General features: G+C 26.7%; 2 protein-coding genes across 2 annotated transcripts; one reads left to right on the top strand and one right to left on the bottom strand.

Moving 5' to 3' along the window:
* Positions 1–5,849: 5,849 nt before the first annotated feature.
* LOC134835506 (dopamine receptor 2) lies at positions 5,850–36,722 on the bottom strand. The gene is made up of 4 exons (XM_063850385.1): positions 35,608–36,722; positions 35,393–35,545; positions 18,200–18,284; positions 5,850–5,939 (listed from the first exon to the last, which is right to left on the bottom strand). The coding sequence occupies exons 1-4, from the start codon at positions 36,720–36,722 to the stop codon at positions 5,850–5,852; spliced, it is 1,443 nt and encodes a 480-aa protein (XP_063706455.1).
* Positions 36,723–46,083: 9,361 nt separating this feature from the next.
* LOC134835505 (lipase member H-like) lies at positions 46,084–61,882 on the top strand. Its single transcript, XM_063850383.1, has 3 exons — positions 46,084–46,165; positions 60,785–61,126; positions 61,179–61,882. The coding sequence occupies exons 1-3, from the start codon at positions 46,084–46,086 to the stop codon at positions 61,880–61,882; spliced, it is 1,128 nt and encodes a 375-aa protein (XP_063706453.1).
* Positions 61,883–62,385: the final 503 nt, after the last annotated feature.

Here is a 62,385-nt window from a genome sequence, read left to right as displayed (position 1 = left end):
GAAAATGGTTGTCCTATATATGAGAAGAAAGAAATGAGCAACTAAGTATTTTATATATGAGGATCAAGTGTCACATTACACGAAAAAAAAGTTGTAATGGATGCCAAGATTTTCTTCATTGATTCTTTAATGATATTTTGTGGCTTTTGAACTTTTTTCCATAATTTTGTACTTTTGTGAAGTATTTATGATGATTTATATGAATTTAATGTTCATACATTTACATTCAAATTTTAGGGAATTTCAAAGTCGATTTTGGAAGAACATCAAAAATAGACTTTGTAATTTGCTGAAATTGATTTAAATTTGAAAGCAAATGGACCTTATGGAGTTATTTTTTTTAAATACTTTATTTTTATTAAAGGATAAAGTTTATAAATTAACAAGAAGATAAACCTTGTTATAAGTTTTAAGGTTTATCCTTTTGTAAATTTGTAACTTTATATTTTTGTCGTTTCAATAGGGTCGAGTTTCAATTAACCGAACATATGTTAGAACTTAATTTCTAACATAAGTGTTATTGTAGTCGACTTTTGAAGAATGTTAAGATGCTCGAAACTTATAGAATGCAATTTTTCTTTAAATTTCGAGCATCTTAACATTCTTCAATACAGGACCTTTACGTGTTCGGTTAATTGAACCTCGACCCTAAAATATGACTTAAAGTTTTTTCTTCATTTAAGAGAACTTTTTCCTTTGATTAAAAGATCTTGAATAGCCTATTTAAAGCTGAAGTATCATACGAAAAAATTTCGAAGTATCTTAAATCTTAACATTTTTCAAACTATGTTCGGTTAATTGAACCTTGACCCTAAAATAAGGTATGAAGTCTGAGTTTTTTACACAGGGTCGAGTTTCTCTAGTCTTATTGTAGTCAACCTTTGAAGAATGTTAAGATGCTCAAAACTTATCGAATGCAATTTTTAAATTTAGAATAAATTTGAGTATTTTGACATTCTTCAGAACAGGACCTACAGAAGTAGGTTCGGTTAATTGAACCTCGACCCTAAAATATGGCTTGAAATTTGACTTAAAGTTTTTTCATCATTTAATAGAACTTTATTCCTTTAATTAAAAGATCTTGAATCGCAGACTTAAAGCTGAAGTATCAAACGAAAAAAGTTCGAAATTTGTATCTTAAAAAACTCAAGCTTTTAGAAAAAAAAATTGCGAAAAAAATATCACGACAAGGCACATCAATCTCAAATGATTACTTTCTGAAAAATTTTATCAATTTTGAAACTTCTAACCAAATATCTGTTCCAATTAACTCAAACCAAGCAAAACTTTTAATTAGTAAATCTCAACTTAAAACCAACAATTATTAGTTTGAAGTATCTCGAGAACAAAATGAACCATTTAAGCCCTTTTTGTTCTCGAGATACTTCAAACTATTAATTGTAGGTTTTCAGTTGAGATTTTCTAATTTATCATGAATCGCCATCGAAGAAACTTTTATATATATTCAAAAACTTCAGCTTTAAAGACTTTTGTCAACGATCGTATTTTTTTTTGTTTTTTTCCGCAATTTAACCTCATTTAACAATAAAACGTTTCCCACAGCATCGTCCATAAAACCCCAAATTTTCCGCCTCTCTAACCACAAAAAAATAAAAAAGAGCGAAATCACGTTCTTTCAATTACCTCAACTCAACTCATGATTTGACAATGGAGGAAAAGTGATTTAGATAAACATATTCAATCAGTGTGCCAATCTCGCAAAGGTGATAAAAATGGTGCAACAACACAATACAACACAACAATATTGTTGTTATCATAAACTTCTTCGTTCGTTTCGTTTCGTTTCGTTTGCCGAGCTTAGGCAACGAAAACCAGCATAAAATCATGTGTGTCGGAATTTCATATATTATAATAAAGTTCGTTCTTACACTTTTTTTCTTTCTTTTTTTCTTTTTCGGTTATTTAGATTGTCTATATAGTATACCCTTTTTCATAAATAAAACATGAGTAAGCTGAAAAGATAATCTTTTTCTACTCACATTTTTTTTGTGTCGTGTCGTCGTCGTCCGACAGAATCTTGTTTAGAATAATTCCATCGACAAAAACACACAAAATTGGGGCCAAATTTGTGTGGTCGGTTTATACCATTAGAGGGTTAAGCTGGAATTGATTGCGGCATGAGTGGCAATAAAATGACACGACAAAAATTTCAACTCGACTCTAATGCCGCAAAACGCACTTTTTTTATCCAGAATTTGAATAAATTTTACAACTTAAATCCCGGATTTTACGTCATGTCATGCGAAATTAAGTCATGAAATTTCCAAGACGACAAAGGAGATGGAAACAATAACTGCCATTCGATAATAATGACATTTGTGTGAAACAATCTGTCATGCAAGTAGCTGGCTGGCAGTCAATCAATCAATCACCTCGGATACATTTCAGAATTTTATTACGCTTTAGGCTTCGAGCGATAAATTGTAAGATTTCTGCTGACAGGCAACGAGAGACTAGAGAGCAAACTTTACATTTATTACAGCTCATAAAATCTATTTTTATTTTATTACAGGGATGATGTTGCACACCGAGAGAGACAAGTCAAGTCACGACGAGTTGAGTCAGGAGATTTGCTGCGAACGACGAAGCTTGATGATGCTTGAAATTTTTAATGTAGCAACCGTAAAACTCGAGTCGTGCCCATTATTTGCTACATTAAGAACTTTTAGAAACAACTTTTCGGCAGAATTTATGCGGTTTTAATCGTCGTATGTGTAAAGTAGGCAATAAATATGTCGAGAAGCAGTTTTGATGTTTATGAAAAGTAAAACCGTAAAACTACTTGTGCTAATTTAGTTTTAGTGTGTGGTTCAGTTAGAGTATATACTTCAATTTTGATACAAGTCGAAGAGTAGCGAAGAAGGAAGGAGAAACAATTTTGTATCGGATTCGTTGGAAATCATTAATCAAAAGAGATTAATCGCTCTTTTCTGGCCATAATCTCATAATCGTTGTGCGGGAGGGAAAAGTAATCAATAAAAAATGAGATTTCTTAACCTTGGAGGCATCGTGGAGGAGGAAGAATCTGAAATGCATTTGAATAATTTATCGCTACAATTTTCCGATTTGAAGGGTCTGAATGGGTAAAGTTATTTATTCTACTGTCGAATTATTCTTTTGTTGACTTACGAGGGGTTAAACTAGCCTCAAGAGGTTCTTTTAGTCTTTCAAAATGTTCGAATAATACTTTTTAGAAAATAAGGGATGACTTTAACATCTTAAGGGAAGTTAATTTGACCTCTTTAGAATCCTTAAAGTAGCTTAAAGAACAGGGTCGAAAATACTTTCAGTCAAAAATAAACTATAAACTTTTAGTAAGTTGACTTTTAAGTCAAAAGTAAAAGACAGTTTAGCTTATTTACTTCTTCTTAAGTAAAATTTTTCGTCAAATCCCGTAATGTAGATAATTTTTATGGAAAAAAATCCGTTACAAATTCAAAAATTGCTAATAATTAATGGAACATCAATTTTGAAGTTAAAAGAACAATATTTTTCCATAAATTTCTGGATTTTTTAATCAATTTTTTAGACAAACTTTAAATTATTTTTCATAAAATCAATAAATGAATTAATAATTATTTACTAAAATAATTTTTTCTTAAAGTTTTTGTTAAAAATATTGAAAAATTTCGAAATTTTGTTAAAAATTCAAAAGTTTTACGTAAAAATGTTAATAGAACGAATTTTAAAACCTATTTTCGTTAATAGAACGTATTATTTTTTTCCATAAGATATATCTACATTACGGTAATTAAAAATAAGCTTTACTTAATTTTTTTTATTTTTTTTTGTTTTTTTCGAAATTCGAAAAATTTTTGATTTATTGGAAAAATAAAATTTCTAATTTTGACTTACATATTTAAATTAAACTTTAATTTAACTAGAAGAAAATTAGCTAAATTGGCTTTAAGTTTTGACTTGAAGGTCAATTAAATTGAGAATTTTACTTAAGCAAAAGCTTTTACTTTTTTTTAGAAAGCTGAAAGTATTTTCGACCCTGTTTAAAATCAATTTTTTTTTTATTTTTTCAAAAGAAAACAAATTTAAAAACAGAAAAAGATGTTGATTTGTCCTAAAATCCCTTCAGTTATTTGTATTCAAATAAAATTTTAATTTTTTTTTTAAGAAGCAAAATTTCCAAGATTCCTTTTTTCGAAAAAATTTTCAAAAATTTTGAACTCATATTTTTGATTTTCAAAATTTAATGAACATATGAATATATTTTTGATCCTGTGAAATTAATTTATAGTCTTTTGGTTAGCGATGTTTCCTTTTAATAAAGTTCATGAAAAAATTATTTCAGATGTGCCTGTTTAAGAAATAATTAACTACCCTTTTTTGAGAGTGCGACTTTTTTCAGGATAAAAAAGCCATGGCAGAATGAGTTTTTTCATAGATGTGATTTGTCCTTTAATCCCTTCAGTTATTTGTATTCAGATGAAATCTTAGCTTAACCAAGAAGCAATATCGAATCGTAAATCGAGGCTTTCGGAAAAATTTGAATCAACAATCTTGAACTTTTATTTCTTGTAGATGAGTCCTAATCAAAATTTAATGAACATATGAACATATCTTGTTTCATCCTGTGATCACTCTAACCAAATAAAACACTCCAACTGGGCCTGAGGGAGGACTGTGATATATTCAATGGCAACGGATTAAATGGCGCACGACCAACAAAATTGAAATGTGAAAGAAAAGATGAGGTTTTTTAAGCTTAATGCTTTTTCCTCCAACTACAATGATGTAATCTTAATTTGATGAAATAAATAAATAAATAAATATTCGTTTTTTGAACATCGAATTATTTTCAAAACCTAAAACATCTCGAGTGAAAGAAAAGATGAAGTTTTTTAAGCTTAATGGAGCTTTTTAGAAAAACTTTCAAAAACTAATAGCTTTCAAAGTTAGACTTTTTAAAGTCAAAAGTTGAAATTATTTGCTTTAATTTAAGTTAACTAAGTTAGACTTAATTCAAATTAATTAACTAAACTTAAGAATTATTTTTAAAACTTAACAATTTTTTTTTATTTTTCTCAAAACTTGGTAAAATGTCAAAACTGATTCAACTTATTCAAACTGATTCTTAAAGTCAAGTTTTTATCAAAAACCAATTAAATTAAAATATTTTTTTTAATTTGAATCAAAATATTTTCATAAGCTTAATTTTAAATTATAAACTTTTTTAGACTTAAATTTGACTTTAGCTAAAGTTAAAGAAAAATTCAAAATTTTTAAAAGTAAGTTTCATTCAGATTTGCATGATTCAAATCAAATATTTAAAACATCGAATCATGAAAATTTTTCACAAAAATTATTTAATTTTTAGCTTTAAGAAAGTCAATTAAAAAATTTAAAAAAAAATCCATTTTCAAAAATTTCTTAATTTAAGTCAATCCATGTAAAGTTTTTTGTTGGAATGTACTTTAGAACTATTGTTATTTTTTGTAGAGTTGAAAAAAAATTAAAAAACGACAGAAAAATAGGAACAAAGGGATGCATTGAAAGAGAAATTCCTTAGAAGTCATAGAAAGTCGAAAAAAAACTACAATCAAAACGAAAACTTTGTGCATCAAAGAGAAAAGTGCAAACATCGAATATCCCTTACCTTAAATATTTTTATCTAAAATAAATTTTCTTTAACTTTGATTGATTGTATTACACGCTATTTGCTATTTAATCAACTACGTTAAAAGTTTCTCTTGTTTGTTTATCTAAAGCTCGTTAAGCTCATGCTGTTATTTCTTCTTGTTGTTTTTTTTTTATTCTAGTTCTTGTCAAATAATATGTCAAAATGTCAATATTGTATTGTTTTTTTCTATATTTATTTATATGTATGTTTGTTCACATGAGTTGTGTCGAACATGCTGTATGCCATGTAAAGAACATGTAGAATAACATCGTCTTGATGCAAATCTCTGAAAAAATCACGTTAATAAAAATTAATTTTTTTCATTTTTTTTTTAGTTTTGGAAAATTAAAACTCATGCGTGTTTGTGTGTTTTTTAGGTGAATGAGTGAACATGTGAACAAGAAAAAAAAACACGGAAACTTTGGGTTTGACAGGAACACAAGTACAGGACATAAACAGAGAAAAATACGAAGAAAAAGGGAAGCAGAAGGTGGTTTTGTGCTAATTATTCATTACAAGAGAGAAAGAGATGATTTTGTGAACTTTGTTTGAACTGAACAAAAGAAGGGAAACTTTTCTGACAACTTGTGTAGAAAATAATGAGAGAAAAATTGTTTTGTTGCTTCTTCTTTTCATTATCATCATCATCATCATCATCAACATCAACAACTTGTGACACGAAAATATTTGTTGCTATGAATTAATTAATATGTACGCCGCTCATATGGCAGCGGAGCCGGGAGGAGGAGGAGGAGGAGCAGGCACGACAAAGCGAGAAAGATGATTAAATGTCAGATCCATTTTACATTGTTGTTTCGTGTTTTTTCCTTTTGTTTCATTGACCTTGTTCGCATTGCGTCGCTGCTCATATATCGACTTTGCCAAGACGAAATAGACTAATGACGGTAACGTGGGAGGAACTCGACATCATTCATCTTTCAGACTTCCATTAGCTATAGCTTTGCCTTTTTAAAAAGTTTCTAATCCACTCCGCTCTAATGAATAATTCACCAGTTTTTTGCACTCCTTTTTTTTTGCCGAAAGCAAAGAGACATATTTCTGTCATAAACACGGGAGTTTCACTGGAGCAAAAGGAGCAACTTTAACTCGAAACAATAATATTTTATGCACTTGTGTCACTTTTCTCTCTCTGCCTCTCTTTGCTTAGATGGATAAAATTTGCCAAACAAACGAGAAAAATAAATTGCACATATGTTTCGTTTGATTGCACCCGGTTCGGGAATTGAACTGAAGGAGGAAGAGGAGAAATTGCACGACATGGCAAACAAATAACCGAGAGCAAGGTGTAAATCAGCAGTTTGTACTAAATAAATAATTTTGTGAAATTTTGCAAACACAGAGAGACTAAAAGGCATTTTTTGCGGTGACTGAATTTTTTTTTGTTACTTTTGTGTGCCATTTAAAAAATAAAATTTTATTCGTTCACGTCTCGGCTTTTTTTTCAGTTGCTCACAAATATTTGTCAAAAATGTAGCAAAGTATCGTAAAATGTGGAAATTTATTGCTCCGATGGAACGCAGGGATGGATCGTCAATGGTATGTTCATTTTTTATATTTTTTTTCGGAATAAATTTTTTTTTAATTTAAAAAAAAATAAGCTTCTGATTCTATAAAAAAAAATATTCAGAATTTAAAAAAAAATAATTTTAATCAATTTGATAATTAATTTTAATAAAATTAAATTAATTTTAGATTTAGTTCAAAAAAAAAAAAATAATAATAAATAAATAAAAATTAATGTTTTTAATTTTTCAAAAATATAAAATTTTTTTTTCAATAAAAATTTTGAATAAATTTTAAAAATTATTTTTTTTTTAATTTTTCAAAAATATAATTTTTATTTTTTAAAAATATTTTCAAAAATTTTTATTTAAGTTGTCAAAACTTTAAAAAAATTATTTAACTTAAAAAAAGAAATTTTTTATATAAAATTATTTAAATTTTTATTTTTTTTGTATTTTTTCTAATTTTTATTTAAATTTAAAAAAAAATTATTTAACTTTAAGAAATTTTTTTTTTCTTAAATTTATATTTTCTTTAGATTTTTCTCATCTTTTTAATTGTCAACTTAAAATATAGATCAAAAATAAAATTTGATAATTGTTAAGCTCAATTACGAATTTTATTTTTTTGAATAAAATTTTATTGTATGCATCTTGCGGCATGAAAAATTTATATTAATTAGTTTAATTTTTTTTTATTTTTAATTAAATTAATTAAATAATTAAATAAAATAATTAAATAAATTTAATTAAATTAATTAAATAATTTTTTAATTAATTAATTATTTTATTCAATTCATAAATTAAATTAAAATAAATTATCTTTAATATTTTTTTAAAATTTAATTTTTAATATTTTTTTTTTAAATTTCAATAGTTTTATAAAACAAAAAAAAAAAAATTGAAATTCAGAAAAAAATTTAAAAAAAATATGGTCCAAAAATTTTTTACAATTTTTTTTTCGATTTTTTTAAATCTTTTCAGATAGCTGAAAATATAAATTATCAAGTAAATTCAACAAATTCCATCCCTGATCAAACATTTGAAGCGAAAGATACTAGAAAATGATACGTTCTGGCAATTCTTTTATTTCATTTCACTTTTTTTTCTTGCTCGTTGACAATATGTGATGTAAGATAAACATCTTCTGAAAAGAAATATTTTCATGTCTGAAGTTTTTCTTTTCACAAGGGTTATCTTGAATTTTTTTTTACCGAATTTCTACACTTCTGGAAGCCCTAAGAAGACGAGTTTCATAAACAACAAAAAATTGTTCAACAATGAATATAATAAAAATGCAGCATACTTGACTGCAGCCCTGCCAACGAAAAATATCTCCATGTACCTAGCGTAAGTATTGATTGTGTTCGACTTTATTCCCCATTGTGTATTCAATAACAGAAAATATCTGCACATCTCTATACATTTTTTTCGTGTCTGTTATTGTTGGATTTTTTTTTCTTGTATTCTTTTTTTTTGTGAATGTTGTAAAATATTTCTCATCAACATTCCTGCGGAGTGTACAAGGCGAACGAGTGTGACTCAATGATTGTTGAGAGTCTCTAAATCCATGATAATAATAAAATCTAGATTAAGTTTATACGACTGCGATACCAATAATATTAACAATATGTACGAAAGAAGAAAAAAAAAGTAGAGAAGAAGAAAAAAAACGAACAGTAGCCAACGTTTGAGAAATACCAGCAATGATGATTTATTGTATAGATTGTATTACATTACTTCGGGTTGTATTGGTTAGACCATCATCATTTGATACTCCTTCTCATACATTGGCTCGGGTTTCATTCATGAGTTTTACGACAAAATTTCTTGTATCGACAACTGCGTTCGTGTGTTTGTAGAATATCGATGAATCCATAATACAATCATGAAAGCAATATCAAGATTATGTATTCGCCAATTTTTCCGTCGTTCGTTCGTTCGATAACTCGATGTTAGTTGGAGGATATGAACGCATAAAAGACGGATTAAGATTATGCTTGAAAGCTTTCATCATGCCGAGCGATTTTTATTAGCTGTACTAATAATATGTGATTGTATTGATAATATTCAATGGAGGCGCCTGGTTTTTTTTTGTTTTTTACCTGAACAGCATTTTTCGAAAACTTCGCCACGGATTGATTCGAAGGTATCTTGAGAGGTTTATTTAATTCCTTGAATAGTTCACAAGGAGTTAAATGAACCTCTTAAGGTTTTTGGTTTAGTTCCTTAAGTAAATACTTAACCCCTTAAAGGACTTTAAGAAATCTGAAGGGGTTAACTAAAATCATTTAAGAGGTTAATTTAAGCCCAAAAGGAGTTATTTTATTCTTTAAACGAGTTTCGTTAAACCTTTAAGAAAATTTATTTGATCGAAACTGGTTTATTAAAAGGTTGAAAAAACTCCTTTGAAACTGATAAAAAAATGTTTTCTTTGACATAGTTTTTTTTTCAAAACTAAATCAAGAGAAAAACCAAATCAAAAACCGTGTCAAAAACTGTGTCAAAGCCATTTTTGTCAAATTTTGCTCCAAATGGATAAAAATTTGTCAGAGGGCTCTAATTTATCATTTTTAATCATTTTTTAACTCAAAACTGCTAAAAAATTGAAACTGAAAAAAATTTTTTCCTTTGACATAGTTTTGTTTTGAAAACTAAATCAAGAAAAAAACCAAATCAAAAACTGTGTCAAAAACTGTGTCAAAGCCATTTTTGTCAAATTTTGCTCCAAATGGATAAAAATTTGTCAGAGGGCTCTAATTTATCATTTTTAATCATTTTTTAACTCAAAACTGCTAAAAAATTGAAACTGAAAAAAATTTTTTCCTTTGACATAGTTTTGTTTTGAAAACTAAATCAAGAAAAAAACTGTGTCAAAAACTATGTCAAAAACTGTGTCAAAGCCAATTTTGTCAAATTTTGCTCCAAATGGATAAAAATTTGTCAGAGGGCTCTAATTTATCATTTTTAATCATTTTTTAACTCAAAACTGCCAAAAAATTGAAACTGAAAAAAATTTTTTCTTTGACATAGTTTTGTTTTGAAAACTAAATCAAGAAAAAAACTAAATCAAAAACTGTGTCAAAAACTATGTCAAAGCAATTTTTGTCAAATTTTGCTCCAAATGGATAAAAATTTGTCAGAGGGCTCTAATTTATCATTTTTAATCATTTTTTAACTCAAAACTGCTAAAAAATTGAAACTGAAAAAATTTTTTTCCTTTGACATAGTTTTGTTTTGAAAACTAAATCAAGAAAAAAACTGTGTCAAAAACTATGTCAAAAACTGTGTCAAAGCAATTTTTGTCAAATCTTGCTCCAAATGGATAAAAATTTGTCAGAGGGCTCTAATTTATCATTTTTAATCATTTTTTAACTCAAAACTGCTAAAAAATTGAAACTGAAAAAAATTTTTTCCTTTGACATAGTTTTGTTTTGAAAACTAAATCAAGAGAAAAACCAAATCAAAAACCGTGTCAAAAACTGTGTCAAAGCCATTTTTGTCAAATTTTGCTCCAAATGGATAAAAATTTGTCAGAGGGCTCTAATTTATCATTTTTAATCATTTTTTAACTCAAAACTGCTAAAAAATTGAAACTGAAAAAATTTTTTTCCTTTGACATAGTTTTGTTTTGAAAACTAAATCAAGAGAAAAACCAAATCAAAAACCGTGTCAAAAACTGTGTCAAAGCCATTTTTGTCAAATTTTGCTCCAAATGGATAAAAATTTGTCAGAGGGCTCTAATTTATCATTTTTAATCATTTTTTAACTCAAAACTGCTAAAAAATTGAAACTGAAAAAATTTTTTTCCTTTGACATAGTTTTGTTTTGAAAACTAAATCAAGAAAAAAACTGTGTCAAAGCCAATTTTGTCAAATTTTGCTCCAAATGGATAAAAATTTGTCAGAGGGCTCTAATTTATCATTTTTTAACTCAAAACTGCCAAAAAATTGAAACTGAAAAAAATTTTTTCTTTGACATAGTTTTGTTTTGAAAACTAAATCAAGAAAAAAACTAAATCAAAAACTGAGTCAAAAACTATGTCAAAGCAATTTTTGTCAAATCTTGCTCCAAATGGATAAAAATTTGTCAGAGGGCTCTAATTTATCATTTTTAATCATTTTTTAACTCAAAACTGCTAAAAAATTGAAACTGAAAAAATTTTTTTCCTTTGACATAGTTTTGTTTTGAAAACTAAATCAAGAAAAAAACTGTGTCAAAAACTGTGTCAAAGCAATTTTTGTCAAATCTTGCTCCAAATGGATAAAAATTTGTCAGAGGGCTCTAATTTATCATTTTTAATCATTTTTTAACTCAAAACTGCCAAAAAATTGAAACTGAAAAAAAATTTTCCTTTGACCTGAGTTTTATTTTTTAAAACTCGTAATAAAGGAAAATTTCGAAAAAAGTATTAAATTAACCCCTTAAAAAATTTGTTAACCCTTTATTGAAAAAATTTCTTAAAGGGTTAACAAACTCCCTTAAAAGGGGTTAATTTAACACTTTTTCGATCCATATGATATTATTTACAAATTCATTTTCCGCACATCGTTGCTCTAATCGTTCAACTTCTTCTTCTTCTTCTACTTCTACTTCTATCACACTTGACCCGATGAATTTTCGATTTATTCCACAAACCACATAATTGATTACTTTTCTATTTAGTTTACTTAGTTTGGTCGAACGTGAAGATGATCTCAGAAACGTTTAACTTTTCCCTTAGCAAGAAACCGCAACATTTTCTTATCACCTTTTGTCTTACATCATCATCATCCCGGACTAAGGCAGAGATAAAATCGAAGAAGAAGAGTAAACATAAATAAATGATGAGAGTTTACCTGATGCCAGAGGCCATAGATTCGAAAAGTAGGTTACACGGAAGCACCGGAATAGTTTTCAATTAAAGATACAATTATATTTCTGTGAATAAATAAACTTGGCACGATGATAATTAGGCTTCGTCAATGCCTTTGCCTTCTTCAAAATATGCTCATACATGACACCGAGCGAATATTTTGCTATTCATGGAACGTCGTTGTTTGTAGTGAGACGACGCATAAAAACACGACGAGGTATAATGAAAATAATTATAATAACAAGTTGTTAAAGTGACTGTGATAAAGATTTGCTTGATAAACGGTGCATGTAAATTTTGAAAATTAATTGAATTGCTAGTTTACACGTGTTAATTTAGTAAACATTCTCCTCGATGCTCCATGTGCAAGTAGAATAAACGCAAAATTTGCTTTTATCTTACATGGTATGTATAAAGTTGGGGCGACATGATGAATTATGATCGAGTGTGCGTGTCGAGTCGACAAATGTTTATTTATCGTTAATTTAAATTCTACTATCTTATGAGATTTGGAAGTTGATGAGCTTTACCTTTAAAGTCAAGTCTTTTAAAAGGTAAAAATTTTTAATTTTTGAACTCACAACCAAGAGATAGACAAAATTATTTAGAAATGTTAAATAAAAAAGTTCCCAGAACATTCACGTGTGATTTGCTATAACAACAAAATAGTTATACAAATACGAATCAATTCATTTCCAGGTATAATTTGTTCAGTCAGTTACGGGAATTGAACATGTAAGTCAATCAGGCGCTGCTAAGAGATTTTCTGAATCGAACAATAACGAAATTCATGGAAGAATTTCAGTTCAGTCAATCAATGTTTCAATAGGATGGATTGAAAATCGAATACGACAATGAGTTTAGCAGTTTTAAAATGCCTTCCGTTCTCGGTAAATTATGAGATTTTGAAAGAGCGAAGAACGTTGAGATATGTTTGGGATCCAAAAGGCTCTGAAGCATCTTGACAAACTTTAAGAACATGAGGACAATTTCGAATCTTTGGATGAAGAGACAAGGCGTAAAATAAAGACATTTGATTCTGAAACAAATATTTCAAAGATTCCAATAGCTTTTTTTCCAAAGGGATCTTTAAAAGCTTGAGAATTTAGCAGCTCTTAAATTCATTCTCTTAAGCTCTTTGGACAAAACAAAATGGGGGATGATATGGATGCCACACTGGATCCAAGATGGCCTGATAACAAAAATTAATGTTTTAATTGATGATTCTCAAAGTCACAAATGATTCTCTTTCTTAAATTTTACCTAGAAGAATAAAATTACATTGATTTATTCATTTTTATATCAAAATAACTTATTTTTAATCACAAAAGGAATTAATTTAATTAAATAGAATTAAAAAATTCTCGAAAAAAGATTAAATTTTATATTTGTCAGTTTAAATTTTTGAATTATTTGAGAAGTATGAAATTGATAAACTGAAGAACAGAAAGTCCGATAGTAACAATACAGACTCAAAAATTAAAGCAGTTCGTATAAAAATTCTAAAACAAAAAAAATAATTATAAAATTACATGTTTCTTCGTTCGCTTATATTCTTTCAGAGTGAGGTTTTTCTTAATTTTTGTGACGTTTAGCGTAAAAATCTAAATCAAATTGTTCATAGGGCAATTTTCTTAAAAAAAAAATCGTCAGGTAATATTGTTCACTCTTAAAGGTCCATTATTTAAATCTTTTGAATATTTATTTTAGAAATAAACCAATCTCTTTAATTTACGACTTGTCTTTCATCCAAAGATTCAAAATTGTCCTCATGTTAAAATGCCAATTTAAACTTTGCATGAATTCAATATATTTCGCTTCAAGCAGTTTCTAGAAAATTTTAAATAATTTTTTTCCTTGTTATTAGTTTTAACGAATGCTTTTCAAACTTGTTTAATAGTTTTTTGTATTTTATTTGATAAATTGCATCTTTATTTGTTTAGTCTTCGCCATGATGCTTATTTTTCTATCCGATCGATTCAAACCTCGTCTAATTCTAAGAATTAAATTATCTTGAAAAAATAACAATTCAGTTGTATCTCGTCACATCTTTATTGTCCTGTCCCGACTGAAAACTATTCTGAGAAAATTTCAAAGAAAATCCGTTCAACGTGCTTAGCCTTTATGCAAAAACTCAGAAGGAAATTTTTATCAATAATAGCTTTCCAGGTAATCTATTTACTTTAACATAAAATTGCATTTAAAGCTCATCCGCTTTTCTCAAGATAAAAAATTTTCTATTCTTATATTTTTTCATAAGCTTTGCTTATTAGCATTATGGAGAGTTTCCGGCTTGATACCTGCACAGAAAGTACAATATTTCAATCAACATTTCTCAGAAACTTTCTTTAAACTTAGAATTGACTCTGACTTCTGTTTTTTTTTTTTTTTGACAAAATAATAATAACCTTGGCTAACAAAATTTTTGTCAATATTAAAGTTTTTTTCCTTTTATTCGTTCGTGCCTTTATAGCTCGATGTCTCTTTTCGTGCTGTGTTCAAAATATAACAAATGGCTCCCGCAGGCTGTTTGGCTTTTGTCCAGATAAATATCAGGCACATTCATAGAAGTGGTTTGATCTGTATCTGGACATCTAGTAGTAGTTCCGAACGAATGAATGCAGGAAAGAAAAAACGTTTTATTTTCAATTTGTTTATTTGGTTTGAATATGAAAATATTAAATATTTAAAAGGACATACCGAATAAATATGTCCTTCCTTCCCTTGTTCATTTCAATTTTTTTTCATGTTTCTGCTTTGAAAAATTTTGTATAGATTTGAATCTTGAACACAATACACTGGAGAGCTTTTATCTCCGTTTTTTTTTACTGCTTTTCGTTTCTTTTTAGAACACAAAATATTTTTTATGAGCATGTAATAATAAATTGGAAACCATTGGTATATAGCAAATACACTGAAAAATAGGCAAATATTTATCTCTATCCTGTTGTATTTTTATTCTTTGTTTATTCATTTTTTTTCTGTGTATTTTTATATATTTTATTTTTCAATGTTGATCGTAATGATTATTTTGCGTTTTCCTTTTTTTATTTTTATTATTTAAAGACTGGCAAGATACTAAAGTTTTGTGGCTCGTTTCGTTTCCTGGTTCATTCAAAGTTTTTTTTTAAACATAAATTGGTGTTCCATATTGGTAATTGTTTGGGAAGGTCATCATATATCATTGTTTCAAAAAAGTTTTATTTGGGTCATTAGGATGAATGGTCATAAAATTTGGGTATGAGCTATGTTAGATGTTATTTTAAAAACCATTAAAAGTTTAGAGCAAAAATTGGCAACCCTGGATGTTAAATTAAATTTAACAGCTTTTGACAGTTTTAATGTTTAAAGCTTTTAATTTATATTTGTGAAGCTTCATTTCGTAAAAGGGTTGCCAAAATTTTTGAATAATTTTTTTACTTAAATTTGGGAGCATTTTTGGCAACCCTGTACATGAAATTTTAATTTAGAATTTTTAAAAGATTAAAATTATTATTTATAAACATAGTTTGAGATTTTTTTTGGGTTGCCAAAAAAAATGTTAAATAAGAAAAAATTTTGGCAACCCTGAATTTCAAAATTATGCCTTTTCTTGATTGTTATATTTCATCCTGTTCATAAAAAAACCGTAAACTAACAAAAATATTTGACTTTGAAATGACAAAAAATTTAATTGAATACAAAAATAAAAAATTTGGCAACACTGAATATCAAAATTTTCTCTTTTGAAGCTTTAATTCATTGATATTTTTCGAATAATATTTTTAAAAATTATTAAAAACTCCTTAAATTGACAAAAATCTTTAATTTTGAAGTTACAGGGTTGCCAAAGTTCTATTGAATTGAATAATTTGGCAGCCCGGACTGGTAAAATTTAATTTTAATTGTCCTCAATAAATAATGGGCTTTTAATAATAAGATCTTAAAAATTAAAAGCCTTAATTCTCACTCATGAAGCGAAATTCTTCAATTTCAAATATGACAGGGTTGCCAAAGATCACAAAAACTGCTTCGTTAAGCGGTTTAATCTCAAATTAATGCAACCGTCATTCCATTAAAATAACTCCATCGCATCTGAAGCTTAAAAAAATTATAAAAAAGCAGGAAAAAACTTGTGCAAAAATTATTCTAATTAAATATTATACTTTTAAATGATAGTGTCAACGTCACATTAGTTCACCACACCAAATGAAAAATTATACTTTTTTATTTGCTTTTAATTACCATGGTTTATGTGTGTGTGGCTTCATGTCAAGTGTGTTTGTGTTTGTATGTGTGTGAAAAATTAATATTTTTGCAAAAAAAAAAAAAATCCACAGAGTACCATCTAACTGAGTTACGCATTACGCCTTTTCGCCAGTTTCTCTCATATGTCACATAACGTACAATTTATTTGCCGTTAATCATCATTGCAAAGAGAATAATGCCAGCAAAACTTTTTTATGGTAATTTTTTTGTTTTTTTTTTCAAACGTCTAGTTTCATGAATAAATGCATGTGTGAGAAAAGTCCTTTGAACTTTTGTTTTGTGATCAACTTCTTGCGCCCTTTTAATGAGATGCATCATGCCAGAGCTGTCAAGGAATGTTTCGCAATTTCAGGGAAAAAATTGTTGTCACAAAAGACACGACGACGGACTTTGTAAGCAAACATAAATTGCACAATTTTTGATTTAATGTGACACATGCTTTTAATTGCATTTTAAAAGGGTATGTGCGAGTTGCCATCATGCGGAAAATACGTTTCCGTAAATTTAATTTTTTTTTTCGCATCGCAAGGACCGACACATATTTGTGTATGAATTTCGTTTGTAAACAAAAAATGTTTGCACAAGAAGTCGTGAAATGAACAATTTAACTGCATTTAATGGAAAAATGGCGCCAAAATGATAAAAGTCACATTTTTGTACTCCTCAGTAAAAAAATAACCCGAATTCTAAAGGTCTGAATTTCTTTTTCTTGTAAAAATGCTCTTTTAAATTGTTTCGAGAAATTCTTGACTCTAAAAGTAAGTCGAAAAATTCAAATTCACACTTTTGTACTCCTCAATGATACATGACGGACAAAAGGACAGTCGAAACGGACAATCCTATTTTATTTATCGATTTTCATCCACAAATGCTGAATGTTTGCGAAAAACTTTAATAATATTGAACAAGTGTACTTGAAAGTTTCATGGATGTCACGACAAAGAAAGACTTGAATAATAAATTTGTCATCATGTGTTGCCTTCTACTTTTATCCGTTATGAAAAGCAATCACTTTGTTAGTATGACACTTTAGTCACAGATGGTCATTAAATCCGTTTTTATTAATATTTCACAAAAAGTTCATTAAAAAATTTTTTAATCGCTCAGGTAATTTTTTTTTCGTGATTTCAATCCAAATGGTGAGACGACAAAGCGCACTAAAAACTTTATGCTAATTTAAAATATTTGTAATTTCAACAAACCCGTTTAGATAAAAATTTTTTAATACCCCCATCCAAATGCAAATCAGGTCCGATTCTTCTATTTCACTGCGATTCCGTTTTTTAATGTAAAAAAAAGTTTTTTTTTTCGCAACAATTGAGTCGAGCATACATTGTTACACTTTGCTTTTGTTTGAGCGAAAAATAAAACGAAAAAAAAGCGCGACTGAAAAGAAATGAGCAAGGAAGTGCAAAAAAAAACGAGAAAAAAGATAAAAATTTATTAATCGAGTGGGTAGAATAACAGCCACGTTGTCGTTACAAATTTTTTTCTTCGTTTTTTCTGTAAACATGCCCTTGCACATTTTTTTTTGCTGCTGCAGCAGCTACTACTGCATTCTCCGGTGATCAGAGAGAAATGAATTTTAAATGCACTTTAACTCGTGTGCAATTTTGCATGAAAATTTGCTCACATATGTGCTGTGATGGTGCACTAAACGACTGTAAAACGACTCACAAACGTGAAATAAAATTGGAAAGAAGTCATAAGGAGGGCGGGGGCGCCTCATTCTATGATAAGGATTCAAACTTTTTTTTTTGTCAAACACAGAGAGGAAAATACTCATGCGATTATTTTTATTGGAGAAGAATTTTTTCGCTTTTTTTTCACAAAATATGTGGGAATAAAAACGGAAGGTAGACAAAAAGGTAGAGCAGAAAAAATATTACAGAGTTGAATGAAAGCAAATATCAATCTTACCTGCGATGCTTTTGATCTCATAGTTGGCTGATATTTCCGTCTTACTTTTCTAGGACAACACACACATAACAGCCGTACGAAAGCTCTGCAAAAGAGATAAAAAATTCATAAATATTAGTTTTAGCTTTTTGTTTGCAAAATTAATATAACAGTGCAGTACTTTTGTAATAGTAATGTTACATAAAGTTGGATTTTTTATGACATGAAAGGATTTGAAATAGAGGGAAAGTAAATTTAGGAGAAAATGGTCTCAGAAAACGAGAAAAGATGATTTGAAGGAATGTGGGCGTAAAATAGCTGAAGGCGGTAAGTTTATTGATAGTTCATTATTTTTTTTCAGGAAGACTTCGAGTTGTGATTTGGGATAAAATTTATTAGAATTTTGCCAGAAACAAGTTTTTATAGTAGATTTATGTTTATTTGATAAATTTTGGAATTAATCAAACCTTTAAAAGCTCGAAAACATAAAGAAACAACACAAGGTCATTTCAAGGTCATTTGTGAAAAGACAAGAAAATTGCTGGAATTTCTTTCAATATTTTAAAAGGAGACTTTCTTTATCCGATAAACAAAATGAAACTTTAAGAAAAGAGACTCGAAGTGTAAAAAAAACTTTTGCAAAAGTTTTAACTTTTAAATCAAGTCTCTTTTTATAAGGAATGCGCATAATATTGAATTAAAATTAAATTCTTGTGAAATTTTCCAACTTTTAAAAATAATAATTTCTGAGATATCGAAACCCCTTTCTGCAATAAAAATACTTTACAAATGTGAATATAGTTCTGATATCTAACGAGATCGGCACAAAGAAAATCATCTTCATCTCTTGCCTTTTTCACAAAGGTAGAAGCATAATATTTACCTTTCCCTTTTTTGTACTACGAGAAAAGTGCACTTAATTTAGAAAATTTACTTTACGTAATGAGAGCGAACGTGCAACGTTGTGGCTTCTTGCCTTCTTGGCTAGCTGCCTCTTGTGGTATGGCGAATTTATAACCGCATTCTAACCCCAAATAAATCACGCACCTACATCAAATGTCTATTTTTGTCCTCCAGGTAATTACATTGCAGTTCAATGAAATCCGAGCCACACGCAAGACAACAACAAAAAAAAAAGATTTATTGATAAGGCTCGCCAAAGATACCTTTTCCGCTAGACATTTTTCATTTTCACATGAAAGCCATTTGTATTAATCATCAAAATTAAGCCAAAGTACAACACAATTCTCGGAAGGATATAATCAATTTTTGGCGGTTTGAACGGAAAAGCATCGTTATACTCACAGAACAATTTGTCACAAGCTCGAAAAAAAATCAATCGTTTTTTTTTTCGTGTCTTTAAAACAAGTGATAACGCATGAATGGAGAAATTGGTAACAAATGTAAGGGAAAATTGTAAGGTAAGAAAAAAGTTTTTCCTTTAAAATGTTCGTGCGAGTCACCTTTTGCCACACAACAGACAGGACGGCAGCTGTTCGAACATAAAACAAAAAAAAGTCGTCTTTACTCATTGCCTTTATCGCTTCCTTCATTGTTCTTCATTCTTTACATCATCATATAAATAGCTTCCGAAGCCACTTTCGAACAGAAAAAAGAAACTCTTCTCTTTTTATGTCTTCTCTTCCTACCTTCGACATCTCATCAACAACACACAGAAAATTTTTATAAGAAAATGTTTTATCTCCCTTTTTTTGTTTCTTTTTTTAGTGGGCGAACAAAGATGTGTTGTTGCTGCTGCTGGTCGTTGTCGATGAGCAACTGAACGCATCACGTACGTCAATTTAAATACAGTTTAGGATGGAAAAAAGTCGAAACGACAACAAAAGGAGTAAAAAGTTTTAAAATTGAAAAAATGTCAAAGTTTTTTCGAGCGATTATCGGAAAGAAAAGTGCATTTTATAGGCAGTCTGTCTGTTTAATATTATGGAAAACGGCTGGAAACAATTAAAACCAGAAATTAGGTAAGTATTAAGATAAATTTTATTTGGATAATTATAATTGGATCAATCTTTAAAACATTTCAGAATAGCTGGAGTATAGTTTATTAAACTTCAATACAATCCTTTCTATACATTCAAAAGATTTTCTTATAATTCGCAAACTGGACAAAAAGAAGAGAATTCCTATTGAACGATAAGATACAGATTGTGCAAATTAGAGAATCTACTGAAGAATATATAGATGAAGAGCTAAAACTAGATTCTGAACCAAGACTTCTAACGAAAACCATGATCCATGACAATATTGACATATTACTCATAGAAAGAATTTAATTTAATACCATATAATGTTTGACGAGGAAGGATCTTCCCAAATATTGAAGTTTAGAATCAAGAGATTTACAAAAGTATATTAGAGCCGCAGACTTCATCATCAAATGGATTTTAAAGCCAATTTAAAACTATACAAGAAAAAGCTTAAGTTTATAAGTCGACTTGAAGTTTAACTTTGAAGCAAAATCATTTAAGGACCCTTACATCAACATTTTAACACAACTTAAATTAGCATGCCAAAAACATTTTTTTTACTGAATGGACCAATGTCACGTTATCTTATTTTCATTCCTTTGCAATTTAACTTGAACATTATTAAGAGTATATTTTTTAATTAGCCTAAAATAGTTCAATGCAAAGCTTAAATATCACTAAATATTGACTTAATTAAACATTTTTCTCCATTTAAACATTATTAAAGTCTTTTTTAAATGACTTTTTAAAAAATCTCATAAAAAGCGCTCAAGTCAATTTTTTGCTACAAAGCCTTTAATTATACCTTTTCTATCTTATTTTATTTTATTTTTACAAGTAAGCTAAAAACAATTGAACTTTTGATGTTTTCGACGAAGAAAATACCTGATGAAACGGGCGTTAAAACGTGAAAACATTCAAAGACTTTTTTTTTTTTTTTTTGAAAAACCGCAAAATATTTTTAATGATGGCATTTGATGGAAAATCGAAAAACGTAGCAACGCAAAAAAAAGATGAAATCGTGCAATCACGTGTGACGTGACGGTAAAAATTGAATTAAATATACTTTTATTAACTTTTATGATGATCAATTTAATGTTCTCCAGTTTTATTATCAACGTGATCAAATTTCACAAAATACCGCCGCAGTATTTATGTCGCACATTAGAGACAAAAAGAAAGTAAAGTGGGAGAAGAAATTGATTCCCAGATGTGCTTTGTTCTTGTTTTAGAAAAAGTTATTATATTACCGACATTAAAGACTTATAATTGTTGGAGATCCGGTCCAAGTTACTTTCTTATAGCAGCAACAAAATTTAATTACAATTTTTGACGTTTGTTTTTTTCTCTTTGTTGCTGAGTCAGCAACTGGCAATGTCCCCCGAAATTTATTCATAGAATTGTTATTATCTTGCCAAATGTTTCCAATTCAAAAGGCATTAAATTTGTCATGAGTTGTTAGTTCATGAGAGAGGACCCTTTTTCGTTTCATTTCATGTCCCATTCGAATCCGATTTGGATCTCTTTTGTCTGCGTTGATGAGGCATGCATTGATACGAAAGGAGTATTTTTAAAGCTTTTACTGAATTCACTCGAATTTCGCAGACATAATCCTGTTAATATGACAAAAAGCTTTAATCAACAACTTGTGGATCCAAAACAGATGAATTTACCCCGTTACGAGGAAAACTTAACCCTTTTAACGGGGTTAAAATTCATCTGTTTTCGCGTCACAGGAAGCCATTTCATTTGACATAATGGCATGACACGACATACCCATCCATCTATTCATCCAACGAGGTTGTGTCGCATGTAAAATGGTGTCGATATGTCATGTCAAATACACACAGATTCGCAATTTAATCCTCGAGCTTCGATAACAAACAAAGTTGTGAAGAACTAATTAAAATGAGTCGCGCATCTTTTTCTAAGTACATATAGCAAAACATGACATAACTGATAACAATAATTATTATTATGACAGATTTACTCCTCGTATGTTGGAGGAAAAAGTTTCGCATCGTACTTGGGAAAGGATGTTGAGTGAGGAAAAAGATGATAAATTGTTATATGACACCTAATTAAATAGAATTTGTGGTTTAGTTCAAAAATTTTTAGATAATAATGAAAGGCAAGAAGTTCTTCTTCCTACGTACAAAAATATTTAAAAGAGATTGTTTGAGAGATTAGGCGGAAAGTATGAGACAGACAGAGAGAGTTAATTTGTTTTCATTAAAGTGTAATAAATGAAGCAAGTTTTTAAGGATGACTTGCTAAAAATTGAGGGTTATGACCAAGTTGTTAAAACGATAATTTTTTTTCGGGTTTTTCCTGAAACAAAAATAGGACGAAAATTCAATTTTTAACCAAAATTCATAAAATTCAGGTATAAAATTTTCATTTTGAAAATCAATTCAATTAAATTCGAGTGAAGTTTTGACTTTTATTTGTATAATTTTGACATTATTGCTTTGAAATGATTTTCCTTTATTTTTAAAATTTTAATTAATTTTTCATATTGAAAATTTATATTTGATTTTTTTTATTAAAAATTTTAATTAATTAAAATTAAATTAAAATAAAATTTAAAAAATCAATAATTTATTTTAATTATTTAATTTTTATTAATTAATTGATTATTTTTTTTTGTTTAACTTCATATTTGAATTTTTTTAATTTAAAATTTTATTTTATTTTTTTATTAAAAGCTTTGATTAATTTTTTTATTTAAAGTTTTATTCGATTATTTTTAATTTAATTTTTTTAAATTTTTATTAAATATTTAAACTATTTTTTTTAATTAAAATTTATTTAAAATTTTATTTTTATTTTATTTATTTCAAATTTTATTTTAATTTATTATTTAAAATTTTAATTAATTTTTTTTATTTAACTTCATGAATTTTTTTGTTTTTTTATTCGTTTTTTTTTTTGTTTAATTTTTTTAAATTTTTATTAAAAATTTAAACTATTTTTTTTAAATTATAATTTATTTTAAATTTATTAAAAAATTAAAAAATATATATTTATTTTTTTTTGTTTGTAATTCGAGTGAAGTTTTGACTTTTATTTGAATAATTTTGACATTATTGCTTTGAAATAATTTCCCTTAGACTTAGATAAAACACAAAATTTGTGTAACTGACATTTTCTCTTCAAGCTATCAATTTTCCTTACCACGAATTTAACTGATTTCCTGTTAATCCAAACCAAGCTTTAAATTTGCATCTCTCTGAGTTATCTGGGAAAATTAGTAAAACTTGACAAGGGTTTTCTATCCCAATAGACTTCCTTTTTTTTGCTTAACTAAACTTTTTTACAAAAAAAAAAAAAAAAAATTCGAGTTTTATTTAACTTCATTCAACATTATTTTAGCTCAACATTCGATTTCAATTTAAACTTTTTTTTTTGAACAAATGTTTATTACTTCAGTTCTAAATAACAGGCAGCAAAAGTGTCGCCAAACAAGACGGAATTACATCCTTTTATTACATCATATTAAAAATTACAACTTTGCATGTTACGATTTTCCATTTAAATAACGTAGAGAGGATAAAACTTTTGGTTAAATTGAAAAACTTGCAAATTAGTATTTTACTGATTCAATTTTGCTGCAATTTCCAGTTGAATACCGTGTCTCATTTATTTGCATGTTCGTACTTTGTTATGCAAAAGTTTTTTAAATAGTGCCAGATTTTCCATTTTATAATTTGATAACTTATTGTTTTTACGATTTTTTTTTCTCTGCCGGAGTCGGATTTAGGATTTGCTTTAATGGAATGATCCAACTTTCAATGACAAAAAAAAAATATGAGGAAAAAGTGGAATTCGAACAAATAATAAAATACAGAAGGAAAAACTGATATTTATTAGTGCCAACCACAAATTATAATTTGGGGCCAAAGAGCACTTGTTGTCGTAGTCTTTCGTGCGATAGCAAGAGCAAATAAATTATGATAAAAAAGTGAAAGAGATTTTTTCTTGTGTTTGTTCAAGAAAAGACTTTTTATCTTTTTTTCCCTCTTCATTCCTCTACTTACTTTATCACTTCGTCGTCGTCGTCGCTTGATTATAATTTACGAAGCGCACAGAAAAATATAACAAACCATCCCCTCCCACAGTATCATCAGCGCTGCTGCAAGCACACACAAAAAAGTAGCAGCGTAAATTAAAGTAGTGCGAAAAGTTTTGCGTTTCTTTTTTTACTTCTTCTTGCTTTTATTGCATACTTCGTTTTTTTTTGTATCTCTAGCGGACAAAGTATAAAAGAAAATTCTCCAGTTGATATTATTACTGTTGAGCCACAATTATTTTAACTGTACTGAGTCGGTACTGAGTTTGTGACGGAGATGTCAATTCTCAGAATTTTTATTTTTAATAATTAATTATTTTTTTTTTTTATTTTTTTGAAATATTTAATTTAAAATTTTCATTAAATTAAATTTTTTTTATATTAATTTAATTTTTGATTTTTTTTCAAATATTAAATTAAAAGTTTTAATTAATTAAATTTAAATAAAATAAAATTAAAAAATTTAAAAAATAATAATTTATTAAATTTTTTTATGAAAAATTATTATTTATTTTTTTTTTTTAAATTTTTTTAATTTTTACCAAATTCATAGTTCTTTTATTTAAAATTTTATATAATTTTTTTTTATTTTAAAATTAAAAATTTAAATTATTTTTTTTTTTAAATTAAAATTTTATTTATTTAATTTTTTTTTTTAAAATTTAATTTTATTTTTTATTTTTTTTTAATTAAAATTTTTTAATTTAAAATTTTATTCGATTTTTTTTATTTAATTTTTTTAAATTTTTATTAAAAATTTAAACTATTTTTTTTAATTAAAATTTATTTAAAATTTTATTTTAATTTATTTTAATTAAATTTTATTAATTAATTAAATTTTTTTTAATTTTAATTAAATTTTATTTATTTAAATTTTATTTTTTTTTATTTCAAATTTTATTTGAATTTTTTAAATTTTAATAATTTTTTTTTTATATTAAATTTTAATTAGATTTATTAAGAAAATTATAAAAATATATTATTTATTTTTTTTTTGATAAAAAATTGCCAAAAAATCGCAAAAACTCGTTTCTATCAATCACGTTGAAACTCATCATGAGTTGACGAAGCCTGATAAACTTTTATTGTTTGGCAAAATTTTCATTTATTTCATATTTTTCTTTTATTGCAGGCACTGAGGACATCATTTAGGGCAAAATTTCAGCAAATTCCACACAAACAATGGAAAATTTTCTTCCAACAAAAACAAAAAAATAAACATAAACAACAAAAATGATTCACAATAGTAATTTGTTTTGTGCTTATTAAATAAAATCATCGCTAAATTTTAATTACTGTATTTTGCTAAAAACTGTAATTTACGGAAAATTAATTTTGCATTTTCGTTGATGGAAAAATAAATTGTTGGAAAAGCTTCACGATGATGATGATGATGATGATTGTTATAATATGATGGCATTATTATTAGAAAAGCATAAGAAGAGAGAGAAAATATTTTTTTTTCTTCAAATCAAATCTGCTCAAGAGCTCTCGTCAGCAGCAGCGGCAACTACACAAACCGGAGAGCAATAGCGAGATGAAATTACAATAAAATAAATATTAAAATGCAATTTAAGCGAAATTGGAAAGATGATAGAAGTAATAAATGCGATGAAATCGAAAGAAACGCCAAGATCGTTTTCAATTGCAGCGGCAAATATAAATAAAGATTATTAGAGTAATCTGCGAAGAATTCTAAATAAATCGCTGCATCTGTTTGTTCCACATTTGAATAGTCAGATTCGTCTTATTCATCGTTTATTCTTGTTTGTTCTCGAAGAAAAACGAGAAATTTCACTAATGAAGGTATCATTTATCTCTGTAGCAGGACTTTGTGGCTTAAAAAGAGATGAAATTTAGACTTTGTTGAAAGAAATTTTGCTAAAAATATTTTTTTTAACAGAATTAAAATTAAAAATTTGCAGGTAAGTAAAATTTCACTTCTAATTAGTTTCAAAAATGAAAAAAAAGAAATTTAATTTTTTAAATTAAAGAAAATTTTTAATTTTAAAGAAACATTTTTTTTAACAGAAAAAATTTTATACATGGAAAAAATTAAATTTTATGTAAATTGTAATTTTTATTAATTAAAAATTAATTTAAAAAAATAAAAAAAAATTAAAAATAATTTTTTAAATTAAATTTTAAAATAAATTATTAATTAAATTTATTTTTATTTTAATTAAATTTTATATTTTAATTAATTAATTAATTTAATTTAATTAATTAATTAATTTAATTAATTTTAATTCATTTTAAATTAAAACTTTTAATGCACATAATTAAAAAAAAAATAAAATAAATTTAAAAAAAATAATAAAAAAATTAAAAAGAATTTTTTAATTAAATGTTAAATTAATAAATTAATTAAAAACAATATTTTTATTTTTTTTTTATTTTAATAAAATTTTAATTTAAATTAATTAATTAATTTAATTAATTTTAATTCATTGCAAATTAAAACTTTTAATGCAAATGATTAAAATGAAGGTTTTTGAAAAAAAAAATTTCCTAATTACTTAAAGCGTTGAGCCATTATTTTTTTTCTGAAATTTTAAAAATTAATGAAATTTGTTGAATTTTTCCTGCAATTAATAAATGACTGAAAAATAAAATAAAATAAAATTAAAAAAAAAAAATAATTTAAATATGAAATTTAAATTTTTTTAAAAAAAGAAATGTTTTTAAAAATTATTTGAAAAGAAAAATTAAATTTTGAAAAAAAATTGAAACCTCTAAGGAATAAATTTTAAAAAATCAAACTAAAATCATATTCTAATCAATCCAAACCAAGCAAAAAAAAAAATAATTAGCCTTATTCCAATTAATTCAAACCAAGCATTCAATATCCAAACGAACCAAAATTAATCCACATTCAAGCCATCAGGACAAAGAAAAGCTAGCCCGTAGATTGCATATACCGAGTGTTTTTGCAATAAATTTAAAAATTATCTTCATTTCATGTTAAATGAGACACGAAAGATAATTTTCTGTGAATTATAATTGAAAAGTTTGCTGCGTTGTTTTCCTGCTTTTTCACGACGCGCCACAGAAATCACTTTTTTTGGTCGACCTTTTAATGTTGCCTGGTATTAAAAAAACATTAAGACAACTTTTATTTCGTGTTTTCTTTTCTCACAATCTTTTTTTTTGTGGCAAAGTTTCTCCTTCATCTGCTTAATGTTTTTTTTTTGCAAGTTAGTTTCATAAGGAGTTCAAGTAAGTTGTCAAAAAAATAATAGAAAATTAATTAAAAATCCTAAATCATTTAATTTAATCAATTTATTTACGGAGATTAAATTGTTTGATCATCAGATTCATTTTGTGGTTTATGGCTTGAGAGAGAAAATGGGGACATGGGGATGAGAAAGGGGGCTTAGAGTAACGAGAAACAAAAACAAAGCGAGATTAGATAAATGAAAGTGGAACGAAATGAAACCACAATTATCCTCTCTTATTATCTCGTGCACTTTTTTATTGCCAGAGAAAGAGACAAAACATTCAAGGGGATGAGAAGTTAGTTCATTATGATAATACGACGTACTTGAACTAAATCTGAAAAAGCACTTTTTAAGCACTTATTTGATGGCTTTTTCCTTGCCAAAAAAAAAAGTAAAAAGACAAAAAAAAAATTGGGGACGCTTTTCGTTTCTTGTAAAACGGAATATTATGCCGACTCATCATCATCTCAGTTTAGAGTCCAGACGTTAAATAATCGCCATAAACCACAGTCACGTGACATCTTGCGAACCTCTCATCTCATCTGCGTCGTCGTTGTATCATATTTCGGCGTATATCATGTTTGTTGACTGATGAAAACTAATTTCCGTGAAAAGGTTCCTCTTTATCTTTTCTCATCGGCGCGGCGTAAAAGCGTAAAGAAAGATGAATCTTTGTGAAAGTTTGTGAGTAATGGTGACATAATTTAATGATATAATGTATGAAATGCTGGATAGACGTGATTAATGTGTCAAATGAGTTGGATTCCCTCGAAAGATTTCCAAGTGAATAAAAAAGATTTTTTCACTTAAATTTAGCTTAGTGTTAAATTTTCAAGTTTTTCATCGAAATTTCGAGAAAAATCTTATTTTTGAATTTTTTTCAAGGCTATAAATCTCAGATGAAACACCATGTGTCGAATATTAAACCTCGCTATTGTCGAAATTGATCCATAAAATACAAAAAATGGCATCCCAAATCCCAAAATATTCAAATAATTTTGTTAGATGGTCCCATATCGAATTTTTTTTTCATATCACAAAAAAATCATTTATCAAAGAAAAAAATACAGTAGTAATCATATCACGTGACTGCCACAAAGACACGAAAACTTTAAACTTTAATGAACTTGAATTCTTTAAAAGATATTAAATAAAAACTTTTTTTCTGTTTAATTTGTTAAATCAAGTGCATGTAGTCGATTTTTGATGGCAGACACATTTATCAACAGAAAAACAAACTTTTTGCTTGTTTAACACAAAATCATAATAAATGAATGTTTAGACAGATAAAGTTTTTAGTTAAGAAAATGGCATTCACTCGAATAGTAAGAGGCACAAAGTTCACCCGAAATTTCTCTTTAAAGTCTTCAAATTTATTATTTATTTATTTTTGTTCGGTAAATATTTGCATGGCATATCTCTCATGGTATTTTGAGAATTTATTTTGCTGTGAAAATTTTATGTTTTATGGATGAAAATTATTATTTGTGAATTTTTCGATTTTTTATAGCTAAAAAAATTCAATATTAATTAATATTAAAAATTATTTAAATAGCCCAGTTAAAAAAATTAAAATAAAAGCACGTGAAATGACCCAGTTCACATTTTTTTATTTTTTAAAATTTTGCCCCAATGCAATCATTTTGAATCCCATGTCACATTAATTTTTTTTTTCATTTAAATTTTTTTTTTATTTTTTTTTTTTTTTTTCCCAAAGCACATTTAAAAATTTTACCCTAATGCACATTTTGAATTTTTATCCCATGTCACATTTAATTTTTTTTTTCATTTAAATAATTTTTTTTATTTTTTTCCCAAAGCACATTTAAAAATTTTACCCTAATGCACATTTTGAATTTTTATCCCATGTCACATTTAATTTTTTTTTTCATTTAAATAATTTTTTTATTTTTTTCCCAAAGCACATTTAAAAATTTTGCCCTAATGGACATTTTGAATTTTTATCCCATGTCACATTTTTTTTTTCATTTAAATATTTTTTTTAAATTTTTTTCCCAAAGCACATTTTAAAATTTTACCCTAATGGACATTTTGAATTTTTATCCCATGTCACATTTAATTTTTTTTTTCATTTAAATAATTTTTTTTTTTATTTTTTTCCCAAAGCACATTTAAAAATTTTACCCTAATGGACATTTTGAATTTTTATCCCATGTCACATTTTATTTTTTTTTTCATTTAAATATTTTTTTTATTTTTTTCCCAAGGCACATTTAATAAATTTTAGCCCAGTTAACATTTGAAATTTTTATCCCGATGCACATTTTATATAACTTAAAAAATTAAAAAAAAAATGTGAGACACCAAAATTTTTCACAACGAACAGGAATTCACAGTAAAGACGAATAAATTGAAAATTATCAAATAAAAACTTTTTCCTCAACCAACATCTGTCGTCCATATAAAAAATGTTGTTTATTTACTTTGAAGCTCGTCATATTTGTTCACCAAAAATTCCCGTGAGAGCCATTACGGAAAATGCGAGGAGCTTTTCAACTCAAACGCTTTTTCGTGTGTTCCGCCATCATAAATCAAAATGGTTTGCGTTGCGTGCGCCAAAAAACAACGGAATTTCGCCTAATGTTTTGTCACTTTGTTATCACAACACCTCTCAAGGAGCCAACTACTCTGCGAGATTTTAATGTCGCAGTCACGATAATAATCATAAGTCACATTACGTAACGTCGTCGCTGTCGCTTTCGAGGCACGTGGATGACCGTGAAATCGTTGTTATGATAATAATTCAACATTTACTTGGCATTTATCGTAAAGCCATCTCGCGCGGATTTGAATTCGACAGCGACACGAAAGACATCAGGTGCTTCATTTTTTTTTTCGTTTGACAATATATCGATGTAGAAACCGCAGCGGCATGTAGATAGACAAGGGAAAATGATTAAGATTTGCTGCGAACGCAAAAAATAAAATTGTAATAAAAAATTCCTTTTTAATATCTTTATCGTCTTCCATTCAAGTAACTCGCAAATTTGCGTTCGGAAAATAATTTTTTTTTACTTTGTGCAGATGTGCGTTGTCGGTCGAGTGCTTCGTGCCAGCAGAACAGTATGGTACGTTGTCTTTTATTTTTTGGCTTTTTTTTATTATTATTGCTTTTCGAAATTGAAATTAGAATGTTAATGTTAACGTTTTGATGTCTGTCTGTTTATTTGATATCAAAAAATTAAAAAAAAAAATAAAATTTATTTTTTTTAAATATTTTAATTAAAATTAAATTAATTATTATAAAAATTAATTTTTTTAATTAAAATTTTTTTTATTATAATTTTTATTTTTTATGGTTGTTTTAATTAAAATTTAAATTTCAAAAAAAAATATTTTTTTCCAAGTTAAAAATTAATTACAAAAAAAAAAAATTTTTTAAAAAATTTAAATTATTTTTTTTATTTTAAAATTTTTTTATTTTCAAATTTCTAAAAATAATAATTTTGTTTATAAATAACTCTCTCAAAAATTAAAAAAAAATAAAAAATAAATAAAAATTTTTTTAAAAATTACGAATAAAATTTTTAAATTTAAATAAATTAAATTATTTTTTGTTTTTTTTTAATGTTTTAAAAAAAATAAATAATTAATTATTTTTTTAATAAATTTAATTTATTTTTTTTCAAATTTCTAAAAAAAATATTTTTATTATTTCAAATAATTTAATTAACTTTAAAATTAAAAAAAAATAATTTTTGTTCTGAAAAAATAAAATATTAAAAAAAATAAATAAAATTAAATAAATATTAAAAAATAATAAAATTTAAAATTAAATAAAATTTAATTATTTTTTAATTAAAAAAATTAATCGATGAAAAGTAAAATAAAATATTTTGTTTTTAAATTAACAAAAAATCTTTAAAAAAATTCAAATAAAATTATTTAATTTAATTTAACTTAACTATTAAAAATATTTTGATTTAAATTAAAATTAAGATTTAAAATAAATTAAAATTTATTTAATTTTATCAAAACAAAAAAATTGTTAATATTTTTTTCAAATAAAAAAATCTGCATTATTTATTTAAAAGGAGCAAAAAAAATTATTTTTAAAAATATAAAAATTCAAGAAACTTTTTACAAAAACCACTTTTGTTGTTCATTCTTGCCTCGAGCAAATTTCCAGCCAGAGTTATTTTTATAACGTGCGCGTTTGATGATAACAAATTAGAAAATAAATGTTTTAATATAATAGTAAACATATTAATTTCGCTCCTAGATTTTCCTTTGACACGGCATGAAAAAAATATTATTTACGTTTCTTTTGCCTGAACGCGTGTGCCTGAATGCAAAAGTGCTTGTTGAAAGCGACAATCAATAAAATTCTCCGTACACCGCGCGTAAGATTATCTCACAATTATTTATAAATAAAGAGGAAATTTAATATAATAAATAAAATTCACGAGAAATTTACTGTTGAGTTGAAGCAACAACGAACTTTGTGCACACCAGGAACAGTCTATTTATATTTTTCCAGTCATTGCCGCAGAACGAAAATCAATATTTATAAACATAATTGAGTGAAATTTCGTATTTAATGTACGAAAGGTAGATGCGTGTCATCATCATCGGAACAACAATAGAAAAAAGGCAAAAAAAAACGTGGGTTTTCTACGAGAAAATACACCGAAACGCACACTGGGGAGCGAAAGAGAACTGAAAAGGTTAAACAAGCGTTTAATTAAGTGGAAAAAATCATTTGAGCCAGCTTAGTGAAGCAGCTTTTGATTATTATTAAAACATGTAAATAAACAAACAACAAGTAATTGCTGTGTGAGGTTTCAGCGTTGGGCGTAGGGGAATCGATTGATATTTGTTTATTTTTAACGGTTCTCAGGGTCGATGGGTGACTTTTCGTCACGTATTTGACGTTTAATGAAGCAAAATGGGATTTTATGGGGATTTAAGGGTCTGTCTGTCGTTCAAGGTCATTCAAGGTCTTTGGATTTATTCACAAAGTCATCGTTTAAGTTATTTTTTTTAGTCTTCTATTAATTTTTTCTTGACTTAAAGTACATTTTATTAATTTTTCATGCTTTGAACATTCAAATTGTACATTATAAAAAAATTTAAAATATACATTGGGATTAAAATTTCGAATGTACAATTGGTCAAAATGGAAAAAAATGTTTCTTGGGACGAAAATATTCTGGGATAACATTTTAAAATGTGCATTGGGTTAAAAATATAAAATTTGTATTGGGTCAAAATTTAAAATTTGCATTGGGTCAAAAATATATGAAAGTTGCTTTAAGGCAATATAGAATGTGCATTGGGACGAAATATAAAATTTGCATTGGGTCAAAAATATTAAATAAAAATATAAAAATAAAATGTGCATTGGGCTCATAAATTCAGAAAGTGCACTGAGATGAAAATTTCAAATTTGTTCTCGGTCATTATCTCAAAATATACATTGGGGCGAAATTAAAAATTGTCTAATAGAGCAAATTTTGGTTTTTGACCCAATGCATATTTTATATTTTGACCTAATGTGCATTTTAAAATCCCTCCGATTTTGTCGAATTTAATTTAAGATTTTTTTTAATTTAAAATAATTAAATTAATTAAATAAATTAAATTTTTAATAATTAATTAAATTTAAAGTTTTTAATTTAATTAAAATTTTAAATATAAAATTATATTTTTTATAAAATTTATACAAAAAACGAACTTTGCTTCAATAAAACATTTCATATTAAAATTTAAAAATAAATAAAAAAATTAATTATGTGAATCGCTTTAAATTTTATAATCGACCTTATTGTCTCTTATTTCTCCCAAAAAAATAAAGAAAAAATTGAAAAATAACAGCCATCAATTTAACGACTCATAAAAATGCGCTTTAGCTTCCAAAAAAATCACAAAAGCCTCTAATTGGTTTCCCTAATTGCTCCTTCATCAAAGTAATGGCATTCTTGATGAAAGTTCCATGTTTTCGTGATTTTTCCCACACAATTTTTACTTGGCAATAAAAGAAATTGCCGCAGATGTTCGCATCACGACCTTTGACGTCAAGACAAGAAGATTCCCGATTATATTGCTGTAATTTTTTAATTCAACGCCTTGACACAGAGAGCTCGTCGACGACTATTAAACTTGAAACGATTCTAATTTTTTATGGATTAAAAGTCAGTAAAAATAAAACAACAACCCACACGAAAAAAAAAATACGACTTTTTTTTATCTGATCCAGATGAGTCCCAATCGTGAGCTCGAAAAAAAAAAACAACAAAAGACTTTAATTGCATTAACGTTGAGTACGTAATCCCATTTCACAGATTGTATTTTACGAGCCGTTCAATTGCAACAGCAGCATTGCACAGTGCAAAACAAATTTTTCTTGATAAGTCACATGAGAGAGAGACAAACGCCATCCATGTGAATGTTTCGTTCATTTTTGCATCGCTGAAGATAAGAAGATTTTCCCTGGATGGCATTGAAAGCAATTTTTCTCTCAAGATCTCGACTTTTAATGATGGGATGCATTTTTGATTTTGTCATAGCGAGAGTTTTTCTTGCTGATTCAGAGGTTTTTTGCATTTTAAATGAATGAAAAAGTAATTGTAATTTTTATAATGCACTGTCTTCGTCATTGCTGCTATCGAGGAATAACAATGTTAATAAGAGACATATACTTATGTGAAAATGCTAAAGATGAGTGCCCCCGTAATGATTTTGTTCTGATGCGCTGTGATTCGAAAGTTGATTAATTTCACTCATGAAATCAATTTAAGACCTAAAGAGTTTGAGGCCTCAGGAGAAAAATTTGAGACCTCAAGTAATAAATTTGAGACCTCAAGAGGAAAATTTGAGAACTCAAAAGATAAATTTGAGACCTCGAGAGAAAATTTTAAGACGTCAAGTAAAAAATTTGAGACCTCAGGAGGAAAATTTGAGACTTCAAGTGATAAATTTGAGACCTCAAGTAAAAATTTGAGACCTCAAGGAAAAAATTTAAGAACTCAAGTGATAAATTTGAGACCTCAAGAGAAAAATTTGAGACCTCAAGAGAAAAATTTGAGACCTCAAGAGATAAATTTGAGACCTCAAGAGGAAAATTTGAGACCTCAAGGAAAAAATTTAAGACCTCAAAAGATAAATTTGAGACCTCGAGAGAAAATTTTAAGACGTCAAGTAAAAAATTTGAGACCTCAAGGAAAAAATTTGAGACCTCAAAAGATAAATTTAGAACCTCAAGATATAAATTTGAGACTTCAAGAGATAAATTTGAGACCTCAAGAGAAAAATTTGAGACTTCAAGAGAAAATTTTGAGACCTCAGGAGAAAAATTTGAGACCTCAAGGAAAAAATTTAAGACCTCAAGAGATAAATTTGAGACCTCAAGGAAAAAATTTAAGACTTCAAGTGATAAATTTGAGACCTCAAGGAAAAAATTTAAGAACTAAAAAGATAAAATTGAGACCTCGAGAGAAAATTTTAAGACGTCAAGTAAAAAATTTGAGACCTCAAGGAAAAAATTTAAGAACTCAAAAGATAAAATTGAGACCTCGAGAGAAAATTTTAAGACCTCAAGAGGAAAATTTGAGACCCCAAGAGGAAAATTTGAGACCTTAAGGAAAAATTTAAGGCCTTATGAGGAAAAATTCAAAAGATGAGTAAAATTCACTCAATTCCATGCCATAAGATTTTTCATCACACACAAGTGCAAACACTTTAGTGCAACAAAGAACAAACTTTCGAAACATTTCATCTGCATGAAAACCTTTTAAAATTATTAAAGCGATAGAAATTTTAATCCAGCAACTTTTTCTATCAAGGCAAGAGCAAAAGTTGGTCCGAAAAACGTCTCATCAATCCATCAAATAAAGTTTTTTTTTTATTTCAATGGTCGGCAACAGGTGAGATTTATGTATTTTTAAGGGCAAAAAAAAAAGAGAAAACTTACCGTCGAAAATCACGACTCCAACAAGCATAGATAACGGGATTCATGCTGGAATTTATCCAACCCAGCCATGTAACAACAGCCGAGACGATTTCTTCGTGCGCTATACATTGTATACAAAATCCAGACAATAAATTTACAACAAAAAACGGCAACCTACAGGAGAGACAGAAAAATTACTTGGCACGACGACGAAATATTGCGAATTAAATACTCACCAGCAAAACACAAAGACTCCCATGACGATGCCGAGTGTTTTGGCTGCCTTCTTTTCCTTCGAAAATTTCGCCAATTTTCGACTAAGGCTAAAATTTTTCCCGTAATGTCGCTGCCTGCTGATCCCATTGTTTTGCAGCGCCGAAAGCGGTTCTTCTTCGGGATCTTCGGGCGTCGAACTTGTCGTGTTATGTTGCTGTTGATTATTGACTTGATTAGCATGAGGTTCTCGGGTCGTTCCGCCCCTATGTATCCGCAGTGTTAATTGTAGCTCCCCCGACGCCATAAGCACTTGTTTCGTGCCCAACTTCAGGGAACGCGTTTGCACAACCGCCGCTCTGTAAATCCTATAGTACGTAAAAACCATCACTAACAATGGAAGATAAAACGATATGGTAGACGAGAACACCAAGTAACCCAAGTGTTCCGTGAATTGGCATTTCCCCTTGGGCATTTCGCCTTCGCGTACAGCACGCCACCAAACAATGGCGGGAAAACTAATGGCACTACTGCATAACCAAACAGCTGCTATGAGACCCAAGGCGCGGGTCTTGGTCATTTTCATGGGGTACGATAACGAATCGGTGATCGCCCAATAACGATCTAGCGAGATCACGCACAGATTCAAGATGGATGCCGTACTGAAAAGTACATCCAATGATCGCCAGATGTCGCACCAATCTTCGCCCCAGAACCACGTGTTGAACAGCACTTCGTAGATTGCCGAAAAGGGCATCACGACAAGCCCCACGAGACAATCAGCAACTGCTAAGCTTGTGATGAAATAATTTGTCGCGGTATGTAGATAGCGCTCGCGTATCACGGACAATATCACGAGCGTATTTCCGCAAACGGTAAAGAACGAAAAGAGAAAGAGAAAAGCCAGTAGTCCCAGTTTGTCATTTGAAATCGTTTCCAGGTACTTTGTGAAGCTAGGAATGTCCTCGAAAGGTGTCGTGCCTCCGCTGAATAAACTCCCGTTGTTGCCATCATTAACGTTTATCAGAATTAAAGCGTCCTCTGTCGTGTTATGATAGAAGCTCCGATTTTCCAGCGTTATTAATTGAGAAAGATCAAAATAATAGTTGTCAGAAACATTATTTCCGACTCCATTCATCATTAATTTTTTTATTTAATTTATTGCTGTTTTTTTTTATAAATCTTTTTAAAAATACGGATTATTTTTCAAAAAATGCAAATACCCGTATTTAATACCTATTGTCATTACTCTTTAATTTTCATCCATTTTCCATTTTTTTTTCACTATAATTTTATATATCAGCGAAAAAAAAAATAATTGAAAAATATCGATATAATTAACTCTTTTTTATGCATTCATAATTATTTCTCCATGAATATTATTAATTAAAAAAAAAAATCACAAATTACTGATTTCGCATTCAATTTGTTGATTAGTAGATTGTCATGACTCGACAAATTGTTATTATTTTTTTCACTGTTTTTTTAATATAATTACATATTTTTCCGTTGTTCAAGTGGATTTTTAATAAAATAAAATAAAAACATGTGAATGGGACAGAAAAACAATTAATTTATTATCCCATTACAACATTATTGTTATTTACACGATCCATTAACGTTTCAATTTTTCCGTAGGTGTATTGCTTTGTTCACAAATATTTATTTATTTTCTGTCGATCGAGGGTTTTACACTCATTTTATTTTATTTTTTTTCTGTTCATTAATGATAAATAAAAAAATGCACATTTAATGATTGTTTATGATGATTTACATGTTGTAGGAAAATTGTTGCTGCTGCTGTTGGTTGGTAGTTCATGGATTTCATGGCATCTCTCCTGTTAATAAATTTAAAATGAAAATTGTTTATTATTTTATGGTGCAATTTGTTAAGTATGAATATGTTTGAAAAACGATGTGAGTAATTTGAAGCAGACATAACAAATTAACGGGAAATTATTTTTTTGTTTGTAGAAAAAAATTTTTTTTTTTGGCTTTACGTATGGCTTATTTATGAATGAAAAATTATTTTCAGGAAAAAAAAGTTTTTTTTTAAATAAAAATATTTTTTTTTTTTCATTTAAAATGAGTTCCTGTAAACCAACAATTTATTTTATTTTTAATATTTTTCATAAAAAAATATTTTTCGTATTTTTTTTTAATTTTCATTTGTGTATTTATTTTTTTTTTCTTTTTTAAAGTTTTATATTTTTTTTTAAATCATCAATAAAAAATTAAAAAAAATAATAAAAATTTTAATTTAAATAAATAAATAAAATTTAGAATAAGAAAAAAATAATTATTAACAAAAATTTAATTAATTTTATTTTTTTTTAAATAATTTTAATTTTTTTTTTAAATTTCATTAATTTTTTTTAAAATAAGTTTCTATAAACAAACAATTTATTTTATTTTTAATAATTTTCATGAAAAAATTATTTTTCGATTTTTTTATTTTCTTTTCAATATTTAATTTTATATTAATAAAAAATAATTAATATTTTTTATATTTTTTTAAAATAATAAATTATTATCAATAAAAAATTTAAAATAAAAAATTAAATAAAAATTTTAATTAAAAAAATAAAATTAAGAATAAGAAAATAGTTTAATAATCAAAAATAATTTAAATTTAATTAATTAAAAAAAAATAATTATAAAAATTTAAAAAAAATAAATTTAATTTAATTTAATAATAATTTTAAAAAAAATATTTTAATAGTTAATTAATAAAGTAAAAATTAATTTTTTTCTAAATTTAATGATTTTTTTAAAAGTATTTAATATTTAAAATTTATCAATTTTATAATAAAATAAAATAATAAAATTTATTAAAATAGGTAAATAAATAAATTATTAAAATAAAATAAAAAAAAAATTAACCAAAAAATATTTTTTATGATTTTTTAATTATTAAAATAAAAATATTTTTTCATTATTAATTTTTTTTAATTTTATTTTTTTTTTTCAATTTCGTTCATAACTGAACATTGACCCAAACATGCAAAAGGGACATACTCTGCTCAAAAAAATAATAAAAGATGAGAAGATGGTTTTAAAGATAACCGAAAATAAAATTCAATTTAAAGACGACTCTTTGTCATGCAACACGATAATAGTATAAGCTGTCACAAAAAAAATTGTTTGAGAAAAGTTTCCCATAATAAAGTTACGTGTAGCGGTACAGTATTTATAAAAAAATATAAATAAATTGAATTTTCTCTTTAATCTAAACGTCACGTAAGAAAATAGAGATCAATTTAAACTAATTTTACTTTTTCATTTTTCCTGTGTCAAAGAATATTTTTCCATTATTATTAAATTTTATTAAGTTACTCTTCATTTTTGTCATTTTTTTAATGGTTTCGAGGCAATTTTTTCTGGACAATATTTCACCTTGGAAACTTTTTTTTTCGGGAATCCATAATTGGCTCAAAATTGATTTTTCTCCAATAAATACGCAAATCAATCTGCAACAACGAGTGTTAAATTGTAATAAATTGCTCGTTGTTGATTTTAGGCATTATCAAGTTCACGTTGCTAACTATGTCACATGCCAAGTTAGAGCCCGTATCGACATATTTTTGTGCTGAAAATAAACTTACACTTGGATGGATATTTCCATAATGACGTTATTTTAGTCTTTAAATTCATAATATCTTTACTGTCGCTTCAGTGAACTGCTTCAAACAGAACGAGAGACATGCACATACATACACGTGTTGCCGATCCGAATTCTATTTTTGGTCTCGATGACGAACGTTTTGGATGAAAGGATGAAAAAAAAGGGAAACCTAATAAAGTTGTCATCATTAACGTCATTTTAGCAAGAAATATTTGAGCAACAAAGGAAATTTTTCGTGAAACTTTTTTTTTATTTAAATTTATTGACACCTTGTTAAGGAACAGAAACTGTCAATCGGAAACATTGTAAATAATAATCAATAATGAAAATTTTTTCTTGATCGCTTCTTCTTCATCTTTGCTTATTTTTCGCTTTATTTATTATGTCAATAAAATGTTTTACATAGTAGACAATTTGTTAGCGGAATTTTTTGTATTTCATGGATATTTGAGCAATTTTTGCTTCGAGACGATTTTTTTCTTCATTCGCGTTAACAATGAGATTATTGGAGCTCGTTTGATTGAGAAGAGATTCTGTTCAAGGCTATAATTTGATCTAAATGTTTCATAACGAACTGATAAGTGAAATCTTTAAAAAATTGTTGCAACTTTCACGTGCTTTAATTGAAACCTCTAAGGTCTCAGAACAAACTTTCAAGAGCTTTAATTGAAACCTTGTAGCTTTGAATTCAACTCTCAAGAACTTCAATTGAAACATCGTAGCTTTGAATTCAACTCTCAAGAACTTCAATTGAAACCTTGAAGCTTTAAATTCAACTCTCAAGAGCTTCAAATGAAACCTTGAGGCTTTAAATTCAACTCTCAAGAGCTTCAATTGAAACCTTGAGGCTTTGAATTCAACTCATAAGAGCTTCAATTGAAACCTTGAAGCTTTGAATTCAACTCTCAAGAACTTCAATTGAAACCTTTAAGCTTTGAATTCAACTCTCAAGAGCTTCAATTAAAACCTTGAAGCTTTGAATTCAACTCTCAAGAACTTCAATTTAAACCTTGTAGCTTTGAATTCAACTCTCAAGAGCTTCAATTAAAACCTTGAAGCTTTGAATTCAACTCTCAAGAACTTCAATTTAAACCTTGTAGCTTTGAATTCAACTCTCAAGAACTTCAATTGAAACCTTGAAGCTTTGAATTCAACTAACAAGAGCTTCAATTGAAACCTTGAAGCTTTAAATTCAACTCTCAAGAACTTCAATTGAAACCTTGAAGCTTTGAATTCAATCCTCGAGAACTTGAATTGAATTCCCAAAAGCTTCAAATAAATCTTTGAAGTAGCAAATTTTACTTTAAATAGCAGAATTCATTAGTTAAAACTTCAAAGAAAACCATTTTAAAATTTAATCGCATCGACAACAAACACATCAAAAAAATGCAACTTTTTGTGTGCTTTTGAAACCAAATTTCTGCGAAAAATTAAAACTGATACCACACAGAAAAAAATTGTCAAAAATAGCACAGAATAAAATCTGTTACACAAAAAAAAAATAACTTTTTGTTTGTCAGACTATACTCGTAAAAGTATTGGATGTAATAACCAACCACCAAACTACGGGACAAGAGCTCGCCAGAAAAGAACTAAAAGAGCCATTAACATGAGTGTAGTTGTGCAAATTTTCCCTCACACTCTCTCATTGTTGTTCAAATGTTTGAACAAAAAAAAAAGCACTGAAACTTTTCATCTCACTACAACCAAAAATATTTTCATTTATTTTTATGGTTATACGCAGCGCACAAAAAATGTTTTGTTTCTGCCATGTCACATGCATGCCGCACACAATATTTTCATGGTTTCGGGATTATTGCTCGAATTCGTTGTCGTATTTTTTTTTATATTATTATTTTTTTTTCTGTTATGGAGACAGTATGAACTATGATGAAATGCGTCGGGTACATCCGTCATTGGCACGAGAGGCAATTTGTGTAGTTTTATTTAGTAAATATAAAAGTCCTAAAAAGTTTTGAACCACATAGGAAAATTATGGACCACATGGTATCTTTGTTTGGTTAGTTGTTCATTCACAAAACAAAATTTTACTAAATTTTCAATAGTCAAAGAGATTAACATCCAAAAATGATGAAAAGTTTTGTTTTATAAATTTCATTCATTTTTATGAAGATATTTATTTCGAAAAAATAAATGTAAAATTAATTTTGAAAATTAAATTTTGCAAAATTTTTCATTAAAAATAATATTTTATTTTATTTAAAAAATTTATGAAAAATTAAAATTTAAAAAAAAAATGTTAGAAAAAACATTTAAAATTAAATTAAATTTTTTTTTAAAATTTATGAAAAATTAAAATTTAAAATAAAAATATAAAATGGTAAAAAAAGTTAGAAAAAAAATCCTTGAAATTAAAATAAATTTAAACTAAATAGAATATTAGAAAAAAATAAATTTTTAATCAACTAATTAATTTAATTTTTTTTTAAATTTTTTTTATAATTTGTTTGAAATTCAGAATTTTTTTTTTAAACTAAATAAAAAAATATAAATTATAAAAAAAACTAAAAATTAAATAATTAAAAAAAATAAAAGACGAAAATTATTTTTTTTTTATTCAATAAATTAAAGAAAAAAATATTGAGATTGACATTTGATACAAAACTATTTTATTTTCTTAATTTAAAAATTGAATTAATAATTAAAAAAAATAAATTTTTGAAATAATTTATGATATAAAAACAAAAAAAATAATTTAAAAAATTGAAAAAAAAAATCAAATACTCAAACAAAAATTGTCAAAAAATAATTAAATTCGCAAAAATTTGTGAAAAAAAATGTTTTAATAATTTTTTCGGTATTTAGCTGTCAATACTGTTGTTCCTTTTTTATTATGATAAAATATAAAAAATCGAACATCGAAATTTAATCTAAAAATGTGTGAAATTTTTTGTACACGTTACAAAAAAAATACTTTTTTAAGCCTCAAAGGCACAAAAATGCACAAAATTTACCATAAACTAAATTGAAGTTTTCTAAACAAAAAAAATTACTTTAATCCTGTTATCGTGCATGTTTGTTTGTTTATAGTATGTCCGAAAAATTGTAAAGCATCAAAGCAAAATAGTTACAGAGACGCATCAATGTTGCGGCAAAACGATCGATTCTATTAACATATCACTCAAAATATATTAAAAACATTCGAGAGTGAGCTTGAAAAGTGGTTTAAATGATGTATCTGTCGAGGTGACGCATTGATGAATGGCAAAATAAATTAAATTTCGGCACTTGTGTCGGTGTGTAAAGTGAACTAACTAACTACCATGCTGTGGTTTTTCAATGATTCTCCTCTCTTCAGAACTAAAAACAAAAGAACCGAAGAGAGAGAGGATTAATTAAATTGAATCTCTTTCAGCACAAAAAAGCTGTAAAAATAATTGTGGAATGACTCCCCATGGCAACTTTGAGAGGCATAAATTTCACACAAACACCTTTGGTAGTAGCAACAGACACGTTTACTTAGTTCAATCGCACTCACACACGAACACTAATCAATTTATGGAGATTTTAATCTTGTTTGTGTGTGTGATAAAGTGTTTCCTTTTTGCTCTGTCTCGGTGTCTTCGTTTGACAGCAACGGCATGTGTGAGGGTAACGCACATGACACAAAAAAAGGAAACCCAAACCCGACACAAAATGCCTGATAAAAAGACTTTAAGAATGATGATGGCTTTGAGATAATTTATGAGATCATTTCCTTTAATTCTTTTTTCATTTGCTCGTTTGTGGATGTTTATGTGCGGTTTGGTGCGTGTATCGGGAGACATTTTATGTGCATTAGGCCAGAGATGGATCTCGAAAAAAGCTGCCAAAAGGAAGTTGAATAAAAATATTGAATTTAGAAGATTTTTACTTTTGAGAAAAATTTAAAATGTGCATTGGGCTGAAAAATATCAACTGGGAAAATTTTTTAAATGTGCCTTGGGACAAAAAGTCAAAATATGCATTAAGCAAAATAACATAATAAGTTCTGAAAAAGAAAAAAATTGATTTATAATTGAAGAATTAAATATTTACATTGAACAGACTTTCCAAAATGTGCATTGGGCTAAAAATTTTAAAATATCTAATGGGAAAATCTTTGAAATGTGACTTGGGATAAATTTAAAAATATTGATAGCTCAAAATTTTCAATTACAAATTGGAATACAATTTCAATATTCACAGACAAGCCAAAATGTGCATTGGGATAAAAAATTAAAATGTTCATTGGGCAAAAATTTCAATATTCACTGATACGAAAAATCTGAATTAAAATTCTTCAAAATGTTTAATGGGAAAAAATTAAAAAGTTTTTAATCCAATGCACATTTTGAAATTTTTGCCCAATGAAAATTTTAAAATTTATCCCAATGCACATTTCAAAAAATTTGTTCAATATAAATCTTGAATTCTTCAATTTAAATCTTTTTTTTTTCTTTTTTAGAACTAATTATATTATTTTTGCTCAATGCATATTTTGAATTTTTGACCCAATGCACATTTTATTTTTTTCAAAAGTAAAAATCTTTTAAATTCAGTATTTTAACTCAGCTTTGAAGGAAAAATTTGAACTTGAATTCAATTTTTAGACAAATCCAACGAAGAAAATACCCTTGATCATGAAACTTGGCATCCGCCATACGAACCTGTCAACAAATAAAAAGTATCTCACGTTGATAACATAAATCTACTCGTATTTACCATGAGCATCCATGCAGCATTTATTTTATTATTACCTATAACCCCAGCCAAGAAGGTATTTTTTCTTCCGTTGTTTTCTTTTTTCCTCCGACAGTTTTATGTGAGCTCCTTTTTTTTCGCCGTTTCTTTGTTGTTTTGTCATTTTGCCATGTTTGAATGGCTTACAACAATGTTTTTTAATACACCAACGGCACTATCGCATTACCAGAGACACACACCATCACGAGGAAAGCGGAACAATTCAAATAATGCGAGTGGGAGTGTGTGTGTGTGTATGTCAGAGAATTACATTATAATAGTAAATTTAAGTCATAAAAATAAATGGCTGGGATTATGGCAAAACTACAACTTGTCTGTTTCACTTACAATTTTTTTTCTAACTAGCAGCAATTTGTATAGTTTTTGTCTCACTAAAATGAACTTTGTAAAAGTGATTAAATGTGTTTTAGAACCTTTTATGATCTGATTATTGCATTTTCGGTTGGAGTTAACGACCGGGCTGCTCCATTTTCTTTTATGGCATGCTTAAAAAGTGTTACAATGGACAGTAAATCTCGTTTTGTATTGCAAATTAGATGGTAGTAACGGAAAACATATGTCGACACTTTACTGCTACATCAAGAAAGAAAAAAGAGTAAAAAATGATTTCACATATTTTTAGGGTTATGATAATTTTTTTGAAAAATAAATAAAAAGCTTTGATAAGATTGAAAGGTCTGTCTGTAATTTTTTTTTCACAATTTGACAAAAAAATAAAAATTAAAAAAAAATAATTAAAATATTTTTGCAAGAAAAAATTATAAAAAAAAATAGAATTTTTATAATTTTTTTTTTATTTTTTTAAATAAAAAATTTTAAACCACGTGACCTCTTAAACTACTTAAGTAATATAACTAAGCTTTTAATTTAAATTTTTGTCCCAGCATAAAATTTGAATAGTAATCTAAATACAAATTGTAAACTTTAAACCCCAATGCACATTTTTAATTTTTGACCCAATGCATATTTTGATTTTTAAAACCACGTGACTTTTTCAAAATTAAAATTTTTGGTTTTAAATCGGTTTTAAATAAAAAAAAATAATTTTGTGATCTAAAATAATTAAAATTTTTTAAATATTTTGATGCTAATAATTTATATGGTACGAAATTCAAAATTCAAATAAGGCTTTGTAACGAAATAATTCAAATTCTATTTTACGAATCTCTTTAGATCTTTTTGTATTTTATCAAGAATAGCTAAAAGAAGAGTTATGAACAAAAAAATGTATAAAAATTGAATTTAAGAAAATACGCTTTTGACAAAATTTCTCTAAAAATTCTTCAACTTTTAGACAAATGTCTGTACGTGCAAAGCCCAGACAGCAAGACAAATGCCCAAAAAGGGTGTGATTTTTATTGTCAGAATCTCTCCATCTATAAATACTCCAACAAAAAAAATGACATAAATACCTGCTAACCCTGCCAACAACCCTTAACTATAATAAAATAATGCAAGAAGCAGCTGCTTGCCATTGCAAAGACACAACTCATATGCTTTCAATCCGAAACTCTTGAAAAGCGTTTACGAGTCTTTTGAAACTCTTTTCACTGAAAAACGTTCCTTTGTACTTTTGAGCATTTACGAACGACAGAAGGTAAATGGACTGTTACCGTCGAAGACCCTCATTCAACAAAAAAAAAAACACTATTCAACTATTTTATGTGTGTGAAAGACATATCTCTTCACATAAAATATCAACACGTGAATGGATATCCCAAGTTAAACAAATGTGAGTGCTTTAAAAAGGCAGGCACAAGGAAATGAAAGAAAAATACAACAAAAAAGAGTGAAATGGGTAAAAGATTATTATTACATATTGAATGAAATGTTACCGAGATGAGAAATTCACCTGATGTAAGGACATCTTTTTGAAAAAAAAAATGAAAAAAATCTTGTTCTCTTTTTCTTCATTCGCTTCACTTCTTCGGAAGTTTACACGTATTCTCAAGCGACTGTCACCTTTTGTACATGTGTGATGACCGTTAAAAAGGTAGCGAAGTAAACTGTGATCACTCAAGAGCAAAATGATTAAGAATTTGTCTCTTTATTTGTTGAAACGGAACGAAATTGGGGAAAAACGAGGCAAGTTTGAGGAAGAAAAACAATTCACGAGAAAACGAAAACACTTATGGATCCACTTGTGTTGACGCTTTTGTCCATCACAGTAGTTCGTCTTGTTGTCTTAGTTGAACAAAAAAATGTGAAGAGAGGTAAATATGGAAATTGTATTAAAGTAAAATTTGTTACTTGAGCGTATTTTGATTTTTTTTTCAATTTAATTAAATAAAAAAAATAAAAAAAATAAAATAAATAAAAAAAAATAAAAAAAAATTTCAATACAAAAAAAAGTAGGTTAAAATAAAAATAATAATTTTTTAAATATTGAATTAAATTATATATCAATTAAAAAAAATTAATAAATAAAAATTAAAATTAAAATAAAATAAAATAAATAACTAAACAAAAATAAATAAATAAATAATTTAAATTAAAATAAATTAACATTTTCAACATAAAATTAATTTTTAAATATTTTTATCTCGATTTTTATATTAAATGTGAAAATTTTTAATTTGAATATCTTATAATTTCTAAAGAATATTAATTAAAACTATTTTATTTATTTTTAAAATTGTATTAAAATTTTATTTTAAATAATTGTTGGATAAAAAAAAATATTTTTTATCTAATTTTTCCATTAAAATTTTTTATTATTTTTCAAAATTTATTTTTTAATTATTTTTTGTAGAAATTTATTGAATGATTTATTATTTTTTTCTTTTTAATTAAATTTACAAATATATTTTTTAAAAAAATCTAAAATTTAAGCTTTATTAAAACTTAATTAAAAAATAAAAAATTTAATTTCTTTTAAAAATAATTTTAAAATTTTACATTAATTTTTGATTCTTGAAAATATTTTAAATATTTTGTGTAATTAATTAAATAATATTTTTTTTAAAATTTATTTTTAATTTTTTTCTTACAGACATTTCATTCCTGAACTAAAAATCTAGTTTTTCATGAAATTCACAAAAAATGAACCAAAAAAACAAAGAAAAAAAGTAAGAGTGGTATGAGAAGTCAATTTCACGTAACCCGTTGAACTGGTCTCTTTTTTAATATTATTTACGGACGAGCAACTAACAAGCAAACCATCCAAAAATGAGAGAGAAAAAAGAAACTACCTAAGCATACAATGAAGTTCATCTAGGAATATCATTTCATATTTAATGTAGCAGAAACATGTGGTAATTCGTTTTGTTTTTCCACGAATCTCATACAATTTTATGCTTGTCATTCGTGTTCACAAACTCTTTTTTTTTCTTCGTCTTTTTTTTCCTCTTTATGGTTCGTGAAAGTAGTTCCTTTTGGTCCTTTGAAGGGGACAAAATCACACGTGTCGACGGAAAAAGTTGTAGTATTTAGTAGTTTATGTAGCAATGAATGTTTTATTGGATTCTATGTCATTACATATCGGATTAACTTAATTACCAACTTCATGTGTCGGCGTAAAAAATGTTTTCTTTTTGTCATTTTGTTACAGACATTGGGAGGAGGAGGAGGAGGATGTGACAGATGGCAAAATGTTTCGAAATGGTAATAATTAAGATATTATTTTTTGTTGTTTTTGTCGTTAACTCTGATTCGAGGAAGTTTTTTTTGTCGTTCTTGTCACTTACTGTTTAAATTGACACAGTGCAATGTTTAACCTACTTTTTGCTTGTTTTTATTTTTCGTGTCTTTTAAATCTGATTTTTTTGAGAAAAGTTTTTTTTTATGTTTTTATGTTTCAAGAATTAATTATGAGATAATTTGTCGCCGTTTAAATTTTAGTTTAAATAATTTTTCTTTTTTTTTAAATTTCATAGCTATGAAAATTATTTTTTTAATTAAATAAATAAAAAAAATAAATAAAATAAAATTAAATTAAAAATATTTTAAAAAAAAAAAAAATAAAAAAAATTAAATTAAAATTAAAAAAATTAAAAAAAAAAAATAAAAATAAAATAAATAATAATTAAATATGTAATTAAATCAATTATAAAATTTTTAATAATTTTTAATTAATTTAACTAAAATAGAAAAAAACTAAAAAAAATATTAAAAATGAGTTTTGTATTTTTTTTGAAATTGAATTTTTTTTTAATTTTAAAAATATGTAAATGAAATTTTAAAAAATAATTTTATCGATTATGACACTCAAATTAATTATTATTTTATTTTTTATTTATTTTTTTTAATATTTTTATTTAATTTTTTTTATTCACATTTTTTATTATTATTCTTTTCAATATTAAAATCTTTAATATCTTTTTTATTATTAAAATCACTATAAATTATTTTTTTTTTAAATTTATTGATATTTTTCGTATTTTTCATTTTTTTCCAATTAATTCACTTAATTATTAAATATTTTATTTAATTAATTAATTTTTTAAATTAAATTTCATCATAATTTGATTAAAAACTTTCAATTTAAAGCCAAAAATACAATTCAATTTTTATTTATTTTCTTTTTCATTAAATTTAATACAAATTAATAAATTGAATTTCCCCAAATTAAAGAGAAATGCGGTAAAAAATATATATTTCTCAGAAAAAAAAGTATTCAATAAAAAAATATTTTTCCCATTCAACAATATTTTTCTCATGATATTTTGCTTAATATGTTCAATATCCAGAAAATTCCAATATACTTCACTTATTTTTATATTTTTTTTTCAATTTAAAATAAAACATTTTTGACTTAATTCAATAAACAAAAAAAAAATCAAATAAATTTTAAATTTTTTATTTAAATAACTTTCCATGAAAAAAAAATCTTTGAGCTCTGAATAAGATCAAAAATGACAATAAAGTCAATATGACACTAGAAAAGTTAAATATTTAAAACAATTGCCTCTAGTAACCTAATTCAGACGAAAAAAAATAAAACAGAGCAAAAAAACAAACAGCGAGAAATTTACATAATGAGATTACCCAAAAATCTCAATTTTGCTATAATATTCCGAAATGTTCTTCTTCAAACGTTGAACGATGATAATCCAATACTCTTCAATTACTCTTGTTTATCTTTTTTTTTTCAAGTTCATTTTCGACATTACTCGGTTATTTTTGGTAAGCTTATTACGTCGTGTCAGAAACAATTCTTTTTCTCGAAGATTGAGGGACATAATCCGCTTGAGTTTACTTTATGTGGTTTTCCGTAAAATTTTATGAACGAAAAAAATAAAAAAAAAATTGATTTCCTAAAAGTATCGATGTCGTAGTCGACATGCAATTTTAGCATTACTTCGAACTAATTTATAATTTACAACGAAATGCACTCACGAATGCATCGAAAATTTTATTTTTTTTAACGATACATTGATTCCGAAAAATAATTGAGTTCGTGCGAAAAAAAATTCAATGGCAGGGAAAAGTTGGAAGAAAAACTATTTTCACTCAGTCACACATAAACGCTGTCATCGCCAGACATTTTTGCAGCAGAGAAACTCAAAACTAATACGCTAATGGTGCGGAGCTTGCTCGGAGTTTCTGTCGAGTCATAAATGTCAGTGCAGCAGAACGCATGAAATTTATCATCGTTAAAAGTATTAAAAAAAAAGAAACTTCTTTCGCTTCGTTGCATGTTTATTTATTTTTAAATTTTTGATACATGTCACGAGCAAAATTTAAGTGAAAAACGGGTCCTCGATGATGCCAAGGACGTTCTTGTTGCGAAAAAAAAATTTTTTTAAAGGACAAAAATTGAACGCCAACGACACTCCTTTTTAAATAAATTAAAATAAATGAATTTTAAAAAGTCAAAAATTTAAATTTTCCAAACTTTAATCAATTTTCATTAAAAAGGTGACAGACGACAAATAAATCGTTTCCCATCGATTGCCGTGAAAGAAAAAAAAATCCTTTCAATTTCCGTCTTTTGTTGGCATTTCATTCGTCTAAGCTGTCTCGTGAAAAAGAGAGAAGTATGTACGGAGAAGAAAAGGAAGACGAGATAAAGAAAGGTGTGTCATGAAAATTTTTTGATACGAATAATTTTTCTAGAAAGTGTTAGACGAAAAAAGGGTTAAAAAGTGATGATGATCCTTTTGTTAATAACCCACTAAATATAAAAAAAGCGAACAAACTTTAACTATTATTATGCAAAATTCTTCACAAATTGAGTCGAATTTATTCAATTTCCGGAGAAAATGGGATAATTTTTCAAAAAAAAAAAAAATGAAGAAATAAACGAAAAATCTTTGTGAGTCAATTTTAAAGTGTTAAGTGTTTAAAAAATGTTAAAATAGCATTTTTAAAATTTTATTTTACTTTAAAAATGAGATAGAAAAAATTTTATAAGAAAATTTTTAAATTTTGGGGAAGTTTTTATCACATAACTTTAAATAAATTAACATTTATAATTTAAATTAAATTAAATTTATTTTTTTTAATTATTTTATTAATTTTATTTAAATTTAAAAAATAATTCATTAAATTTATTTTTTTTAGTTAATTAATTTATTTGTTTAATTAAATTTATTTATTAGTTTTTAATTAATTAATTTTAAAAATAAATTTAAATTAAATTTTGAATTTAGTATTATTTAATTTAATTTAAATTTAGTTTTTTTATTAATTTATTTATTTTTTATTTTTTTTTATTTTTTTATTTTTTTTGTAAAATTTACCATTTTAGAGCTTATCTGATATTTTTATAGGACTTAAATAAATACTTGAGTAGAAAAAAATCAATTTATTTAAGAATAAATTTAATATAATAATTTTTTAATACTTAATTCCTATGAAAATATTAGTTTAATTCTAAAAGTTTATTTAATTTAATTCTAAATTAATAATTTAATTAATTTAGTTCAAAAAAAATCAAATTAATTAACTTTGAAAAACTAAATTTAAAATAAAATAAATTAATAATTAAAAATAAAAAATAAATAAATAATTTAAATTAAATTATTTTTTTAGTTAATTTTTTTTTATTAATTCATTTAATTAAAAAAATAAATCAAATAAAATAAATATATTTTTAATAAATTTTAATTATTTTTTTTAATAAAATTAATTAAATAATTAAAAAAAAATTAAATAAAGTTAATTAAATATTAAAAATAATAAAATTTAAATTCAATTTAATTTCGTTATGTGATAAAATTTCCCCAAAATTTAAAAATCACTTAAATCCCATTTTACATAAAATTTTGCGAAAAATCTTAAAAATTGCATTAAAAAAATTTAATTAATTAAAAAAATTCATTTTAATTTTTAACATGTTATTTAAACACTTATTAACGTATTTTTTGTCACTAAAATAAACTTCATAAACCTTCAAATAGAAAAACTGCCCCAAAACTCATCAATTGCTGAGTAAATATACAAATAAAAAAAAATATTCTGCACTTGACAACAATTCACTTCGAATGAAGCGCAAAGGACCGACGAAATAGTATTTTTCCTTTCCAAACATGATTTAAACATTAATTCTCCCAAATTGAATTTGTATGTTGAATGTCTAGCAATTTTGGTGACTGTCTCTCGCATGAACATTCCTGTCAAATTAATGTTTTCATTCATTCGAGCCACATTCAAGCCATTAACCATGTATGGTTGTAAAAAAAAATTTTTTTTTTCGATAATATTATTTTTTTTTTGTGAATGAAAAAGTTTTTAACCCTTTTTTTCATTCATTTATTTTTTTTTCTTAATTATTATTTTTTTTAGTTGCTTACTTTTATCTTTTTTTCACTTCCTTCACTTTTTCTAATTAATTAAGATTTTTTTTCTTCATATTTTTTCGTAATTATCACACTTGATCATCTTGATGGATTTTTCTGATAACTTTTTTTTTCATAAACGTGAAAATTGTTGATCAAATTAGCATCTATTAATTTATATTTGTTTGATTTTCTCATGCAACTTTTTGCGCCAACAATTTATCATCATTAGTGTTAAATATATCGTAATTATTCATATTTTTTTGGATATTGCAATAAATTGATATGGCTTGCTCCTTTTTGTGTTGCTGCTAATTAATCCGTGTTATAAGTATTCCTGGGTCCGCGAGACACATTATCATAATTTTTTTGTTGCTTTATTTGTCGTTTAAACTCGCGCCCCGTAATTCTTATCTCATTATCATAATAAGAATATAAACCATAATTAACTTAACTCACTTTTATCCTTTTTTTATCATCATCATTTTTTTTTCTCTAAACCCGTTTTTTATTATTTCTTTATTTTTTTTTTGGTTTGAGAGAAATCACGCGCTAATGTTCCCGTGTTAACAGCGTCGTGTCTTGCGATAAACTGCCGCCAAAAATTTCTACAACATTGAAGGACTAACAAGTGAAGTTTCGCAGCTGATGAAAAAGGCGGGGAAAAAATGCAATGCTTTAAGGATTATTTTCCCCTTCTTGGCGTTTTTCCGATGGAAAGTGCTATACTTTGTATCAATAAACAAGACGTGTCTGTGAAAACATTAGTTCATTGTTGGATGTTCGCTGGAAAGGATGTCTTTTTGTCATGTAACGAACGGAAAAATACGTTCGACTTCATGTAACAAACAAACAAAAAAAAAAGGCAACAAAAAATAACGGAGAAAAAATAATAATTGTGGAAACATTTTTGTTTATTTTGTGGCACAATTATCATGATTATTTTCTTAGGGGGTTTTTCGTTTTCACCCATTAAATTATTTTCAGTCAACACTATACTCTTGAAATTTGCTGCTTATTTTTAGAGCTATACAACACGTACCTGTTTGATGACATTTTATCCTTTTTCTTTTAATTAAATTAGAGCTTTGATGCCATTCAAGGACGGTTATTTGTTTGCTGGTTATTTAGCATGGAAATTGTCTATCTGCATGTTATTGGAGATAGTAGTCCAAAAATAGACAATAAAAGATGCTTGAAGTCTGCCATGGAAAAGATATTCAAGTTATAATTTGATAATGTCTGGAAATATTATGTTAAATTTCGGTAAAAGTTGTTCTCATGGAAAATTTTTGTATTTATGGAAGGTTTGTCTGTCTGTTAAAAGGTGAATTAGTGCAAAGTTGATACGAAAGTTAGTTAAGACAAAATTGGGAGATTAAAGTTAACAGTCAGTTTGGCGCCATCCATTTACGGCGTCGGCAAAAATAGGACATTTTTTGGCCCCCACCCCCCCTATTATCTTGAACCGTCGAAATCCATCAACCCCCCCCAAATTTACGACGCATTTTTAACATGACCCCCCCCTCTCATTGAAAAGGAAATTTTTAATATCAGTTCAAATTTCAATAGAAACTCGTAAAAAATTTGAAAAAAAATCAATTAAATAAAAAATTAAAAAAAAGCTTACGTTCAAAGTATGAAATACTTTCAAAATTATTTTAATTAATTCAAAACGAAAAATTTTCAAATCGTGAATATGGTATATTTTTACGACGTCGTACATTGCCTTTTACCCCCCTCCCCCCGTCGTAAATTCGATGAACCCCACCAAAAGCAAAATGAACCAAAGCAAAATTAAAGCAAAATTTTGAATTTTGCTTTTGCTTCAGTAAAAGCAAAAAGCAAATAACGAAATTTACTTTTGCTTTTGCTCAAGCAAATTAAAAAAATTACTTTTTTAAAAAACATGAAAAATTATATTTTATAAGTTAATTCGACGGATAATTCAAAAAAATGTTAAAAATTGTCTGAAATATTATAAATGAGCTGAAAATTTGAAAAATTTAAGTAAATTCAAAATTTCGAATTTTTTAAAAAATTTCTTCATTTTGAAAATTTTAGATCAACTTTATATTAATTTTTTTCCAAAAAGGGGAACAAAAAAATTTTTTTGAAACATTTTTAGGGAAGAAAATTCTAAAATTCATGCTAAAATAAAATTTTCAATACAAAAATCAAATAATTTTTAAAAAATTTTGAAAAATTATGAAAATACTGTCACTTTTGATCTAATTTTCCACTTTTTATTTTTATTTTGCCCCATTGGATTTTCGATATTTTTGAACAAAAAGTTTAAAAAAAATTTTAGTGGCTTAGAAAAATAAAAATTAACAAAATTAAGTCCATTTTAATTGAATAAAAAGTTTTTAATAATTTGCTTTTTTGCTTTTACTTCTGCTTAAGCAAAAGCAAAAGCAAATTATGAGATTCTGCTTTTTGCTTTAACTTAAGCAAAAGTAAAAAGCAAATTAACAGCTGAGAAATTGCTTGAGTAAAATTTCAAAAACTTTTGCTCAAGTCAAAGCAATAGCAATAAAGCAAAAGCAAAAGTCGAAAGCAGTTTAAGCCCTGGTTCAAAGTTTAAAGCTCAAAGTTTGAAGTTCAAAGTTTCAAGCTTTAAGTTTCTAAGATAAAATGCACTCAAATCGTATTCTAAAAATTTCACTCAAAATCCTTTTTTAATTTTCACTACAGGAAGTCAACTAAATTATTCAAAGTATCAATCATTTGTTAACAAAACTAAAATCTCGAAAACTTTTCCATTCCTCATGTCACTGACCATTGTTTTTTTTTCTTCCACAAAAATATTCTTTCACTTCATTGCACACACATTTTCCAACATAATCAAGTCAACATTATTAAGTTGTCAAGCAATGTAAAAATATTCTTGTCGTCGATACAAATTCCCTTTCCCGTCTTTTTTTTCTCTTGGTTTGGTTCGCAATAAATGTTATGCTCGACATTACTTACACATAAAGCACAACAAAAGCCCAATTTCTTTGCCATTTGAGTGTGTGTGTGTGTCGCTGGATAAGCTAAAACTGATGACGATGATAGATCAGTGAAACGTATCCTTTTTTCTGCCATTCTTGCCTCATCGACAACATTTCAACAACATTATCCCAAAATGTGTCGAGTGATAAAATTTCTCCAAATCTCGAGTCGAGGACAAAGCGGAAACGAGAAGAAGAAGAAGAGAAGCATGTGAAGGAAAAATTTATCATTTTGTGATTATTGTTTGTTTGTATTGAGATTTTTTTTTCTCGTGACTTACTTACAAGAGGAGTATTTCCTTTTCCACTCGTGATGCGATGCCTGGCTGCGATATGGTCAACGTCGTAAAACAGCAGATTTAATGGATTACATATTTTATTTGCAAATTAATCATCGCATGTTCTTCTTTTGTTTTCGTCGCCCGGGACTTCATGACCTTCATGACGCGTGCTCCGAGCATGAATCTATAAATTTTATGTTGATCCAATTAATTGCTACGATAACGGAATCAATAAGAGCCCAATCAAGAACAATTTTTTTTTTATTCAATAAGAGTTTACAATTTTTCCGAACAACAACTTTTGATTCAATTTTCCTTGATTTAATGCTGAGCAAACACGACAATAAATGGAAACGTATCTTTATTGCCTTAGACATTAAATTTCCGAGAATTTTTTTAAACTCAGGATATCTTTGGAAAATTTTTTAAAATGTCTGAAAAAATTCTAAAAAGTCCCAAAACACACAAAACTCTTGTAATTCGCCTCACGTCGTCCTTTTTTTCTCATTTACGGATACACACATTTCCCTAAATTATATTTTGTACGTTCGTTCGTTCGTTCGGAAAATGGTCCTGTGGCTTTTCAGCGAAATTTATCTTGTTTGTCGTCGATGTTTTTGTGTCCAACAATACCTTATAACAAAGTCATGACAATGAATGAATTGTAACTCACTTCACGCATAACAACAATGGAAATTAAATTGAAAAATTGATTTGCATATGAAGGTATGATTGGTGATGCCGCATGCCGGGTGTCACATGAATGACGTGCGAAAAACGATGAAGAAAAATGAAGTTTTAATACAAGTCACATCTCGCACATTTTCGAGCGAAATCGATTTGGATGGTGCTAAATGATCATGTTTGAGGTTAGGTTTTGAAGGAGGAGGATTCGAAATTTGGTATTTTTTGACTTAGTTTCAAAAGTATTAAAGCGAGGTTATTTTTGAGGAAAAAAGGTTCATAAAATGATTAAAAGGTGATTTTTAAAAAAAAAGAAGTTATTTTGGCAGTTTTGAGTTATAAAATGATTAAAAATGATAAATTTTGACAAAAAGGCAAAATTTCATGGCTTTGACACAGTTTTTGACAAGTTTTTGACACTTCTTGATTTAGTTTTCAAATCAAAACTGTGTCAAAGAAAAAAATTTTTTTTCAGTTTCAATTTTTTGGCAGTTTTGAGTTATAAAATGATTAAAAATGATAAATTAGAGCCCTCTGACAAATTTTTATCCATTTGGAGCAAAATTTGACAAAAATGGCTTTGACACAGTTTTTGACATAGTTTTTGACACAGTTTTGTTCTTGATTTAGTTTTCAAATCAAAACTGTGTCAAAGAAAAAAAATTTTTTTCAGTTTAAATTTTTTTGCAGTTTTGAGTTATAAAATGATTAAAAATGATAAATTAGAGCCTTCTGACAAATTTTTATCCATTTGGAGCAAAATTTGACAAAATTGGCTTTGACACAGTTTTTGACATAGTTTTTGACACAGTTTTGTTCTTGATTTAGTTTTCAAATCAAAACTGTGTCAAAGAAAAAATTTTTTTTTTCAGTTTCAATTTTTTTTGCAGTTTTGAGTTATAAAATGATTAAAAATGATAAATTAGAGCCCTCTGACAAATTTTTATCCATTTGGAGCAAAATTTGACAAAAATTGCTTTGACACAGTTTTTGACACAGTTTTTGACACAGTTTTGTTCTTGATTTAGTTTTCAAATCAAAACTGTGTCAAAGAAAAAAAATTTTTTCAGTTTAAATTTTTTTGCAGTTTTGAGTTATAAAATGATTAAAAATGATAAATTATAGCCCTTTGACAAATTTTTATCCATTTGGAGCAAAATTTGACAAAAATGGCTTTGACACAGTTTTTGACATAGTTTTTGACACAGTTTTGTTCTTGATTTAGTTTTCAAATCAAAACTGTGTCAAAGAAAAAAAATTTTTTCAGTTTAAATTTTTTTGCAGTTTTGAGTTATAAAATGATTAAAAATGATAAATTATAGCCCTTTGACAAATTTTTATCCATTTGGAGCAAAATTTGACAAAAATGGCTTTGACACAGTTTTTGACATAGTTTTTGACACAGTTTTTTTGCTCTTGATTTAGTTTTCAAAACAAAACTATGTCAAAGAAAAAAATTTTTTTCAGTTTCAATTTTTGGCAGTTTTGAGTTATAAAATGATTAAAAATGATAAATTAGAGCCCTCTGACAAATTTTTATCCATTTGGAGCAAAATTTGACAAAATTGGCTTTGACACAGTTTTTGACATAGTTTTTGACACAGTTTTGTTCTTGATTTAGTTTTCAAATCAAAACTGTGTCAAAGAAAAAAAATTTTTTCAGTTTAAATTTTTTTGCAGTTTTGAGTTATAAAATGATTAAAAATGATAAATTATAGCCCTTTGACAAATTTTTATCCATTTGGAGCAAAATTTGACAAAAATGGCTTTGACACAGTTTTTGACATAGTTTTTGACACAGTTTTGTTCTTGATTTAGTTTTCAAATCAAAACTGTGTCAAAGAAAAAAAATTTTTTCAGTTTAAATTTTTTTGCAGTTTTGAGTTATAAAATGATTAAAAATGATAAATTAGAGCCCTCTGACAAATTTTTATCCATTTGGAGCAAGATTTGACAAAAATTGGCTTTGACACAGTTTTTGACACAGTTTTTGACACAGTTTTGTTCTTGATTTAGTTTTCAAATCAAAACTGTGTCAAAGAAAAAATTTTTTTTCAGTTTAAATTTTTTTGCAGTTTTGAGTTATAAAATGATTAAAAATGATAAATTATAGCCCTCTGACAAATTTTTATCCATTTGGAGCAAAATTTGACAAAAATGGCTTTGACACAGTTTTTGACAGTTTGTTTTCAAATCAAAACTATGTCAAAAAAAAAATTTTTTTTCAGTTTCAATTTTTTGGCAGTTTTGAGTTATAAAATGATAAAAAATGATAAATTAGAGCCCTTTGACAAATTTTTATCCATTTGGAGCAAAATTTGACAAAAATGGCTTTGACACAGTTTTTGACATAGTTTTTGACACAGTTTTGTTCTTGATTTAGTTTTCAAATCAAAACTGTGTCAAAGAAAAAAATTTTTTTCAGTTTAAATTTTTTTGCAGTTTTGAGTTATAAAATGATTAAAAATGATAAATTATAGCCCTTTGACAAATTTTTATCCATTTGGAGCAAAATTTGACAAAAATGGCTTTGACACAGTTTTTGACATAGTTTTTGACACAGTTTCAATTTTTTTTTGTTCTTGATTTAGTTTTCAAATGAAAACTGTGTCAAAGAAAAAAAATTTTTTCAGTTTAAATTTTTTTGCAGTTTTGAGTTATAAAATGATTAAAAATGATAAATTATAGCCCTTTGACAAATTTTTATCCATTTGGAGCAAAATTTGACAAAAATGGCTTTGACACAGTTTTTGACATAGTTTTTGACACAGTTTTGTTCTTGATTTAGTTTTCAAAACAAAACTATGTCAAAGAAAAAAAATTTTTTCAGTTTAAATTTTTTTGCAGTTTTGAGTTATAAAATGATTAAAAATGATAAATTAGAGCCCTCTGACAAATTTTTATCCATTTGGAGCAAAATTTGATAAAAAATGGCTTTGACACAGTTTTTGACATAGTTTTTGACACAGTTTTGTTCTTGATTTAGTTTTCAAATCAAAACTATGTCAAAATAAATTTTTTTTTCAGTTTCAATTTTTTGGCAGTTAAAATTTAGGGACTTAAATATTTTTTAAAAAAAACTTACCTTTACAAAAAATTTCCATTGAAATACTTCCCAATTCTCTTCCTGCTAATTCAACATTTCCTCTTAAATTCTTTTGTCATTTTCCATTCATTTGAACTCTCAACACAAGAAACGTGTTTATTTTTCATTCATAATTTGAATGCTCTGAATGTCATCATCTGCGCGAGAAAATCCTTTAATTAAAGTTTCTGTGTCTTCCTTCTTTCCTTACCGCAAAGATTTTTGAACGAGGATTTACATCTATAAATATTTATAGATGATTGTATAATTCTCATTTCAAAATGAAATACCTGAGGCTCTGAGAATCTTTGTACTTTTGTGTCTTTCGAGCCAATTTATTATCATAAAATTGATTTTCTGAAAGGAACAAGAAGCAAAAAGCACAAAATTGTAAATTGCTTGAAAGAGAGAAAACTAAAGAAAGAAGAAGTGAATATGTATGTCAAGTATTAGAAAATTCTCACCCGAAAAAAAAATTTCCATTACATGTTGAGATTATTCTGTCATAGGTTGAGCGTGGAACGTAGCACAAAGAAAATAAGTCTAATCTCTTTTTCACACACATACAAACACACAAATAAGCTTATAGGCTAAAATTGATGTGTTATTTACTTTTCACTCTACAGTTCTCTTTCTCCTTGTGAATTTAGAAGAGATGAGTTTTACTATTTTTTCAATTTTTTTTCAACAAATTAAGACTTACCTCAGTTTTGATTTATATTCCTTTCAGTTTCAATTTCTTAAAAAAAATTAAAATTAAAAATTTCTTAAATTTTTTTTTAAATATTTCCTAAAATAGTAAAAGTTGGCTCTTGAAAATTTTCCAAAATTTTTATAATTTTTTTTTTTATTTTAGAATTTTTTTTATCAAAGACCAAAAAATCAATCAAAAATGAAAAAAAAACTTAAAATTTTGTTGAATTTTAAATACTGAATTGCTAAAAATCCCTCTTTTTATCCCATAGTTCAACTATTACTAAACGTGTTGCAAACAAGCCAATGTATAAACAATGCCAAAGCAAAATATTCCACACCAAATCCAGAAAACAAAAAAATCCAAGATTGAACTTTCACCCATTCTCCAATCTTTGCTTTAAAAATAAAAAAAAAACATTGTTCACTAAACCAAAAATGAACGAGAGAAAAAAAAGTTTAATTTAAAAGAAAAACGAATTTCTTAAGACCTTTTCTTGTTTTTTTCTTCGCATTCCGGCACACGGACACAAAGCACTCATTTTATTAATCTATTAAGAAAACCTCTGAAAAAAAGAGTTGACCGCGTAAATCTTGTTACAGAAAAAAAAGTGTAGACAGAAATATATACCTACAAGGGAAGAGGAAAAAAAGGATAATATACAACGCAGATTACATTACCTTATCAACGAACATTGTGAACAATTACAATTTCGCGAACTATAAAAATTTGCGAAATTTGCTGAATAAAAAGTTTGCTAAATTAGAAATTTGCTGTTTAAAAAATTTGCTGAATAAAAATTTTTCTGAATAAAAAATTTGCTGAGTAAAAAAAATTACTGAATTGAAATTCTGTAAATAAAAAATTTGCTGAATAAAAAATTTGCTGAATAAAAAATTTGCTGAATTAAAAATTTGCTGAATTAAAAATTTGCTGAATAAAAAATTCTCTGAATAAAAAATTTTCTGAATAAAAAATTTGCTGAATAAAAAATTTTCTAAATTTGAACTTTTTTGAATAATTTTAATGTGAAAAAATTTAAATTTGTGATTTTTTATAAAATTTTAGGTAAAAATTAAAAACTCATTAAAATTCACATTAAAAATATTTTTATTTTTTTTTTGTTTTGCAAAAATTAAAAATTAAATAGACACAGTTGTCGAAATTGATTGACAGGTGCAAAAAAATAACTTGTCCTTGAGAATATTGGAAAAACAACACTTGTTAAAATAATTTGAAAAAAAAAACTAAATTTTAGCAAATAAAATATCAGACAAATTTTATCTTATTTTCAGTTTCTTTTAAGTTGTTTTAAGAGAATCAATTTAAAAAAATAAAAAAAAATGAAAAAATTAATTTTAATTATTTTAGTTGTAGCTGCAGTAGCAGAAATCGAAATAGATGATCATAAAAGAGAAACTTACGATGGAATTTCAGACCTGCAGGAATGGCTAGCTAATGGATTAGGAATTCCATTGGCGAAATTCGTTGATACTTTAGCAAGACCTTATATGGAACATAACACACAATCGGCAGTTGTAATGAAATGCATCAATAGGGAAAATCCTGAACCAAAAGAATTTCGAAAACAATTGAAAACCAAAAATGATGGGAAGAAGAAAAATCGTTTCATTAACGAAACTCTTCCCGTGGCAATTTTAATTCATGGTTGGAGATTCACCGAATCAAAATGGATGATGGAAATGGCTAACGGTAAGTTTTTCTTGTTTTAAAAAATTTTTTTCTAATTTTTCTCTTTTCATAGATTACATCAAGTACAACGACGTAAACGTTTGCATGATATATTGGGAGTCCCTGGCATGGGGTACAGATCTCATACGAATCATTGATCGTTCAATACCACGAGCTACGAAACTGATTTCCGGTTTTATCCAAACCCTGAACGAATACCATGGAATAGAATTGGACGACATTTCCTTAATAGGTCACGGTTTGGCTGCACATCTAGCTAGTTTCGTGAGTAATCAATTTGACAATCAAATTGGCGCCATTTATGCCTTAGATCCCATGGGTCCGCTCTTTACTGAACCAGTTCAAGACGAATACGAATATCGCCTGGACAGAAGAGATGCTAAATACATTCAAGCTATTTATACGTCTTCGAATGCTCTTGGGTCTGACACGATGATGGGTCATCAGAATTTTAGACCGAATTTGGGAAGATATCCACAATTTCCTTGCAGATTTAGAAAGACAGAATTGGCTTATGTTTGTAGTCATGAGATAGTTATCGACTACTTTAGATACGCTTTGAACCCGGAAAATGTCTTTGCAGCAAGGCGATGCGATAGGAATTTAACGAACTATTTGATGGATAATTGCAAGACTAAGTTTTATGATCGGATGGGAATTCATGCTGATCGGGAGAAGCCCGGGGTTTATTATTTTGAACCTTCGAAGAATCCTCCGTATGTTCCGTATACTCTTGAAACTGACAATGGTTATTGATTTGAAAGGCTCAATTAAGCTTGAAAGCTTGAATAAAGAAATTTTAAAGAGTTTCAAATCTTATGTTTAATGTAAAAGGAAAAATCCAGAAAGTTCAGAAATAAGAATTTTCATTATATTTAAATGTAAAATTTATTGCATAAATCATCATAGGGGCAAAAATTCATTTTTTATAAGAAATTTGCGAATTATGAAATTTGATGGATAGAACAAAGTCTACGGGTCCTCAAAAATTTGTTAGAATCGATTTTTCGATAGATCGAGGACCCGTAGACTTGGTTCTACCCATCCAAAGTACTTTTTTCGTTTTTCAAAATTTAAATTATTGTTAATTTCTTATAAAAATTTAATTTTTTGCCCCTATCATGAGATATGCAATGAATTTTACTTTTCAATATAATGAAAATTCTTATTTCTGAACTTTTTGAATTTTTTCCTTTACGTCAATTAACTTTTTCTTTTTCAAAACTTGTCCAAAACCTTCTCATAACTCTTTTTGACAA

Source organism: Culicoides brevitarsis, chromosome 3, assembly GCF_036172545.1.
Source record: "Culicoides brevitarsis isolate CSIRO-B50_1 chromosome 3, AGI_CSIRO_Cbre_v1, whole genome shotgun sequence".
Lineage (NCBI taxonomy): Eukaryota > Metazoa > Arthropoda > Insecta > Diptera > Ceratopogonidae > Culicoides > Culicoides brevitarsis.
The sequence above is the reverse complement of the archived record's forward strand: the minus strand, read 5'-3'. Positions and strand labels throughout refer to the sequence as shown.

Coding starts and splice junctions, on each gene's coding strand:
- LOC134835506 (XM_063850385.1), bottom strand. CDS start 36,722: ATGAATGGAGTCGGAAATAATGTTTCTGACAACTATTATTTTGATCTT. Junction 35,546..35,607: donor GGAGTCTTTGTGTTTTGCTG/GTGAGTATTTAA, acceptor TCTCTCCTGTAG/GTTGCCGTTTTTTGTTGTAA. Junction 5,940..18,199: donor TGAGATCAAAAGCATCGCAG/GTAAGATTGATA, acceptor TGATTTTTTCAG/AGATTTGCATCAAGACGATG.
- LOC134835505 (XM_063850383.1), top strand. CDS start 46,084: ATGGATCCACTTGTGTTGACGCTTTTGTCCATCACAGTAGTTCGTCTT. Junction 46,166..60,784: donor ACAAAAAAATGTGAAGAGAG/GTAAATATGGAA, acceptor TAATTATTTTAG/TTGTAGCTGCAGTAGCAGAA. Junction 61,127..61,178: donor GATGATGGAAATGGCTAACG/GTAAGTTTTTCT, acceptor CTCTTTTCATAG/ATTACATCAAGTACAACGAC.